At 41.9% G+C, this 62,783-nt stretch overlaps 1 protein-coding gene across 1 annotated transcript; it reads left to right on the top strand.

Moving 5' to 3' along the window:
* Positions 1 to 11,416: 11,416 nt before the first annotated feature.
* LOC120034176 (forkhead box protein K2-like) lies at positions 11,417 to 44,591 on the top strand. Its single transcript, XM_038980640.1, has 9 exons — positions 11,417 to 11,889; positions 19,953 to 20,141; positions 27,955 to 28,105; positions 36,863 to 37,009; positions 38,381 to 38,574; positions 41,290 to 41,486; positions 41,602 to 41,883; positions 42,138 to 42,335; positions 42,905 to 44,591. Exons 1-9 carry the CDS (start codon positions 11,597 to 11,599, stop codon positions 43,120 to 43,122), a joined length of 1,869 nt encoding a protein of 622 aa, XP_038836568.1. The 5' UTR covers positions 11,417 to 11,596; the 3' UTR covers positions 43,123 to 44,591.
* The last annotated feature ends 18,192 nt before the right edge of the window (positions 44,592 to 62,783 follow it).

Genomic DNA, 62,783 nt, shown 5'->3' with positions numbered 1-62,783 from the left:
TGGCTGTTGTTTCAAAAAATATATATACTTTCCTCTGTCCAGGAACCTGTTGGACCCTGGAACAACTCCAGTTGGAAGTGAAGAATGGCATATGCACCTTATTCTACCCCTATGATGTAGAATGACAAGATGTCATGTACAGACAGCCAGGATTTCATCTGTGCTGGGTTGAAGTGGGACATGAACTCTAAAGCACTTGGGTCCATCCTTAAAGACTGCATCAGCACATATATTTAACTCCTTTTATAGAATGTGTAAAATAATAAATATTTGTTAAAATAAATGTTTATTTTTTTATGTTTATCCTCAAAAATAATATCAGAAAGAGAAGCTTCAAAATGTGACAGACTCAACATTTTGAATGACTCATTGACTCATGAAGTGCTTCGAGAGACTAGTCAAGGATCATATCATCTCCACCTTACCGGCCACCCTAGACCCACTTCAGTTTGCATACCGCCCCAACATGTCCACAGACGACGCAATCGTCATCACACTGCACACTGCCCTATACCATCTGGACAAGAGGAATACCTATGTAAGAATGCTGTTCATTGACTACAGCTCAGCATTCAACACCATAGTACCCTCCAAGCTCATCATCAAGCTGGAGGCCCTGGGTCTCAACCCCGCCCTGTGCAATTGGGTCCTGGACTTTCTGACGGCCGCCCCCCAGATGGTGAAGGTAGGAAACAACATCTCCACTTCGCTGACCCTCAACACTGTGGCCCCACAAGGGTGCGTGCTCAGCACCCTCCTGTACTTCCTGTTCACCCACGACTGTGTGGCCATGCACGCCTCCAACTCAATCATCAAGTTTGCAGACGACACAACAGTAGTGGGCTTGATTACCAACAACAACGAGACAGCCTACAGGGAGGAGGTGAGGGCACTTAGAGTGCGGTGTCAGGAAAACAACCTCTCACTCAACGTCAACAAAACAAAGGAGATGATCGTGTACTTCAGGAAACAGCAAAGGGAGCATCCCCCTATCCACATCGAAGGGACAGCAGCGGAGAAGGTGGAAAGTTTTAAGTTCCTTGGCATACACATTACAGACAAACTGAAATGGTCCACTCACACAGACAGTGTGGTGAAGAAGGCGCAACAGTGCTTCTTCAACCTCAGGAGGCTGAAGAAATTTGGCTTGTCACCAAAATCCTGACAAACTTTTACAGATGCACAATCGAGAGCATCTTGTCGGGCTGTATCACAGCCTGGTACGGCAACTGCACCGCCATCAACCACAAGGCTCTCCAGAGGGTGGTGTGGTCTGCACAATGCATCACCGGGGGTAAACTACCTGCCCTCCATGACACCTACAGCACCCAATGTCACAGGAAGGCCAAAAAGATCATCAAGGACAACAACCACCTGAGCCACTTCCTGTTCACACCGCTACCAACTAGAAGGCGAGGTCAGTACAAGTGCATCAAAGCTGGGACCGAGAGACTGAAAAACAGCTTCTATCTCAGGGCCGCCAGACTGCTAAACAGCAATCATTAACTCGGAGAGGCTGCTGCCTACATTGAGACCCAATCACTGGCCACTTTAATAAATGGATCACTAGTCACTTTATACAATGCACTCTAAATAATGCCACTTTAATAATGTTTACATATCTTACATTACTCATATCACATGTATATACTGTATTTTATACCATCTATTGCACCTTGCCTATGTTGCTTGGCCATCGCTCATCCATATACTTACATGTACATATTCTCATTCACCTCTTTAGATTTGTGTGTATTAGGTAGTTGTTGGGGAATTGTTAGATCATTTGTTAGATATTGCTGCACTGTCGGAACTAGAAGCACAAGCATTTCGCTACACTCACATTAACATCTGCTAACCACGTATATGTGACAAATAACATTTGATTTGATTTGGATTTATTTGAAGAAGATGAGTGCTAAATGTACACCGTCCTACAGTTAAAAGTTAAAACTTGTAGTTTGGCTTTATACCACAGCTTTTTGGATCAAATGTTTTATATGAGGCGACAGTATAGAATGTCATCTTTTATTTGAGGATATATCTGTTTGACCATTTAGTAAATGAAAGAACTTTATGTATCTAGTTACCCCATTTGAAGGTTTCATAACTATTTGGACAAATCCACATTAATGTAAAAGTGTTTAAAAAACATATATTCTTATTTACAATAAAAGTGACTCCAAAATGACACAATACAGTACATTACTTACCATTCATTTCTATTGGGCATAACATTATCTGAAACACATCCAAAACAACCTGCCTTTGCATCCAACAAGTTCGCAGAGTCACAAGCTTAATGTAGTCATTGTGTGCTAGGAATATGGAACCAAATACTAAAGTTTTGACTAAATGTAAAACACTATAAGTCAGGGGTAGACAACTAGACTCAGCCGCGGGACAATTTTTGTCGGTCGGGGGGGCTGAAACATAAATATAATAATTTGTCAAATTCAAATTATTTACAAGGAAGCCCAAAAAGAGATTGTATTTTTAAATAAAATAATTTCATACCTTGGTTATATTGAGACACGATCACATATGTCTCTCTTTTTATTTGAGGGAATAATTGGAAACAGATTTCTACTTTAAACACGTTTTTTTTTTACAAAAAACTTGGGGGGGCAAAATAAATCACTTGTGAGACGGTTTTGGCACAAGTACTAATGACAACTCCTAATGGGGGACTAGACACAAAAAGTGTTTTCTTTTTTCTAATCGGTAAAACAGATATGTATGAAGAGACCCTAAAATTAAAGGTGACATTTTCTGTCGCCTCATATAAGACGTTTTATCTCTAATCCAAAGTATTAGAGTATAGAATCAAATTAAAAGTTTTAGCTTCACTGTCTAAATAAATACATACGGGAGTGTATTAGTAGTGAGGCTGCCTGAAACTAGTCTAACTAGCAATGTAGGTTCTGCTTTAGGATGTGACAGTAGATCCACCCAACCAAGAGACAAACAAAAAGAGTAAACATCATTCTCCAGCAATGACTAAGGATTTCTAAAAGGACGGCGACTGAGACAAGTCTAGCTGAATAAAGCAGGGAGACTACAGAATCATTTGACTGACATATCAACCCTAGTGTGCACTGTTTTTAGTGACATAAAATTATATTTGTGTGACATGACAGAGAACACAAAATAGTGTTATAGTCAAACTTATTACCTTAAAATTATACTGAACAAAAATATAAACACAACATGGAACATTTCAATGATTTTACTGAGTCATAGTTCATATAAGGAAATCAGTCAATTGAAATAAATTCATTAGGCCCTAATCTATGAATTTCAATTGACTGGGCAGGGTTGCAGTCATGGGTGGGCCTGGGAGGGCATAGGCCCACCCACTGGGGAGCCAGGTCCACTCACTGGGAAGCCAGGCCAAGCCAATCAGAATGAGTTTTATTACAGACAGAAATACTCCTCAGTTTCATCAACTGTCCGGGTGGCTGGTCTCAGACAATCCCACAGGTGAAGAAGCCAGATATGGAGGTCCTGGGCTGGAGTGGTTACATGTGGTTGTGAGGCCGGTTTGACGTTCTGCCAAATTCTCAAAACGACTTTGTAGGCGGCTTATGGTAGAGAATTTAACATTATATTATCTGGGAATAGCTCTGGTGGACATTCTTGCAGTCAGAATGCCAATTGCACGCTCCCTCAAAACTTGATACATCTTTGGCCTAATGATCCTGCTGTTTAATCAGCTTCACACGTGTCAGGTGGATGGATTATCTTGGCAAAGGAGGAATGCTCACTAATAGGGATATAAACAAATTTGTGCACAAAATTTGAGAGAAATAAGCTTTTTGTGCGTATGGAACATTTCTGGGATATTTTATTTCAGCTCATGAAACATGGAAGGTACATGTTGCGTTTATATTTTTTGTTCAGTATAGTAGCATCTATTGTAAGTACAGAATATTGCGCAATAGACGGTATACAAACATTCAGAATATTGATTCAGTCAAACTCAAACAAGTAACAATTACATGTGTGCTTGTGTTAGTTGTTGTATGTGTGTATACAATGTGTGTTCCCTTTATTCACTCTGAGTTGAAGTTTGACTAAGGAGAGGAAGTTTTCATTATGCCTATCCTCTGCCTCTCGCCCCCTGGGATTCCCCTTGCCCTAATCAGCACTCTGGGCAGCATTAGCTCCCTCTGACGCCCTCACGGAGAGTGTTATTAATGAGTCCATTTGGCTGTGGCCCCGGCCAGAGGTAATGGAGGAGAGGCATTAGAGCAGCTTCTCCTCAGGAGCAGTGGGATGGAAACCACGCTGATCAGAGCCTCGCGGGACCCTGGGTTTCCTGCTAATGCTCCATTTCAGGTTGCCATGGTGGCATGAGTCATAAACATCAGTAGCACATTATCACTTCACACTCCAGTGGCAGAATATTATAAGGCCTTGACATGGAGAGGTGAGGCAAGAGTTATGTTGCCTGTTTTACACATTGTTTACAATTATGGGCTTGTCCATCAACCTACCACAAATATATACTCTAGCATATTCTCACACAGGTGAGGCAGTCTTTTAATACACCTGCGTATCACTCTTTGGTATACAAGCAGTTTGTATACAAATAAGTACAAGCTGTTACATACGAACAATAACAAAACAGAATAATCCTTTCACAAATATTTGCTCTTGTACCATGAAATATCAAATAATTTCGATTGTATGATTGCCAAATCTATTGAAAGGGTTACTGCCTACTGTATGTTGCCAGCATGTAAGAGATCCATATAGGAAAAATAAACATGTGTTGTAATGATCCACATTGTTCATATGGCTTCTGACTCGAACACAAACAGCTAAAATGGAGAGTGCACGTCACATTCTATGGCCTGCTAAAACAAACTGGGTTTAGCAAAACACTAGCTGATGCAATACTGTCGTGTTTTTCATGTTACAAAAACAGTAACATAAGTCTTCAAAGCATTTCATGTTCATAAATAATGTTATGAAATGACTGAACATGATTTATCAAATCAGTTATTATGCCAGGATATGCATTATTCCTGTAAACCTCTGGTACAGTTTACCAGCATTCTGCTGCGGTTCTCCCATCTTGTGAATATTGTTAAGGAAGGTGCATGCCTCCCTCCAGTGGTAGCTGGTTATTCATATAGTTTATTAGTGCATTCATCTCAAAATAATAGTTTCTGTGGTGGTCTGTCCAGAAACAACCACTCACCCCTACCCCTGGCACTTGTGTAGCTCTTAAAGAATTTAGGCATTTGTAAAATAACAGACTTTCTATGCATCTTGGAAAAACAGAATCCATCGGATTTGGTTCCAGAGTAAAGATTTCAAGGTTCCCTGGTTTAAGTGTCAAAGGGGGCTACTCGTGGTCTGCTACCATGGGTGTGAATTGGATAGGTACTTGACTGGTGATACTATGGCACTGAAAGCTTTAACAAAGATAAACCAAAAAAGTACATTCCTAGCTCAGACCTAAAAAGGTCTTTATAGTGACTCTGGCATGTACACTGGTTCAGTGTCACCTTAATTATGCATGCACATAATGGTTCACCAGCATCCATAAACATCTAAAGAATAAGCTACAGACCAGCCAAAACAAGCATGGAAGAATTGTTCTTAACCCAGAGCCTCTGATATTGATTGTTTAAAACGTAAGAGTCCATATGTAAGAATACCTTTCTATATATGGAGCTGTGGAGCGGAACAAACTACCACAACAACTTAAAGCCATACCGACCATAACTTCATTAAAAAGGACCTCAAAAGCTAGCTGATGATTGAACAATAGAACTATCTTCATGTCTGTACCTAGGTAATAATGTATGTATGTCTGTACCTATGTAATAATGTATTTATGTCTGTATCTATTGAATGTAAGAATGTTTCTATGTCTGTATCGACTGTATGTAATGTTTTTGCACCATGCACTTTAGGGACCTCAATGGAAGTAAGTCATTGACTTTTTAAAATTTTATTTAACCTTTATTTAACTAGGCAAGTCAGTTAAGAACAAATTATGTGCCTAAGGTATGGGGTTGTTTTTGCACCAGACCTAAGCCTTATTCCTCACCTTTGGCAGAGAGGAAGAGGCAAATTATCTTTGCCTTTAGAGCATTGATCTTGAAGAACCATAGGGGAAAGCAAATCCCCTGGGTGGGCCACTTATCCTATATTCTGAACCAGTGACAACCCATCACTCAGGGCAGGTCACCTGTTTGAGCCCCACCTGTTTAGCTAAAAAATATATACATTTTTTTTAATGTAGTTAATAAAGCCGCATTCAAACATTGTCTCTTTTTTGCTTTCTTGAGTAAGGCAGCTCCAAAATGCAGGTGTTTCAGCCTAGCTCAGTGCTTCTGTGGTGGTGGAACAGTCAGCGGAAAATACATGGCGTAGGGGTTGGTAATGTTCTCTAGTTGCGCCGTGATTGGCTCAGTCTTCTGTCACTTATGGGGACACTACGTAACTACAAAATCTACGGGGAGAGCTTGACAATTCAAGCCCCTTGTGTGCTGCCGTAAAGTTACATAATAAGTGCCCATCCAAGAAGGCTCAAGGTCATTGGCCACAGATAGAATTACATCAAATCACGTTATATGTACCGTAGCTTTGATTGGACCGATCATGTGTCACGCCCTGATCTGTTTCACCTGTCCTTGTGATTGTCTCCACCCCCCTCCAGGTGTCGCCCGTCTTCTCCATTATCCCCTGCCAGTTTGTCAAGCTTAACAGCGTTTGTCCTGTCAGCTCCTGTCTTTTTCACTGCCTCGCTTTCTCTCGTCCTCCTGGTTTTTGACCCTTGCTTGTCCTGACCTTGTACTCGCCAGCCTGACCACTCTGCCCGTACCTGAGCCTGCCTGCCGTCCTGTACCTTTGTCCCACCTCCGGATTATTGACCTCTGCCTACCCTGAGCCTGCCTGCCTTGACCTGTCATTGCCTGCCCCTGGTGTTACAATAAACATTGTTACTTCACACGGTCTGCACTTGGGTCTTACCTTGATTCCTGATATCAACATCATACTTTCAAAATCTTAGCTAGCAAGCTATACAAGCAGTCATCATCATGAATCACGTTGACAATCTACCAGCAAATCCTTTTCAATCCTTGTTATATGAAGAGAAAGTATATATAAAATGTATTGGTGCTCATCGGCCATTGGACATAAACATTACACAACAAAAATTAGTGGTTTGGAAGGAATCAGTGGCTAACTGCAAGCACTGCAAAGCAATCAATAGCCTGCTATTCAGTTGAGTGAGTGAGTGGTCCAAGTCTGAGATTAAGGGTCTCTTTTCTAAGCTTAAAAGGATAAACATTGAACATAATGGGCCAGATAAGTTTGAATACATTGGCCATGTTGTCACTCCTGTCGTGTTAATCAGTGTCATTAAACTACCTCAACTGGAATCCTACCGGTATGTCATCTGTGCCCTTACAAGCACCTGGCATAGTGCAAGGAAAACACTAAGAATAAACAGTCCAACAGGTCCTCCACTACAATGCCAGACTTTGATGACAAAATTTTCCCACAAGGACCGCAGCGCCACCTTCCTGTTCAAGTGAGCACAGCACAACAAGGTGAGTCCAAAAATGTCTTGTATGCTGCTGCATAAATATGTTGTGTAGTAAGATGTTAGTAGCCCATGTGCCTCACTGTAATAATTTGGTCCCTTTCCCCCTCATAACTTAGCCTACGGTTCTGACTTGGCGTACAGGGAGAATACTGTAAGAACAGCCCATGTTCTGAATTCTGTCGCTGTACATTTCAAAAGTACTGAACAAATAGTTATTTTGACTACGTCCGCACTTGCTCGCTCATTTATGTCTTAATCGAAATTAAGTATTGCCTCTTATCAACTCGTCATCCCTTTATGTTTGTACATCTCAATTGTCAGTAGAAACCACATTTGTTTAAACGTCTTATGGCTGCAGGGGGTGCAGGGGCAGCCATAAGAAGAAGCTTGGATGAAAGGTGCACAGAGGTGCCCATAGTAAACTGCCTGCTCCTCAGTCCCAGTTGCTAATATATGCATATTATTATTCGTATTGGGTAGAAAACACTCTGAAGTTTCTAAAACTGTTTGAATGATGTCTGTGAGTATAACAGAATGTGGCAGGCAAAAACCTGAGAAAAAATCCAAACAAGAAGTGGGAATTCTGAGGCTGGTCGATTTTCAACCAAGATCCTATTGAATTCACAGTGAGAAATGGATGAGTTTGCACTTCCTACGGCTTCCACTAGATGTCAACAGTCTGTAGAACCTTGTCTGATGCCTCTACTGTGAAGGGGGGCCGAATGAGAGGGGAATTAGGCAGGTCTGCCATGACCTGACCATGCTCTGACCATGCGCGTTCACATGAGAGGGAGCTCTGTTCCATCGCTCATCTGAAGTCAATGTAATTCTCCGGTTGGAACGTTATTCAAGATTTATGTTAAAAACATTCTAAAGATTGATTCAATACATCGTTTGACATGTTTCTACTGACTGTTACGGAACTTTTGGACATTTCGTCAGCTTTTAGTGAATGCACTTCCTGACGTTAGATTTGTTTATCAAACACGCTAACAAAAATAGCTATTTGGACATAAATGATGGACATTACCGAACAAAACTAACATTTCTTGTGGAAGTGGGAGTCCTGGGAGTGCATTCCGACGAAGATCAGCAAAGGTAAGTGAAGATTTATAATGCTTTTTATATGAGTTTTGTTGACTGCACAATTTGGCGGGTATCTGTATGGCTTGCTTTTGTGGCTGAACGCTGTTTTCAGATTATTGAATATTGTTTTTTGCCGTAAAGCTTTTTGAAATCTGACACAGCGGTTGCATTAAGAACAAGTGTATCTTTAATTATATATAAAACATGTATCTTTCATCAAAGTTTATGATGAGTATTTATGCTATTTGACGTGACTCTCTGCAATTTCTCAGAATATTTTGGAGGCATTTCTGAACATGGCGCCAATGTAAACTGAGGTTTTTGGATATAAATATTAACTTTATCGAACAAAACATATATGTATTGTGTAACATGAAGTCCTATGAGTGTCATCTGATGAAGATCATCAAAGGTTAGGGATTCATTTTATCTCTATTTCTGCTTTTTGTGACTCCTGTCTTTGGCTGGAAAAATGACTGTGTTTGTCTGTGATTTTGCGGTGACCTAACATAATCGTTTGTGGTGCTTTCGCTGAAAAGCCTATTTGAAATCGGACACTTTGGTGGGATTAACAACAAGATTACCTTTAAAATGGTATAAGATTCATGTATGTTTGAGGAATTTTAATTATGAGATTTCTGTTGTTTGAATTTGGCGCCCTGCACTTTCACTGGCTGTTGTCATATCATCCCATTAACGGGATTGCAGCCATAAGAAGTTTTAAGGAAGTCAGCCATATCAGCTATGTCTTTAAAAAAACGCAGTAAATGAGCCTGAATGAACTGTTTTGCTGCCAGACAAGTCTCTGCTGATAGCCAGGTGTAGCAATGTTAAGGATTCACTCCATGGTGCTGAAAAGAAAACAGTTTGTGGGAACCGTTTGTCACCGTTATAATGCAATTAATGTATTGTTTAGTGTTGTGTTGTGGCTTTGCTGGCCTGTATCTAAAAACAAATTTGGAAGTTTGCCCCACCAAGATTTACATGCTAAAATCGACACTGTTTGAACAACTAAGGAGAGGAGAGATAAGGAAAGCCACTATAGGATACTCCGATAGACCCCAGGTATGGTGTTCCAAGGTGATCGTGTAAAATGCCCTGTAAGAAAGATATATGTTACACAAGGTATAAAACAGTAAAAAGCAGGGGTGGGTAATAATTTTGGCTCCAGGGCTACAATGGGAGTTCAAAATTCAACGGAGGGCCGCACATATTTATTTTTGGCCCAATTTGTTTGTCAAAAGCAATTCGGGGGCCAGAAAAGAAGGCAGTTAGGCCTATTTGAAAATATATAAATCCATTACAATTCCTACATACTTTCTATCTAGTTTTATATGTTCAAGAGTGTGCAGGAGTGTTTAAAAAAATATATATAAACAAATTATTATCCCCCTCCATTAATTTGTACAAAGAGCCAAGAAATTGTGTGTAGGGTTGTCTGACAAATCAAACATTATTTCTGATGTAAGCTGATGCTTCATGAAAAATATATTTGTCTCTCATTTGAAGGACAAGGTAGATATGCAATCCAAAGCCATACTGGCATACCCTGTTCAAATGAATGCCACTATCAGTACTTGTCACTAGAGGTGTGATCATGGTCTTCTTGCAAAGAGGTGTTGATGTTTTCACCCTCCCCTCCACCACCATCCTATGTTTACAAACAACCCTGGACTGGGAGGGGCATTGATTCCAATTGGTGACGTCATCGTGAAACGCACATGTTTCCATGCTGTAAGGCCACAGCGAGTCCCAAAAGACGTTGGTTATTGCAGTAAAATCAACGAGCATTCGGTCCAGTCTCCGTACCTGGTATTTGGGTCGAAATTGTATACTGTATTTTCGTAATGAATGTTTCTAAAATGATGTTAAAGCTCTCAGACTACTATGACCTCTATAATTTACGAGAGGGGTCTCAGGGCATTCTGGGTACCATAACACAAACCGGCAAGCTGCTGCAAACGGTGTCCTATCAAATACCAGGCATGGAATCCGTAGTAGTCCTGGTGGTGGATCATAATGTATAGGCGTTGGATGGTGACTATTGTGGAAATTGTCTCAGTCTTTATTCTCGGCCTATACCAGCCATTCTTCCGATTGGCAATTTGTTCATCCAAAATGTCAAGCTTGTTCATACTTTCGGTTATATGGGACGTTGCTTTGAATATGTAAACATGCAGTGCAAAATCACAACGTCATCATCAACATAAATGTTGTTTTACGAATAATCCAATTCTATGGTAACAAAAAGAACACTCATAAAGCATGAAATCGTTGTCATCTTGGCAATGGCATCGTTTGAAGTTTTTTTTTTTAAACGATAGTGCCGGGACTTACATCTCGCCACGCATAATACGGGTCGTCACTACATACCACAGCCACAAAGTCATAAGCCCCGCCTATTTCTACAATTATCTTTTTAGAATGTGATTTTAAACCTAACCACACTGTTAACCGTATGCCTAACCGTAATCTTAAATTAAGACCAAAAATCACATTTTCGTTTTCATGAATTTTTAAGATATAGCCAATTTTGACTTTCTGTATGTGGTAATTATTGACAACACAATGCGCGTACGCTACAGTTCAACCAACCTTGAGTCAATGATCAGCTGTTTCTTGTGTCTGATTGGTCTTCTCTTTGTAGCGTCAAGTGCCTGTTCATTTTTTATTGGGTTATTGGATTGTCAATCGTGGCATATCCACATGTTGTTTGTTTGGTTGGAGCCTTCTCCTACCCTTTCTCTCTGTGTCGCGGCGCTGGGTTGGAGCCGCTGTCCCTGGTCTGGCACGTTCCCTTAAATTTTTGTGTTAAATTTGATGCCCCTTTTTTTTGATTCGACAATTTGCAACGGCATTTAAAACACCTACACGGGCATCTCCATACCGGTGTTTTTTTAAATAAGAATTTGTCAAATATACCCTTTATCCTGTAAAATGGCGGTGTTAAGCGGGTCGTCTGGGCCGGTTGCCCGGTTTGAGGGCCGTGAATTCGAATACTTGATGAAAAAGCGCTCGGTGACTATCGGGAGGAACTCGTCTCAGGGCTCGGTGGATGTGAGCATGGGTCATTCCAGTTTTATTTCTCGAAGACATCTCGAAATATTCACTGTTAGTGACGATACCACTGGTGGTGGAGATTTCTACTTGCGATGCCTCGGCAAAAATGGGGTGTTCGTGGATGGAGTGTTCCTCAGACGGGGTGCCCCTCCTCTACAACTTCCACGAATGTAAGTTCAACATGTATCTGTATTTAGAATAACTAGCTATCTTATCTTTGTTTTGAATTACCACAAAGCACGTGCTGTTGCAGCAAGACTAAGGGGTGGTGTTTGCCATGTAGGTTCATCTTTGCTAGCTAATTAACGTCAGCTAGACAGTGTTTGTCATATACTAGTAGCTACATGTTATGAACTGCCCTCCCATTGTTATAAAATATCTTCTGAATTAAGACAGCCAAATGTAGCTAGCGGTATTCGAACTTGATTCTACAGCACACTGTCTGTCGGCCAGCTTTCAGTTGATTTGCAATCACATAGTGGGTTATTATTGTAACTAGCTAGCTGTGTACTTGGTCATACAGGTAAACAATGTCATATAGTTCTGTGCAAGTGTTTTGTTAGTCAGGTGGATATGATCGATGTTTTGTTTATATTTAAGTTTGTGGATGGCTACGTTGCTTGTAGGCCTGTATCTTTATAACATGTGTGATGTGCATCACTAGGCCATCACTCAATTGAACATTTCTGATTCGGGTCATTACGGGTCAGCTTTGCACAACTCGGAAGATAGATGTTTTGGTTCAGTTTGCTCCATTCACAAAATTATAATGGCAGGTCACAAAGGCCAACGTTACAATACATAAGAAATAGTCTCCTCAATATTCACTGACCATTATTTTCCTCTTGCCATCACGGTAACATTACTCTATTCTCTTAGACCGATTTGAATTCCATAATACTAAAATGAGATTCTATGCCAAATTCCCGGTATGCATAGTTTGTTTTGTCAGATTTGGCCCATTTTATTCTAAAGAAACTTGCAAAATACACTCCAATCCAACTCAACCATTAAATCTGAAGACAATCCTGTATTTAATTAGGGAAAGTCACTATTGTGCCATAATCCACTTTTGAATGTTGATATTTGATGCATAATTCACAACAAAATGTAGTGGGCTGCTGGGGCTCATTCATTGGTCAGTTGCCTCAGTGACATACAAACACAAAGCTGCATTCTTAAAGCAGCAGTCAGCAGTAGAAACAATAACAAAGTGGCCTCCCCAACCCTGTTTCGGTAAAAAGCTAAGGGATGGGGCTGGAGAAATGTAACCACTCTCAAATTCATATATAGAGCTATATAGAGCTATGGATGCAAGGACTGACCATCCAAAATTATAGTTTCAAACGTGTTTTGAGGCTATGGGTGTGTATATATATATTCACTCTGGAGTGCCAGAGTGCGCACAAATTCAGAGTGTTGTCAGCGCACACTGGACGCTCTGCCCGAGGAGTAGGGTTGATCCAAGTGTTCTGACCTCACATCAATCACCCAAGCTAACTGGCTAAAGTTGGCTAACTTGCTAGCTACTTCCAGACACAAATGAGAGAACACATCACTCTGACCATTTCTATCGCCCTAGCAGAGCTGGTTAGGCTGTTTGTTATCTAGAGCGTTGGTGACTGTAACTGTGCTGCTGGCAACCATTTTAATATTTTTTTTGCCAATGTTTACTGACAGGTCATATTCAACTGGTGTTGCACTATTTGTAAATTCATCAGTTATTCTGCACTCTGGTACACTCAGATGAGAGTGCTCTGAAATCAGCGTGGAAAGCCAGAGTGAATTTACGAATGCACCCTATATAGTGTTTGTTTGCATTTACTTTGACAAACATTGGAGTAAAACATGTTTATTTTGGGTTGTGATGAGGTACGACATGAGACAAGTTATATTATTCAAGAATCAGTGGGGTACATATAATTAATTTATACGTTCAAAAATGGATGTAGCAACTGCTCATTGCCCCTTTAACTAACCACCCAGTCTTCTTACCCATTCATGCACTGTATCACAGCACTTTAGACTGAAGAGATGTTGATTCCTAACTAAGAAGCACAGTGGGCTCAAATTCCCTTATCAATCAGGTTGACGTGACTAAAGAGCTTTAAATCAAGGGTGTGTTTTATACGCTCACATCTACAGCTTCAAGAAAACCTTGTGATATCCTTATTTTGGAATTGGGCTTTATGGGTATAATGACTATAGTAGCCCACCCTACCTAAGGCAAAGAATGATCAGGGAAGTGGACAGACAGTCTTGGCTTGGAGAGCTCTGGACTGGGGTTCTTTATGTCCCCTGGATTCCAACAGAATGACATAAATTGCCAGAATGAAGTAGTCACTGCTGCCCAACCCTCCATGTTGTTGCTCTCACACGCCTACAAAATTACTCCATGGCATAGTCTTGCTATGACTGTTTACATCCTAACTGAATCTGTGTAAAGCAGTTATATTAGTTTGATGCTCATTGTTTGATCTCATTGGGATGTTGTGTTTTTTGGATAATCTTTAGGGATGATGATTATCTTGGGCAAAAAAGTGAAAGAAATAGAGAAGACTTGTTGTCTCTGCTGCCCTGAGCTTGGATACTTTTTGATCTTTTGAGGGTCCATTGTGTTCTACATCCTGGCATAACATAGCAACTGTGCATTTGCTTTTACAAAATGTTTGGTCTCATTGAGCAAGGATGGAAATTGGCAAAGGAGCCTGAATGTTAAAATGCATTGAGACTGTGGGAAAACTCAGCTCTTTGCAAAATGACTTGGGATTTCCATGCAAGCTTATCCTCTTAACCAAGCTTCTTTTGTTGTTGAAAACATTTAAGTATGAATTGATTGAAGCAGATAGTAGACTATATAATAACATTAATTGTCTGGTAGGGGGGTGGGTTTTGTGGTCTAGTGGAATTCTTTACCTCAGCTAGTAGAGATTGGGGGTCTGGTGGCAAAAGGAATTCTGTTTTGTTGTTTGTATGCGTCTGTGCCTGACTGACAGAGGATCAGTGAGCCCACACACACACACACACACACACAACGTTGTAAAAGCAATGTGTGTTGCCTTTGGTCACACACAGCACTCTGCGAGGAATGTGATGTCTCAGAGCTCAGCATTCCTGTATCAAAGACACCCTGATGGGTGCCATGTGAGTGTGCTGCTGAGCACAATGTTGATGGTGCTGTTCTTGCTATTAGGTGATTTTCCCCCTCAATAGCAGGAACAACACCATCAGTGGTCAGAACCAAGTAATATCAGGATGTAAGATGGCACCTAAACCCAACAACTTCAATGACTCATTTCTCTGAACTAGAGGTCGACAGATTATGATTTTTCAACGCCGATACCGATTATTGGGGGGACCAAATAAAGCCGATGCCGATTTTTATGTGTGTGTAATAAATGACAATTACAACAATACTGAACAATGAAGACTTTTATTTTAACTTAATATAATACATAAAATCAATTTAGTCTCAAACAAATAATGAAAAATTGTAAATTTGGTTTAAATAATGCAAAAACAGTGTTGGAGAAGAAAGTAAGTGCAATATGTGCCATGTAAAAAAGCTAACGTTTAAGTTCCAGAACATATGAAAACTGGTGGTTCCTTTTAACATGAGTCTTCAATATTCCCAGTTAAGAAGTTTTCGGTTGGAGTTATTATAGGACTACTTCTCTATACCATTTGTATTTCATATACCTTTGACTATTGGATGTTCTTAAAGATAGTTTAGTATTACCAGCCTAATCTCGGGAGTTGATAGGCTTGAAGTCATAAACAGCGCTGTGCTTCAAGCATTGCTAAGAGCTGCTGTTTGAATGAATGCTTACGAGCCTGCTGCTGCCTACCACCGCTCAGACTGCTATATCAAATCATAGACTTAATATAATAAACACACAGAAATACGAGCCTTTGGTCATTAATGTGGTCAAATCTGGAAACTATCATTTCGAAAACAGAACGTTTATTCTTTCAGTGAGATACGGAACCGTTCTGTATTTTATCGAACGGTTGGCAACCCTAAGTCTAAATATTACTGTTACATTGCACAACCTTCAATGTTATGTCATAATTATGTACAATTCTGGCAAAGTAATTACTGTCTTTGTTAGGAATAAATGGACTTTCAACAGTTCGCAACGAGCCAGCCGGCCCAAACTGCTGCATATACCCTGACTCGCTTGCACTGAACGCAAGAGAAGTAACACACTTTCCCTAGATAATATTGCCTGCTAAACATTAATTTCTTTTAACTATATATGCAGGTTTTAGAAAATATACTTGTGTATTGATTTTAAGAAAGGCATTGATGGTTAGGTACGTTATTATAACGATTGTGCTTCTTTTTTTTCGCGAATGCACTTTTGTTAAATCATCACTTGTTTGGCGAAGTTGAAGTAAGCTGTGATTCGATGATAAATTAACAGGCACCGCATTGATTATATGCAACGCAGAGCAAGCTAGTTAACTACACATGGTTGAGGATATTACTAGTTTAACTAGTGATTATGTGAAGATTGATTGTTTTTTTCTAAGATAAGTTTAAGCTAGCAACTTACCTTGGATCCTTGCAGCCACAAGGTGCTTTTGATGCTGTGCTCGCGTAACAGGTGGTTAGCCTGCCACGCAGCCTCCTTGTGGATTGCAATTTAATCGCCGTCCAAAAAGGCCTATTACCGATTGTTATGAACACTTGAAATTGGCCCTAATTAATCGGCCATGCCTCTACTCTGAACATCACCAAATTCACTGATGATACATTACATAGGATGAAGAAACAATACGCCGATCCTCAGCCCCTTACTACATGGAGAACGAATACTGTATACTCGTTATTGAGTGGGATCTGCATGGGGTGTGTGTGTGTGTGTGTGGGGGGGGGGGGGGGGGGGGTCCTTGGTGGCTTCACACCATTTCTTTGGATACCTCATGGCTAACTCATTGTTAGAAAAAAGTTTGATCCAAATCAAATCTTAGGTGCTATATTTATTGAATATTATATGAATCCTATAAATTAAAATGACCAGTTGGGTTCAATCGATTAGCTCAATGTTGCAGGAATCCTAATCTTATCTGTTTCTAACAGAAATTATTTCAGAACAATCTGAGATGGTGGGTGTCAATCCTCTTTCTTGTGCTTTTTAAGTTTGAGCGATCCAAAGGCATCATTAGGCCTATTGAATATTGCTACCTGCCTCTACCATCAGGGATGCAAACTAGTCACCTTTTGGTGAAATTTGCAGTTTTGAATCTAAATTCGGTGACCTACGTGATCCGTATAGATCTAATGATAAAAGTTTGTGGGGAGGGTGGGGTTGGATCACTACTGGCTGTAAGGGAACGAGTGATACAAGTTTGGAGCAATACTGGCTGTATCTAAGCCTCAGCCAATCGTTTACATAACAGAATGCAGCGCAGCACGCGACTGAAGAAAGAGAACCAACTTACTAGTTACAGCATCAGCGAGCGCTCTGGAAAGGCAGCTTGCCAGTTACAGCAGCGCATCCCCTGAACGATAACGAAGAGGTAACGTTAGATGAGAAGCCTGACCATGGAGATGGGGGTGAGAAGGTGATGAAGTGTACTTCATGAGCTGTAATTGAAAAACTAATGGCATTTGGAAAGTTTGTGGTGAGGGAGAAAGTGTGGTGGAACTGGTATTAGCATTGTTAAGTATCTTGCTAGCTGGATCGAATTCTCAGTTAGCTAGCCAGAGAAATGTTGAGCAACATTAGCCTACTTAACTGATCAAATAATTGAGTTTATGGTGTGAAAACTAGCTTGCTAAAAAAGTAGACAGCTAACATTAGTAACCTAACCAATTCTCTATAGTATTAACTGGTGTACGACTCCTTGCCGTTCCTCAAGTTATAACGCGTTGCTTACTGGACCCTGGCAATCTGTGTGAAATGTTAACTAGCTAAAGAACTAACCACTATCTGTTAACTAATGTTTTCCCTCTACAGTATGTGGTTAATTTTCAGAATGAGAGAATTAGGTGAAAATGAGGCGTTAATTGTTAAACAAGTACATTCAGGGTGTGGAGCTGGGCCTGGCTTAAGCTGGATGCCACGATAGAGGTGAAAGGAACACCACACACTTTCTCACTTTTGCTGGCACATTGTAGAACAGATGTCCACAGGCAGAAGATGTACAATGTAATAATGTGCAGTGCAGCCCAAAGATATTGTTTTTGTTCTGTTGAACTTGACAGTAACACGTGTGGGGGATTATAATTTAATTCGGTGAATGTTATTTTTGCACACATGTAGCCTTGTGCACTTGATCAATGTCTATAGTGACCACAATAATAGAGAAAAAATAGAATGCCTGTTTGTTTCATTCTATTTCTACTTTAAAATGTATTTTTGCAATGTGTGTGTGTGTGTGGTCACAAGCGCTCTATTATAAAGGCTGTCATGGTCACAAGCGTTCTATTATAAAGGCTGTCATGGCTAACTGCAATATTAGTGTATTGTTTTTTCTCAAGACTTGAGTGTCATTTGCAGTAAAGTCTAGGCAACAAATAACATTGGATTGCTTTCTTTACATTTTTTAGCTGTGAGTTAGGTTCACAATTACCACTTTATTTTACACTGAGACTGATCATGTAGATCATATTCTTTGTTTAATTAGTTAAAACCTGCATTTCCCCCTAGCAGGGATGTTTTGCATGTTTCAGTGCAGCAAAAAAAAGTGTCACCTTTTTGGACCCTCACCAGTTTGCATCCCTGTACCATGCTGATAACTAGTTTTGAAAAAACATGTTTTCCCACTAGACACTAGCTACGTGTGGTCTGCATAATGAGGTCATCAACATCCCCCTATTTCATCAAATCATTTAGTTTCCCATGCTCTTTGTTGACAGGGGTATTACATTGGTCCTGAAAGGGTGTTGGGAGTGCATATGCATAATTGAAGTGTCTGGCTTCACCAGGCTGGCTACCAGCAGTTTTTCACCCTCTGAGTAGCAATGCTAATTTGAGACTTGGGTGTCAGGGACACTGTTCTCTCTGAATGTGCTCTATGCCAGCTCTGTTGGGGCTTGGCAACAAGTGCTGCAGCACCTGGCATCCGGACCAAAAGGAAGCAGGGCTGGCATAACAATCTGGCCCTCAATCTCTCTGGGGTGTGGTGATGGAGCCTGATCCTGCACTGATTGAACCTTGGTGTATATGGACATCTCCATTCTAGGCATTCACACTGCTTGTTGTTTACCCCACAATGAGAATGTGTGTTTGATTAGGCTACCACAGCCTATATTTAGCCTGAGCCTCTGGAAGCAACGTCAGCACAAGAACCGTTTGTCAGTAGCTTCATAAAATGTGTTTCCATGACCGAGCAGCCTTACACAAGCCTAAGATCACCATGTGCAATGCCAAGTGTCGGCTGGAGTGGTGTGAAGCTCGCCGCCATTGTACTCTGGAGCAGTGGAAACTCGTTCTCTGGAGTGATGAATCACACTTCACCATCTGGCAGTCCGACGGACAAATCTGGGTTTGGTTGATGCCAGGAGAACACTACCTGCCCCAATGCATAGTGCCAACTTTAAACTTTGGTGGCGGAATAATGGTCTTGAGCTGTTTTTCATGGTTTGGGCTAGGCCCCTTAGTTCCAGTGAAGGGAGATCTTAACGTTACAGCATACAATGACATTCTAGACTTCTGTGCTTCCATCTTTGTGACAACAGTTTGGGGAAGGACCTTTCCTGTTTCAGCATGACAATGCTCCCATGCACAATGTGAGGTCCATATAGAAATTATTTGTTGATCGATGTGGAAGAACTTGGCTGGCCTTTACAGAGCCCTGACCTCAACCCCATCAAACACCTTTGGGATGAATTGGAACGCTGACTGCGAGCCAGGCCCGATCGCCCAACATCAGTGCCCGACCTCAGTAATGCTTTTGTGGCTCAATAGAAGCAAGTCCCCGCAGCAATGTTCTAACATCTGGTGGAAAGCCTTCCCAGAAGAGTGGAGGCTGTTATAGCAGCAAAAGGGGAACCAACTCCATATTAATGTCCATGATTTTGGAATAAGATGTTCGATGAACAGGTGTCCATATAATGTAGTGTATAACGAAAAATACATTACATACAAAATACTTTTTACAGTTTACATACATTTAAAAACATTAACATGTTGTGTGTGGATGCTCAGAGTCCACAGACTGGAAGGTTGCATTACGTTGTGTGGTAGGTGAATTTGAACCTTTTGTCTCTTTTTCTCTACAGGTGCACTTTCAGGTTTCCCAGCACAAACATCAAGATCACATTCACAGCCCTGTCCAGTGGGAAGAGGGAGAAGCGTGAGGCGCCTGAGTCTCCAGTAAAACCAGTCCACATCTCTCCACTCACCATAAACATTCCAGACAACATCGCCCACCTCATGAGCCCTCTGCCCTCGCCCACCGGCACCATCAGGTACAGTAACAGTAGGCCTGGGCCTCAGTTAACCTTGAGATAACTTATCATACTGGCCTGGCGGCTAATGCTTAGTTTATTGAACTCTAGGGGAAGCTGTGAACCAGGCTCAGCTTGCAGGTTAGGTCACCTCCTAACCTACACAATCTATCCAACACCGCTTTATTGCGTGTACTTGTTAAGCCTAGTCTGTGTGTAGCCATTGGCAGTCTTTACTTAGCTGCTGTGTGTGTGTTGACTGAAAATACATGGCTTCTAGCAATGTTAATTTTGACAGCTGTTTTAGTTTTAATACCTTTTAAATACCTTTTTTCAGTCACATTTTAGTCATTTCATCCTTTGTTAGTTATTATTAGTCGACCAAAACTCTGGGCAGTTTGTCTAGTTTAAGTCACAGCCATTTAGGTCACATAGTAAGTGCATTTTTTCCCCCGATTTTAAATTATGAATATTTAGGCTACCTCAAACTTCCATGTGCACATTCCTTGAAAAGGGGGGAAATTGAGCCTTACAAAAATGCAAAGGAGTATTACTGTACTACTAATATTCAACAAATAGCATTTGTTTTTTCCATAGGAAAGGTTAGTTACAAGTCAAGTATCCTGTAGGCTTGGGTGGTATACTGTATAACGGGGTATTTGGAAGAAGCCACGGGAGGATTTTTCAAAACTGTCAACTATTTCTTTGAAGTTTCAGTGAATTTGAATATTTGTAGCAACTTTTTATGTTAATACCTGCAGTCAACTTGTGCAATACATTACGAGATAAAGCATATCGCATTCTTCATTTCACCTGTCACATTATTTTACGTGATGAAGCTTACCGTAGTTCCCCAGAACAGTTGAGCCAGTCACGTGTTTGTTTGTAAGTAGCACAATTGGAGAAAGCCATCTGGTGAGTCCACAGCATTCTATATCGATCGGCGAGTCTCTGTTGTGCAGCGCACATGAGGTGATGAAGCCATCAGATATCTTATAATGGCTTTCTGCCAGAAGTCAGAGCGCTAGATGAGTTCTGTACAGCTGCCATTTTTCCCCCTCTGCTTTCTACTAGTGTTTTTTTTTTCTTTTTTTTTTTCTTCCATCTGCTCCATGTACACATGCTTCTCTTCATTCGGAAAAGCATGCATCACAACTTTGTTCATTTGCACAATTTCTCTCGTTCGCTTTCACTTGTAAATGTCCATACAGATCAAAAATGACATTCGGTAGCTACTTTTGTTTAACTTTATGAGCTGTATTTGCTGGTCTTTGTAATTAGTTTGTTTTGCTCGTTGGCATTTCGCAATTAGTTTGCTAATTTTTATTTTCATTCTGGTAAGAAGCCCAGTTGACTTTTCTTGTTTGTAGCGCCCTCTTGTGTGCTATGCTGGTAATACAGTAAATCCTGGAACGAGAGAAGGGACTGTATGACGACATGAAAATCTGTATACTGCACAAGCCTACTGTCCTGGCTTTGCATCAGTTTAAAAGATTGAACGAGTGACTGAAGTGACCACCTGGGAACTGTGTGGGAGAGCCTGGCAGATCAACTCAATCAGACCGTGCAGCTCAAATATGTAATGAGAGGATTGAATGAAATGCTGGGATGGGACAAAACAGTTGAAAGGAGCTTCATGTCAAATTAAATGTGAGACTAATGGACGTGGAATTCTCTTTTCACATTTTCGTAGACTAAAATGAAAATTAATTTGTAATAGTTATAGTTTATTCCAGTGCATTTCATTATCGTAGTAGTTTTAGACAGGAAAAATAGGTTGTTGATTAGTTATTGTTGACTAAATTAACACTGGCTTCTAGGGGTGTGAATGTTTAAATGTAATTGGGATCCTTAACGTTAGGAAACATTTTTTAAATTCACATTGCCGTTATCACGCAACATATTTTGTGTTATTGCCGAACTAGACGATAGGCTATATAGGCCTGGGGAAAGTTGTGTAACGGTTGACTCAGCGATATGACTTAGCTGCAGAAAGTAAACTGCATAGTGGGTAAATATCCGCAACATCTAAGAGTGTTGAAGTGCTAGGCTCAACTTCTCAGCTGTTTTTGTCCTCTTTCTGCCTGGTGGGCGACCTGCCTATACTGTGCCCCTCCCCTCTCTCTCCGTCCCTCGCTAGCTCGCTATGAAAGATGCAAGTGTTTGTGTTCTCTGAAGTATGGTAACTAATCCAGGCCTCTACAGTGCGACCATTTCCCTCGCACATGCGCCTAAATATTTTTCTGTGTGACCTGGGCATTTTGTTTAGGAGCGCCTGGAACATTTGAAGGATTCTAGCTTTAATATCTCAAATATTGTTAATTGTGCTCAGTTGTAATCAGGCTCCTCCATTCCAAAATTCCTGGCGGAATTGAATCTTAACTCTCCAGAAATGGGGAGTTGACGTGCAAGTCTGAGTAAATTATTTTGGCGTCAACTGTCCACCACTGCGTCATCATTGTTAACAGTTGGAAAAATGGCAGAGAAAGGCAAGCGACAGCACTGCAGCCCTGTATGGCAACACTTTGAGAAGTTAATGACAAGGAAATGCACATTTTGTGAGGTTGAATTGAAGTACAGTAATGGTAGTACAGGTGCAATGCTGAACCATCTGAAAGGGGCCAAACCGTTGTGGGCAGCAGCGCAGCTGAATTGTGAATTCCCTTGGAATGTTTTTTTGCTATCGTTTTAATGGAAAACCCATGATAAAAATTGCAGTTTAAACATTAAGAACTTTTCCCCCCATTTGTCACATCCTTAATAGCTTCTGCTGTGTTCAAATGTAAACTACCCCTATATAGTATGTGAAATGAAAGTTGTAGCAGTGCTAATTAGAGGTCGACCGATTCTGATTTTTCAACGCCGATACCGATTTATATGTATATATCACAAAAGTGAGTACACCCCTCACATTTTTGTAAATTTGAGTATATCTTTTCATGTGACAACACTGAAGAAATTACACTTTGCTACAATGTAAAGTAGTGAGTGTACAGCTTGTATAACAGTGTACATTTGCTGTCCCCTCAATAACTCAACACAGCCATTAATGTCTAAACCGCTGGCAACAAAAGTGAGTACACCCCTGAGTGAAAATGTCCAAATTGGGCCCAAAGTGTCAATATTTTGTGTGGCCACCATCATTTTCCAGCACTGCCTTAACCCTCTTGGGCATGGAGTTCACCAGAGCTTCACAGGTTGCCACTGGAGTCCTCTTCCACTCCTCCATGACGACATCACGGAGCTGGTGGATGTTAGAGACCTTGCACTCCTCCACCTTCCGTTTGAGGATGCCCCACAGATGCTCAATAGGGTTTAGGTCTGGAGACATGCTTGGCCAGTCCATCACCTTTATCCTCAGCTTCTTTAGCAAGGCAGTGGTCGTCTTGGAGGTGTGTTTGGGGTCGTTATCATGTTGGAATACTGCCCTGCGGCCCAGTCTCCGAAGGGAGGGGATCATGCTCTGCTTCAGTATGTCACAGTGCATGTTGGCATTCATGGTTCCCTCAATGAACTGTAGCTCCCAAGTGCCGGCAGCACTCATGCAGCCCCAGACAATGACACTCCCACCACCATGCTTGACTGTAGGCAAGACACACTTGTCTTTGTACTCCTCACCTGGTTGCCGCCACACACGCTTGACACCATCTGAACCAAATAAGTTTATCTTGGTCTCATCAGACCACAGGACATGGTTCCAGTAATCCATGTCCTTATTCTGCTTGTCTTCAGCAGACTGTTTGCGGGCTTTCTTGTGCATCATCTTTAGAAGAGGCTTCCTTCTGGGATGACAGCCATGCAGACCAATTTGATTCAGTGTACGGCGTATGGTCTGAGCACTGACAGGCTGACCCCCCACCCCTTCAACCTCTGCAGCAATGCTGGCAGCACTCATACGTCTATTTCCCAAAGACAACCTCTGGATATGACGCTGAACACGTGCACTCAACTCCTTTGGTCGACCATGGCGAGGCCTGTTCTGAGTGGAACCTGTCCAGTTAAACCGCTGTATGGTCTTGGCCACCGTGCTGCAGCTCAGTTTCAGGGTCTTGGCAATCTTCTTATAGCCCAGGCCATCTTTATGTAGAGCAACAATCCTTTTTTTCAGATCCTCAGAGTTCTTTGCCATGAGGTGCCATGTTGAACTTCCAGTGACCAGTCAGTATGAGGGAGTGTGAGAGCGATGACACCAAATTTAACACACCTGCTCCCCATTCACACCTGAGACCTTGTAACACTAACGAGTCACATGACACCGGGGAGGGAAAATGGCTAATTGGGCCCAATTTGGACATTTTCACTTAGGGGTGTACTCACTTTTGTTGCCAGCGGTTTAGACATTAATGGCTGTGTGTTGAGTTATTTTGAGGGGACAGCAAATTTACACTGTTATACAAGCTGTACACTCACTACTTTACATTGTAGCAAAGTGTCATTTCTTCAGTGTTGTCACATGAAAAGATATACTCAAATATTTACAAAAATGTGAGGGGTGTACTCACTTTTGTGATATACTGTACATACAGTGGGGAGAACAAGTATTTGATACACTGCCGATTTTGCAGGTTTTCCTACTTACAAAGCATGTAGAGGTCTGTAATTTTTATCATAGGTACACTTACTGTGAGAGACGGAATCTAAAACAAAAATCCAGAAATCACATTGTATGATTTTTAAGTAATTAATTTGCATTTTATTGCATGACATAAGTATTTGATCACCTACCAACCAGTAAGAATTCCGGCTCTCACAGACCTGTTAGTTTTTCTTTAAAAAGCCCTCCTGTTCTCCACTCATTAACTGCACCTGTTTGAACTCGTTACCTGTATAAAAGACACCTATCCACACACTCAATCAAACAGACCCCAACTTCTCCACAATGGCCAAGACCAGAGAGCTGTGTAAGGACATCAGGGCTAAATTGTAGACTTGCACAAGGCTGGGATGGGCTACAGGACAATAGGCAAGAAGCCTGGTGAGAAGGCAACAACTGTTGGCGCAATTATTAGAACATGGAAGAAGTTGAAGATGACGGTCAATCACCCTCGGTCTGGGGCTCCATGCAAGATCTCACCTCGTGGGGCATCAATGATCATGAGGAAGGTGAGGGATCAGCCCAGAACTACACGGCAGGACCTAGTCAATGACCTGAAGAGAGCTGGGACCACAGTCTCAAAGAAAACCATTAGTAACACACTACGCCGTCATGGATTAAAATCCTGCAGCGCACGCAAGGTCCCCCTGCTCAAGCCAGCGCATGTCCAGGCCCGTCTGAAGTTTGCCAATGACCATCTGGATGATCCAGAGGAGGAATGGGAGAAGGTCATGGGGTCTGATGAGACAAATTTAGCTTTTTGGTCTAAACTCCACTCGCCGTGTTTGGAGGAAGAAGGATGAGTACAACCCCAAGAACACCATCCCAACCGTGAAGCATGGAGGTGGAAACATCATTCTTTGGGGATGCTTTTCTGCAAAGGGGACAGGACGACTGCACCGTATTGAGGGGAGGATGGATGGGGCCATGTATCACGAGATCTTGGCCAACAACCTCCTTCCCTCAGTAAGAGCATTGAAGATGGGTCGTGGCTGGGTCTTCCAGCATGACAACGACCCAAAACACACAGCCAGGGCAACTAAGGAGTGGCTCCGTAAGAAGCATCTCAAGGTCCTGGAGTGGCCTAGCCAGTCTCCAGACCTGAACCCAATAGAAAATCTTTGGAGGGAGCTGAAAGTCCGTATTGCCCAGCGACAGCCCCGAAACCTGAAGGATCTGGAGAAGGTCTGTATGGAGGAGTAGGCCAAAATACCTGCTGCAGTGTGTGCAAACCTGGTCAAGAACTACAGGAAACGTATGATCTCTGTAATTGCAAACAAAGGTTTCTGTACCAAATATTAAGTTCTGCTTTTCTGATGTATCAAATACTTATGTCATGCAATAAAATGCAAATTAATTACTTAAAAAATCATACAATGTGATTTTCTGGATTTTTGTTTTAGATTCCGTCTCTCAAAGTTGAAGTGTACCTATGATAAAAATTACAGACCTCTACATGCTTTGTAAGTAGGAAAACCTGCAAAATCGGCAGTGTATCAAATACTTGTTCTCCCCGCTGTACGTGTGTAATAATGACAATTACAACAATACTTAATGAACACTTTTTTTATTTTAACTTAATATAATACTTCAATAAAATCAATTTAGCCTAAAATAAATAATGAAACATGTTCAATTTGGGTTAAATAATGCAAAAACAGTGTTGGAGAAGAAAGTAAAAGTGCAATATGTGCCAGAACATATCAAAGCTGGTGGTTCCTTTTAACACGAGTCTTCAATATTCCCAGTTAAGTTTTAGGTTGTAGTTATTATAGGACTATTTCTCTCTCTACCATTTGTATTTCATAGATGTTGACTATTGGATGTTTCTTATAGGCACTTTAGTATTGCCAGCCTAATCTCAGGAGTTGATAGGCTTGAAGTCATAAACAGCGCTGTGCTTCAAGCATTGCGAAAAGCTGCTGGCAAACGGAGAAAAGTGTGGTTTGAATGAATGCTTACGAGCCCGCTGCTGCCTACCACCGCTCAGACTGCTCTATCAAATATCAAATCATAGACTTAATTATAATATAATAAGCACACAGAAATACGAGCCTTAGGTCATTAATATGGTCAAATCTGGAAACAATCATTTCGAAAACAAAACATTTATTCTTTCAGTGAGATACGGAACCGTTCCGTATTTTATCGAACGGGTGGCAACCCTAAGTCTAAATATTACTGTTACATTGCACAACCTTCAATGTTATGTCATAATTATGTACAAATCTGGCAAATTAATTACGGTCTTTGTTAGGAAGAAATGGTCTTCACACAGTTCGCAACGAGCCAGGCGGCGGCCCAAACTGCTGCATATACCCAGGCTCTGCTTACACTGAACGCAAGAGAAGTGACACAATTTCAGGCACCGCATTGATTATATGCAACGCAGGACAAGCTAGTTAAACTAGTAATATCATCAACCATCTGTAGTTAACTAGTGATTATGTTAAGATTGATTGTTTTTTTTATAAGATAAGTTTAATGCTAGCTAGCAACTTAACATGGCTCCTTGCTGCCTGCACTCGCGTAACAGGTGGTCAGCCTGCCATGCAGTCTCCTCGTGGATTGCAATATAATCGGCGTCCAAAAATGCCGATTACCGATTGTTATGAACACTTGAAATCGGCCCTAATTAATTTGCCATTACGATTAATCGGTCGACCTCTAGTGCTAATCCAACCATGAATTCCTACTAGCACATCTGCCAATCAGCTACGGCGCATTGCACCGATGATACTGCTCCAGATACATTGAAGAATGGAAAAAATAATATTGATGTTTTAATTTAATTCTAGCCAATCATCAGTGTTTATCTCCAGATTATTCATGTTTGCTTCAGCTAATGACACATCCTTAAGCTTTTTCTGCTGTTTTAACTCTCAACTTAATGCCTCATGAAACGGTTTTGCTCTCCTTTCAATATGGGTTAGATAATGTGAGGCTATTTGCATAGGTGGTGTGTACCACTCTGACCGCAGGCTACTGCAGGAAAGGGTACAGATAAGCTGAGCCAATATATTTATTTTACTGAGGCCCCCTATTCCTCAGAATAGCTTGGCTAATTGTAAACCATTGCTTGATTTAAAAAAAGAAAAACATCAGTGGATCAATTAGGCAGTTTTGTTTGTAGCCTAAAAGTATTGCATTATTCTTAGCCAGATAATTTGATATGTACTGTTTGCCATCATGCTGACAGAGACTTGGTGACTAATGGTCTGGTCCTCTTCTTCCCCACAGTGCTGCCAACTCGTGCCCCTCCAGTCCCAGGGGAGCGGGCTTGTCCGGCTACAGGATGGGTCGCATGGTCAGCTCTGCAGAGCTACAGCTCATAAACGACAACTCCCAGTCAGAGAACGACAAGGAGGCCTCAGGAGGGGACAGCCCCAAGGTGAGCACCACATACAGAGAATCTCCATTGAACATGCTTTTAGTCTAAGGCTTAAATTCATCTGTGTCTGTGAAACTGGCATTTTTAATTTAGTGGCAATCAGCAGTTGCAACCATAACATGTTATCCCCGCCACTGTTTTGGTAAAAAGCTGAGGGATGGGGCTGGAGAAATGTAACCACTCTCAAATTCATAGATGGAGCTATGGATGCAAGAATTGACCAACCATGATATCAATATAGTTTTAATGTTATGAGGGTGTACAGTGTTTGTTTACATTTACTTTGTTTTAGTGCTGAGTAGGGTTGCACATTTTGGGGAATATTCAGAGGTGGAAACTTTCTGTGTGAATTAACGGGAATATTATGGTAATTAACGGATATCTATGCAAATTAATATTAATACCATTTAAATGTTTTTTTGCTTTGGATATATTTACCATATCATATGGAGACAGAAACATAAACCCTTTACCTCATCATAAGTAGACATAATTGCAAATGGTTAAATCCTTCCAATAGAGAAAAAAAAATACGAATTGAACTTTAATTAAATGAGTTGACTCTTCATGATTTCACTGAACAAAAAAAGAAAGGGAATATTGAATGATCCCCAATGATCTATCGCATTTCCCCAAAAACTTTTTCAACATACATCTGTAAAATTATAGTCTAGAAACTAAAGCCTTGGTTGTCTTCTTCTCAGGCTTCTCTGTCTTCTCCCTGGACCTCCTCAATGTCCACCTCTTGAACATCAGACTGAGGCCTCATCCTCACTGTCACTTTCCAACCTTGTTGAGGATGACTTGTTGTCAGGCTCAAAAAGCCTCAAATTTGCCCGGGTGGTCACCAATTTTTTTCAACTCTTGTATTGGTCAGCCTGTTGCGTGCTTTGGTGTGTGTGTTATGTGTGTTCCCAAACAAGGACCAGTTGCGATCTGAGATGGCTGATGTTGGTGGGATTTGGAGGCAACAGGGGAAAGAGCCTCATATCCACAAAGTCCCTTCCACCAGTTGGCTGATGAGATATGTTGTCATGACTGCCATGTTGCATCTCCATGCCAAAGCCCTTGCTTAGAAGTTTACTTCGCCAGACTGCAAATAACCGTGCCCTTATCAAGGCCAAGGTGGCGAGACACAGTAGTGATGACACCATAGGCCTTGTTGATCTCTGCACCAGACAGGATGCTCTTGCCAGCATACTTGGGGTCCAACATGTACGCTCGGCGTGTATGGGCTTCAGGAAGTAGTCTTCACGCTTTCTGATGTATTTCAGAACTGCAGTTTCCTCTGCTTGGAGCAACAATGAAGTGGACAGGGCAGTACAGATTTCTTCTCTTACATCTGCAAGCAGAGTCTGAACATCAGACAGGATGGCATTGTCTCCCTCAATCTGTGCAATGGCTATTGTTTTAGGTTTCAGGCTGCTTACCACTCTCTCCCAAAATACATTACCCAGGAGGATCTTCTTGAATGGGCTGTCCATATCGGCAGACTGTGATATATTCTTGGAGAGACTCCTTCCCCTCCAGGTTGTCATCAAACATGATGACAACACCACCCCAATGGGTGTTGCTGGGAAGCTTCAATGTGGTGCTCTTATTCTTCTCACTTTGCTTGGTGAGGTAGATTGCTTCTATAACTTGATGACCCTTCACATACCTAACCATTTCCTTGGCTCTCTCCATTGTTTTCAGTGCTATGATGTCCTTGAGGAGCAGATTCAATGCATGAGCAGCACAGCCAATGGGTGTGATGTGAGGGTAGGACTCTCCACTTTAGACCAAGCAGCGTTCATGTTCGCAGCCTTGTCTGTCACCAGTGCAAATACCTTCTGTGGTCCAAGGTCATTGATGACTGCCTTCAGCTCATCTGCAATGTAGAGACCGGTGTGTTTGTTGTCCCTTGTGTCTGTGCTCTTGTTGAATACTGGTTGAGGGGTGGAGATGTAGTTAATTATTCCTTGCCCACGAACATTCGACCACCCATCAGAGATGATTGCAATAGTCTGCTTTCTCTATGATTTGCTTGACCTTCACTTGAACTCTGATCTCTGCATCCAGCAAATGAGTAGATAAAGCATGTCTGGTTGGAGGGGTGTATGCTGGGCGAAAAACATTCAGAAATCTCTTCCAATACACATTGCCCGTGAGCACAAGTTGCATACACATCTTGAGCAAGACATTAACTTCTCTGGAATATGTGGGATGCAAGTGTCCCACATGGCCAACATCCAGTGAAAATTCAGAGCGCCAAATTCAAATAAATTACTATAAAAATTCAACTTTCATGAAATCACACATGCAATACACCAAATTAAAGCTACACTTGTTGTAAATCCAGCCAAAGTGTCAGATTTCAAAAAGGCTTTACGACGAAAGCACACCAAACGATTGTTAGGTCAGTACATAGTCACAGAAAAACACAGCCACTTTTCCAGCCAAAGAGAGGAGTCCCAAAAAGCAGAAATAGAGAAAATTAAATAGAGAAAATCTTCATCAGATGACACTCATAGGACTTCATGTTACACAATACATGTATGTTTTGTTCGATAAAGTTCATATTTATATCCAAAAATCTTATTTTACATTGGCTTGTTAGATTCAGTAGTTCCAAAACATGCAGTGATATTGCAGAGACACATGAATTCACAGAAATACGCATAATGAATGTTGATGAAAATACAGCTATTATACATGAAACTTTAGATACAGCGGTTGCATTAAGGAGAAGTGTCAGATTTCAAAAAAACTTTACAGAAAAAGCATAATCTGAGAACGGAGATCAGAGCCCAAACCAGCCAGAGAAATCTGCCATGTTGGGTAGTCAACATTATTGATAAAGAAAATTATAAAAATTCACTTACCTTTGATGATCTTCAACAGAATGCACTCCCAGGAATCGCAGTTCCACAATAAATGCTTGTTTTGTTCGATAATGTCCATCATTTATGTCCATTTATGTTCAATAGCTTCTTTTGTTAGGGCGTTTGGTAAACAATCCAAAAAAGCGATCTGGTCCATTCGGACAAAACGTTCAAAAGTTATATTACAGGTCGAAGAAACTTGTCAAACTAAGTATAGAATCAATCATTAGGATCATAAATGTTCAATATTGTTCCAACCGGAGAATTCTATTGTCTGTAGAAAAGCACTGGAACGAGAGAAACCTCATGTGAAAGCGCGTGACTGAGAATGAGGCTGTAGGCAGACCCCTTAGTAAAACATCTCTCATCCTTCACATGAGCAGCCTGAAACCACGTTCTAAAAACGGTTGACATCTAGTGGAAGCTTTAGGAAGTGAAAAAATACCCATATCTCATTGTATTTGATAGGGGTGAGTTCAAAAACTACAAACCTCAGATTTTCCACCTCCTGTTTGGATTTTTTCTCAGGTTTTTGCCAGCCACGAGTTATGTTATACTCACAGACTTGATTCAAACAGTTTTAGAAACTTCAGAGTGTTTTCTATCCAATACTAATACTAGTATGCATATATTAGCATCTGGGGCTGAGTAGGAGGCAGTTCACTCTGGGCACGCAATTCATCCAAAAGTGAAAATGCTGCTCCCTATCCGAAACAAGTTAAGCATGGCACTTTAGATAAACTTCTCCTTAATGCAACCGCTGTGTCAGATTTCAAAAAAGCTTTACTGAACAAGCACACCATGCAATAATCTGAGTACAGAGCTCAAACAAGCCATACAGATATCTGCCATGTTATGGAGTCGTCAAAGTCAGAAATAGCATTATATATATTCACTTGCCTTTGATGATCTTCATCAGAATGCACTCCCAGGAATCCCAGTTCCACAATAATTATTCGATAAAGTCCATTTATGTCCAAATACCTCCTTTTTGTTCGCACGTTTAGTACACAATCCAAACTCACGACGCGCGGGCAGGTCCAGGCGAAAGTTCAGACAGTCATATTACAGTTCGTAGAAACATGTCAAACTAAGTATAGAATCAATCTTTAGGATGTTTTTATCATAAATCTTCAATAATGTTCCAACCGGAGGATTCCTTTGTCTGTAGAATTGCAATGGAACGCAAGCTACCTCTCACGTGAACGCGCATGACCAGCTCATGCCACTCTGGCAGACCTCTGACTCATTCAGCTCCCATTCCCCCCTCCTTCACAGTAGAAGTATCAAACAAGGTTCTAAAGACTGTTGACATCTAGTGGAAGCCTTAGGAAGTGCAATATGACCCCATTTCCACTATCTTGGATAGGCAAAGAGTTGAAAAACTACAAACCTCAGATTTCCCACTTCCTGGTTGGATTTTTTCTCAGGTTTTTGCATGCCATATGAGTTCTGTTATACTCACAGACTTCATTCAAACAGTTTTAGAAACTTCAGAGTGCTTTCTATTATATGCATATTCTAGCTTTTAGGACTGAGTAGCAGGCAGTTTACTCTGGGCACTTTTTTATCCAAGCTACTCAATACTGCCCCTCTGTCCCGAAGAAGTTAACAAAAAATCATATGTCATATAACATATATTCACCCCACCCAGTATTGTAATCAAGACTTACCAGAAAGCATGTAGTCCTTGGCTCAGACAGTGTAGTAGTGTGGGCTCAATAGCATCTCATTAGTGTGCAAGATCTTGAGAATCAGCTGTACATGTGATGGAAGAATGCACTGTGCATGCAGAGGGTTGCAACTTGAATTGGGGATAGACCTAAATATGCCACAAGACCTAGAATTGCCTTGTGTATCCCTCAAAAAGGTTCACTGTTATAAGCAAACTTTTTTTTATTTTTTAAAGAAAAATTCCAAATATTCCTGGGCTTAACTTCCCAATTTCTGGAAAGTTTCCGCCACTTTGCAACTCTAGTGCTGAGGGATTAGTGCTTTTTGGGGTCGTTTTGGCTCTATTATAAATAAAACAAATCACGGTTTTGATAATACAATTGTCATTAAATGCACTATGCGTTATGTGGATTGAATGATGTAACAACACAGAATAAAACATTTAACAAAAGTCCCATGATGGTAGTGACTGCACATTACTGTACTTATTAACCATCATTTATTTACATTACTATTTACTTTATAAATATTTAAAATATTTCAGTTGTTGGGTATATTACATTTAGTTTTATTTGATGACTTTTTATTATTTAATTCCAAGTCATCGTCTCATCTCTATAAGAGCTGCTGTCTGACATAATCAGTATTTTAATAGTTCTTGAGTAAATAATGCATACTTTTACAACTGCTGAATATCAACTATCAATCACTTAGATCATGTATTTTCAGGTAGAGATACCTTTCAAAGCAACTGCTCCCTATGCCGCTCGCTCGCGTGTCTTCTGTCTCTTCTCTCCCTCTGTGTGCCCCACACAGACTGGACAAGTAGGCGTGACATTATTTATGGTCATGTTGGTTAATTACTGCGCTAATCTATGTGGAATATTGGCCTGTTGGAAACTACAACTCTACTATATCACACAGTTTGGACTTGATCCGATTTATCTCGATTGTTTTTTTTACATATCTGATCTTTCGGTTAATTGCTCAACACTACTTTGTTTACAAACATTGGAGTAAAACAAGTTTATTTGGAGTTTGGATGGGGTATGACAGTTGAACTAAGCTCGAGGCATTTAAGTTATATTCTTCAAGAATCAATGGGTACTGCAACTGTAGATTGCCCTTTTTAAATAACTGCACACTTGAATTAATTGGAGAGGAAAGGTAGTCATGTGTCTGCCTGTTTTGGCATTTTAACTGATGCATGTGACAAAACAAACCCATGATTTGTTGTCATCAAGTTTAATTTGTTACATGCTTCGTAGACTAACAGTGAAATGCTTACTACGGATTATTTTCCAACAATGCAGAGTTAAAGATGAGATGAAAAATAATATACAAAATTGAGATAGTGACACGAAGAATAAAAACACAGTGAATAACAAATAGAAATAGCATGGCTATACATATAGGGAGTACCTGTACCGAGTCGATGTGCAAGGGTACGAGGTAATTGAGGTAGCTATGTAATGTACATACAGGTAGGGGTAAAGTGACTAGGCAACAGGATAGATAATGGGCAGTAGCAGATGTGCAAAAAAGGGTAAGTCCTGGTAGCCATTTGATTGGCTACCAGGTAGTCCTGGTAGCCATTTGATTAGCTATTTAGCAGTCTTGTTTAGATGTCTTGGGGATAGAAGCTGTTCAGGGTTCTGTTGATTTCAGACTTGGTGCATTGGTACTGCTTGCCGTGCAGTAGCAAAGAGAACACGTCTGTGGCTTGGGTGGGTGGCTGTCTTTGAGAATGTTTTGGGCCTTCCTCTGACACCGTCTGGTATAGAGGCCCCAAGTGAGTCAAGATGCTGTCGATGGTGCCGCTGTAGAACTTTTAGAGGATCTGAGGGCCCATGCCAAATCTTTTCAGCCTCCTGAGGGGGAAGAGGCGTTGTCGTGCCCTCTTCACAACTGTTGGTGTGTTTGGACCATGATAGATCCTTCATGATGTGGACACCGAGGAACTTGAACCTCTCGATCCACTACAGGCCTGTCGATGTGAATGGGGGTGTGCTCACCCCTACGTTTCCTCTAGTCCACGATCAACTCACTTGTCTTAGACGTTGAGGGAAAGGTTGTTGTCCTGTGAATGGGAGTGTGTCCAGGGTTTCTGAGATGATGGTGTTGATGTGAGTCATGACCAGCCTTTCAAAGCATTTGATTGCTACAGATGTGAGTGCTACGGGGTGATCGTCATTTAGACAGGTTACCTTGGCATTCTTGGGCACAGGGACTATGCTGCCCTACCAAGCAAAAAGTCAGTAACTGCTCATAGCGTGGAACTGAGAAATATGTTTTTTTATTTACGTTGGTTTCACAGTAACGTTATGCAGTTACTGCTAACATGACCCGCATTTTCTCCAAAACACAATACAATAGAGGCAGGATACTTGTCCACATGATTAAGCATGTATTTAATGTAGCAAAAAATGACTAACTCATTTTTGACCAAATGAGCAGTTACTGCCTTTGATTGATAGGGCAGAATTGTGGTCTGCTTGAAACATGTATTAGAGGGAGAGGTTGAAAATATCAGTGAAGACCCTTTCCTGCTTGGCAGCTCATGCTCTGAGGATGTGTCCTGGTAATCTGTCTGGCCTTGTGAATGTTTACCTGTTTAAAGGTATTACTCACATTGGCTATGGAGAGTGTGATCACACAGTCATTTGGAACAGCTGGTGCTCTCACGCATGGTTCAGTGTATCTTGCCTCAAAGCGAGCATAGAAGGCATTTAGCTCGTCTGGTAGGCTCGTATCACTGAGCAGCTCATGGCTGGGTTTCCCTTCGTAACCTGTGATAGTTTGTAAGCCCTGCCACATCTGACGTGTGTCAGAGCTGGTGTAGTAGGATTTGATCTTAGTTCTGTATTGACGCTTTGCTTGTTTGATGGTTCGTCGGAGGGTGTAGTGAAATTTCTTACAAGCATTTGGGTTTGTGTCCCGCTCCCTGAAAGAAGCAACTCTAGCCTTTAGCGCAGTGCTGATGTTGCCTGTAATCCATGGCTTCTGGTTGGGATATGTACATATGGTCACTGTGGGCATGTCGTTTGAGTTTGTTTTATTTTTACAGGGACAGTGCACATTAATCAACGCTTCAGTAAAAGTGCCGGTTTTAGCCAGCCGGCAATTTTTTTTAACCGCAGTCCCTGGGCAGGTTTTCGATGCACTTATTAATGAAGCCAGTGACTGATGCCATCGGATGAAGCCCGGTACATATTCCAGTCTGTGCCTTCAAAACAGACCTGTAGCTTAGCATCCGCTTCACCGGACCACTTCCGGTCACTTGAGTGAGTCACTGGTACTTCTTGTTTGAGTTTTTGCTTGTAAGCAGGAATCAAGAGGATAGAGTTATGGTCAGATTTGCTAAATGGAGAGAGAGAGAGATGTGCATTTCTGTGTTTGGAGTAAAGGTGATCTCGAGTTTTTTTCACCTCTAGTTGCACAGGTGACATGCTGGTAGAAATGAGGTAAAACGTATTTCAGTTTCCTGCATTCAAATCACGGCCACTAGGAATGTCACCTCTGGGTGAGCATTTTCTTGTTTGCTTAGGGTCTTATACAGCTCATTGAGTCCAGTCTTATTGCCAGCATCGGTTTATGGTGGTAGAAAAATATAATGATAACTCTCTTGGTAAATAGTATGGTCTACAGCTTATCATAAGGTATTCTAACGTGAGCAGAACCTCGAAGAGACGCACACTCCCTCCCCCTGAGCTTCCCCGATGCTGCCGTTCTGTCATGCCGATGTATAGAAAAACCAGCTAGATTAATATTTTCCTTGTTCCACCACGACTCAGAGAACATAGGATATTACAGTTCTTCAGATCACGTTGATGGGATAGTCTCAAACAGAGCTCGTCCAGTGATTGCACATTAGCCAGTAGCGCCGCCTACTTCTCAGTGTCATGGATTTGGGCCTGGTCTGGGATAATCAATATGTCCTTCGACTCATTGCAGTAAAAGTCCTCATCCAAATCGAGGTTGGTGATGGCTTTTCTGGTTTCCAGAAGCTCTTTTCGGTCATAGGAAACGATGGTGTAAACATTGATGTAAACATTATGTACAAAAAAAGTTACGATCAACGCCCAAAAACACAAAATAGTTCAATTGGCCAGGAGCCCGTGAAACGGCTGCTATTCCCTCCAGTGCCATTGCTCACAATATGTGCTTTGCTACCTAGTAAATGACACCCTTTCTCCCTTCCTCTTCTTTTTCCCTTTAGGATGATTCCAAACCGCCATACTCATATGCACAACTGATAGTCCAAGCCATTACAATGGCACAGGACAAGCAGCTCACACTAAATGGAATATACACTCACATCACCAAAAACTACCCCTACTACAGGACTGCAGACAAAGGCTGGCAGGTGAGAAATGGCGTCTTTCAATACAAATAATTTCAGTGAAAATGGTGTATGTGAGGGAAAAGATCTGAACCTGTTTTGAATAGCATTAGGATACCACCACATGGTTATATTTGAAATATCTCAAAAACCAGAGCATAGCCCCTTGATTTTTTCCCACATTTTCTTGTTTCAACATGGATCAACATTGTAGTTACTCCACAATACTAACTTAATTGACAGAGGGAAAAGAAGTCTGTACAGAATACAAATATACCAAAACATGCATCCTGTTTGCAACTAGGCACTAAAGTAATACTTGGCAAAGCAATTACATTTTTGTCCTGAATACAAAGTGTTTGGGGCAAATCCAATCCAATACAACACATTACTCAGTACCACACTCCATATTTTCAAGCATAGTGGTGGCTGCATCATGTTATGGGTATGCTTGTAATTGTTAAGAACTGGAGAATAAATGGAATGGAGCTAAACACAGGCATAATCCTAGAGCAGGGGTACTCTTCTCTTACCGTATGAGGTCCAGAGGCTGCTGGTTTACAGTTCTACCTGATAATTAATTGCACACACCTGGTGTCCCAGGTCTAAATCAGTCCCTGATTAGAGGGAAATAATGGAAAAAATGCAGTGGAACTGGTTTTGAGGTCGAGAGTCCTAGAGGAAATCCTGTTTCTCTCTGACGCTGGGAGATGAATTCACCTTTCAGCAGGATAGTAATCTAAAACACAAGGCCAAATCTTCACTGGAGTTGCTTACAAAGAAGTCCGTGAATGTGGCGGAGTTAGTTTTGACTTAAATCTGCTTGAAAATTTATGGCAAGACCTGAAAATGGTTGTCTAGCAATGATCAACAACCAATTTTGACAGAGCTTGAAGAATTTTGAAAAGAATAATGGGCAAGTGTTGCACAATCCAGGTGTGGAAAGCTCTTCGATGCGTACCCAGAAAGACTCACAGCCCTAATTGCTGCCAAAGGTGTTTCTACAAAGTATTGACTCACTTAATAATTATGTAAATTAGATTACTATTTAATTTTCAATCGATCAGCAAAGATTTCTAAAAACAGGTTTATTGTGTGTAGATGAGTGAGACTTTTTAAATACATTTTGAATTCAAGCTGTAACACAACAAAATGTGGAATAAGTAAAGGGGTATGAATACTTTCTGAAGGCACTGTATATTAAGATGTGCTTTGACTAATATGCAACCTTGTAAAAGTACACATTCACTTTGGCTTCAAACTGAAGGGCGGTACATGGCTTATCCCATCTGTTTCCATGTTGTTTTTGAGCATGTGCCATTGATGAACTGTGACGTGAATAACAGCCTTGGCTGCAGTGTGTTCGTACTAACACGACGGCGTATTCTGTTGTAGAACTCGATCCGTCACAATCTGTCACTGAACCGCTACTTTATTAAAGTAGCCAGATCGCAGGAGGAACCGGGCAAGGGCTCGTTCTGGAGGATAGACCCGTCCTCAGAGGGCAAGCTCATGGAGCAGGCCTTCAGGAAACGAAGGCCGCGGGGTGTGCCCTGCTTCAGGACCCCCCTCGGACCCCTCTCCTCCAGGTATGGACCTACTCACTCAGGTTTCAGTCACACGATGAGCTTGCTGCATGCTTTACTGCAGGGGTCTCCATCTGGTTGCTCGCAGCCCATCTATCCACAAATCCTCATTTGACATTATCCCATCCCTAGTTAGCTCCAATTGGCCTAAACAAGCCAAATGTAACACTATCTGCCAATTAATTTCCAGCAATAGTTCCCCTGTATGTCTGTAGTGCACACATTTCTCTTCCATTCACTTTGTGTAGCCAGTAAGAGATAATGATAACTGTCTTCTGGGTAGATGGTAGGCTTGGGCGGCATACCGTATACCGGGGTATTTGGAAACAGCCAAGGCATAGTTTTTCAGTACCGTCAATACCATTGAAACTATTTCTTTTAAGTTTTTCAATATTTTGTTACTTTTTAAGTAAATACCTGCAGTCAGCTTGTGTAATATGTTAGGAGATGAAGCATATCGCGTTCTTAATTTCACCTGTCACAATATTTTACATTATGAAGCATAGTTCCCAGAACAGTTGAGCCAGTCATGTGGGGCGGCAGGTAGGTGGTTAGAGTTGGGCCAGTAACCGAAAAGGTTGCTAGATCGAGTCCCTGAGCTGCCACGGTAAAAATCTGTCATTCTGCTCCTGAACTGTTGCTAAGCCATCATTGTAAATAGGAATTTGTTCTTAACTGACTTGCCTAGTTAAATAAAAAAATAAAAAAAATAAAGTGTTTGTAAATAGCACAATGGGAGAAAGCGCGAGCAGTTGGTTCCAGCTGTGTATTGACAGGGGTCGCGTTTTATATTGACAGTCAAGTGTTTTTTTTTTTTTTTCCTTTAATAGAGGGATCAGGGACATGCAACTATAGTTTTCCTTCACAGAAAACACATTCGGCAGAAAATAGCTTCATTTTCATCAGATGACAACAGAAGTGCAACTCTATTTAGCAAGTAAATGGGCTTACAATGAAAAAGCAAGGTCTTTTTTGCAAAAAAAGCTACATTTCCTAATGTTTTGCTTAAAGTTAATCTTGCATTTTACTGGAGAAAAGTAGTCTGGCTACACTGAGTAAAGTACTGGAGAAAAGTAGTCTGGCTACACTGAGTAAAGTACTGGAGAAAAGTAGTCTGGCTACACTGAGTAAAGTACTGGAGAAAAGTAGTCTGGCTACACTGAGTAAAGTACTGGAGAAAAGTAGTCTGGCTACACTGAGTAAAGTACTGGAGAAAAGTAGTCTGGCTACACTGAGTAAAGTACTGGAGAAAAGCAGCTCAACATCAGTCAGTGCTGTCTGCTGATAGAAAGCCTATGAATTCTCATCTGAGTGGAGAAATGCAACTGAAGCACAAAATGTGTCTGATGCCGAGCAGAAATTACAATAAGAAGCATTTTACATCTGCGTTTACAAAACGTAGCAAGATAATCATTTTTTTATTTTTTTCCTGTGAGAAAAAGCAGAATTCTGCGTTAAAGCACAATACTATGTTTAACTTGCTAGTTATCGAAGTATGTGGCTGAATTAATAGGGTGACGGGGCATCATATAGTGTTAGAGAACTCAAAGCCCTTTGGATTAGTTATTTGTACAGCTGCCACTATCTTGATATCCTTGTGCTTTTTCTCCTCTCCGTTCTCGGGCCGTCTTCTCCTCCCCAGGCCCGTTGCCCTAGTGACTCCAGACTCCACATACACAGCATGTACACAGTTCTGTTCTGTTCGTCCTTCAGACAAGCATGTTTCAAAACGTTGTTCATTTGCACAATGTCTCTCATTTACATTTGCTTGTAAATGTCCAAACTCACCAAAAATGACATTCAGTAGCTCCTATCTAGGCAATCCAGCTCATAAAGTTATATGTGTATGTCTTTGCAATTCGTTTGCGCTCTTTAGCGTATTTAGTTGGCATCCTCCATGGAAATGTTCCATTACTTGTGCAAATTTTGTTAAGACGGCCAATTGTTTTTTTTATTTATAAAAAAAATTGGTGCGTCCTTGTGTACTAAGCCGGTAATACCGTATATCCCGGGATGCAAGCAAAACGGTATGACAATATGAAAGTATGGATACTGCCCAACTCTAGGAGACAAAAATACTTTCCCCAAACCCTTCTCAATTAAATGTTAATGGAAAAGCAGGCTTACCTGGTAGAATTCTATCATGATTATTTGATCAATCGGGTGGGCTTTTTTTGTGTGCAAACTCTGTCATGACATGCAGCAGCAAAAACATTGCTAGACCAGCACAGTCCTCTCTCGCAAAATTCTCAATTAAAGTGGTATTGCATGCAAATCAAAATGATTTTTTTTCCAGACCCCAAAAATGATCTTAAATGTGATTTTAAGTATTGGCGTGGACTCAGAACAGCACATTTCATTGTTTCTCTAAGAATAATTGTAATTTTGAGTGAAAAACGGTAAAAAAAAATCCCAAACCGGGAAAAATATAACGGGACTGAATTTGGGAAAATACTGTGTATTTGATGCTAGGAAAAAATGTAGTATTTTGTGATATGTTTCATAATTTAAAGTAGCTCTCATGATATAAAAGGTTGGACACCTCAGCTTTACTGTTAGATTGACATGTTTGTACCATCCCCTTGTGGCCATATGTGGTCACTATAATATTCCCATTGGGAAAGTGTGACTATGGTGGAGTGTGACTAGGGTGGTAAATTTCAATGCATATGTAAATCTAGGGCATTTTTAAAGTCTATCTGCTTTTCCCTTTCACAGGAGTGCCCCAGTCTCCCCTAATCACTCTGGGGTGCTCTCGGCCCACTCGAGTGGGGTACAGACCCCTGACAGCCTATCCCGAGAGGGTTCCCCTGTCCCCATGGAACCAGAGCCCGCTCCGGCCCCGCCCCCTGCCACAGCAGTCCAGCCCAAACTAGCTGTCATCCAGGAGGCCCGCTTTGCACAGAGTACACCAGGTGAGAGACGCCCATTTTTGTCCAATCACATTGTTGGAGTCTTCTCCAATCCTATGTACAAATGTGCAGTCGTCACATGTGGATCCTCCGTTAAAGAAAGCTATTGTTTGTCCAGGCTCCCCTCTCAACAGCCAGCCAGTGCTCATCACGGTTCAGCGTCAATTACCTCAGACCATAAAGCCGGTGACCTATGCCATGGCCACGCCTGTGACTACCAGCACCAACCAGAACCAGCAGCCCGTCATGCAGACGGTGCACGTCGTCCACCAGATCCCTGCTATGTCTGTCACCAGCGTGGCCGGGCTCAGCACCGCCAACACCTACACAGTGGCCACCCCCGCCATGGTCACCCTCCAGACTGAGCCCCTGGAGAACGGAGACTACTCAGAGGCCAAAGGTGAGGGCAGGGAAGGAGTATGGTGTGTGTGTAGATGGACAGATTGTGTTGACTCAAGGTAGTAGTGGTTTCAGCCAGGTTTACGTAGGTCTGTTTTACCCTTGGCTAAGGCACCTGTGTCTGTGTGTGTATATGTGTTGTCTTAGTAAATGTGAAATGTATCTCATGTTGATCAGTTATTGTAGTGCTTGTTTGGTGTTAGTTATGTTATTAGAAGTCATTGACATCTCTTTTTTTTCTATGTTTGTCTCTAGTAAAAGTAGAATCTGTTCCAACCATCTCCCACGCCTCTATAGGCGGTGGCAGTCGCATCATCCAGACAACCCAGTCGACCACGCCCTTACAGACGCTGACCTTAGTGCAGCAGCAGCCGCCCCTGGGCCAGCACCAGCTCCCCATAAAGACCATCACACAGAACGGCACCCACCTGATGCCAATGCAGGCCGCTGCAGGTGAGACACTGACTTAGAATGGATCCTGTCAAAGCGCTTTATCCCCATCTGTAGTCTACCACTGCTCTGACCCCATCTGTAGTCTACCACTGCTCTGACCCCATCTGTAGTCTACCACTGCTCTGACCCCATCTGTAGTCTACCACTGCTCTGACCCCATCTGTAGTCTACCACTGCTCTGACCCCATCTGTAGTCTACCACTGCTCTGACCCCATCTGTAGTCTACCACTGCTCTGACCCCATCTGTAGTCTACCACTGCTCTGACCCCATCTGTAGTCTACCACTGCTCTTGACCCCATCTGTAGTCTACCACTGTTGTGAGTAGTCCCTAGTAGTTTGTTTAATTAACTAGAATTCATGCAGCATACTTGTCAGTGCTGCTCTGCAGTGTGTTTGTATCTCGAAGGGCCATATGAATCCCTGTCTGGCTAGTTTCCTACACTGTTTGGAAAAGTACACTTTTTATTGGCATATGTTCTAAGACGTTAGATTACTTAGCAGAGTATTCCATCAATTCCGCCACTGAAATATTTCTATTTTTTTCCTCATCTTCCTCCCTATGTTCAGCCACAGCTGTTGCGAGTCCTCTCCACTTGCTGGCCACTCACGCCTCCGCTTCAGCCTCCCTCCCGACCAAACGACAGAATGGAGCCCAGGCGGCCAGCGATCAGCCCAGCGCTAAGCGCATCAAAACAGAGGAAGGGGACAGCGCCACCCCCACCGCAACACGCGCAGCAGACACGGACTCGTCGGCAGCCAATGACCAAGCCAGCCACCACAACTAGTCTTCTGCAACTACACCACCATCTTGTTTTTTTTCTCCTTTCCTACCATTTATTCCCCCTTCTTCCATTGACTCCCAAGGTGCCAAAAGGAGAAGATTTTCAGTTGGGTTTAACCATTGTAGAGGATTGGAAAATATGACCACCCCTTTAAAAAAAAAAAAAAAAAGACTGAAGAGAACATTTAGTTGAGATTTGAAAAATGGACAACTAGGACAAAGAAGAACTCTAATTTGAAGGTACCCCTGTGAGACATCGCCACGGAGGAGGATGACGACTACTCCAAGACCACAGGAAGCCTTAACAACAATTAACCTTTAACATGATGAGCTGAACTTTGACCACCTGCAGCGAGCAGTTTGAGGCCCATGTTAGCCCGGCGGTCGCGCGGCACCTCTGTCTCAACTACCTCAGTGCAGATTGGGGCCACGGCCAAGGGCACCACTCAACGGACCCATGGGATGACTGGATGAAGTGACCAACTAGCAGCATGACAAGCATTTGATGCAAACATGACATGTCAATGAGTGCATTCAGAAAAAGGGATCAAAACAGTCGGAGCCAATTCCTGGACCTTTGGCAGCTAGCCTTTCATATACTGACCTAGCCTTATTGCAGCTGCAAGTAGAAATGCAGTATTTTGTTGTTCGTATGTGGACCATAGGATCTGTTTTGGATGTATTTTCATTTATATAGGTAAAAAAAGTAACAATAATTTAAATAAAGCATACAGCAGTGGGGTCAATGACATTTCAATCACTCTACCTGAACTTTAAAATTCTCGCTGTTAGTTTGTATGTGTTTTTTTTCCCTGTTAAGTGTAGTTTCTTTTTACAATTCTATCAATGGAGTGTTTTTTTCCCCCCTGTCAAATCCACGTTCTGTCATATCCAAATCAATTTGCTTTGTTACACTTACATATTTTCATACTTGCACAGATAACCAGTAAGATATAAACATATTAATTCCATGTGTAGTTGATCAGATGCCTCCTCATCGAGCTTTCATGTAACAGACTACAGAAAAGTACCTGAGCCGTTAACACTTGAATCCTTAGTTGAAACAATACCAAGGTGGTCACTCCGCCTCTGTTTTTGGTAAAAAGCTGAGGGATGGGCCTGGAGAAATGTAACCACTCTCAAATTGACAGACGAGCCTATGGATGCAAGGACCGACTATCCATGATATCAAAATTGTGGTTTTAACCATGTTTTGAGACTACCGTGCTTTACATTTACATTGTTTACAAACATTGGCGTAGAACAAGTTTATATTCTGGATTCTGATGGGGTACGAGAGTTGAACTAAGCTCATTAGGCGTTCATAAGTTATTATTCAAGAATCGATCGGTATATATCATTCATTTAAGTCAGAAAATGGATGTAGCAACTAAGGATTCTAGCTTTAACTGTACATTTAACAGAAGAAAAGAGCTGCTTAAAGCCAGACCAGATCTGCACTTGGTAAAATGTTTTTCTCTCGTTATCCTTGGCTGTGGTGACTTCGGTGTGGACAGACCCTTTGCTTGATTATTTTATTCTGTTCCGACAACCTGACGAGTCTGTCTTCAGATTGTATATGTTCCAAACTAAAGAAGATACGAGTGATGGATATTTGTTCCACTTCAGTGGATAAATGCTTTTTTTTATTTTATATAAATTAATTTAAAACCTTTCACACTATTTTACTTGTCCAAAGGTTTCACCACAACAGTGATCAGATCTTCTGCTCTTAGTACGCATTTAATTCACAGATGTTTCAGGGACAACACGCCAGAGCAGCTGATGGCAGACTTTACTTAGAATGGCCACGTGCTGCTTCTATTGCCTCTGACCAGATTATCGTCCTTCAGTTATACATGTTGAATAGCTGCCGTTCAACAACAACCAGCAGGTGATTGCTAACAGCCCACGGCCACCCGTTCCTTTTAGCCGTTCATCTTTCTGGTGTTCCCCCCCTAACAATACAACTAGAGAATGACACACCATAGCCTCTTTTGCTGAGGATTTGCCATTTAGCACACAAGACATTCACTTGTGATTGAAGCGTTGTTTAGTTGCCTTTTGACAGCTTCCGTAGGGAAATTCAAGATCTGCAAAATTAGACATGCTTTCTTTTAAACCCCTTTTATTGTATTGGTCATTGTGTGAATTAGGATTTTGACAGTGCCCCAATTGACCACAGAGGGGCAGTATTGGCATGGTAAGCCAAACCTGCCTTCGCATCACATACACTGCACAAAACATAAGATCACCTTCCTAATACTGAGTTGCAGAACCCTCCCCACCCAGGACTTTGCTCTCAGAACAGACTCAATTCGTCGGGGCATGGACTCTACAAGGTGTCGAAAGCGTTCCACAGGGATTCCACAAGCATTTCGCTACACCCGCAATATCATCTGCAAAATGTGTATGTGACCAATACAATTTGATTTGATTTGGCCCATGTTGACTCCAATACTTCCCACAGTTGTCAAGTTGGCTGGATGTCCTTTTGGTGGTGGACTTCTTGATACACATGGGAAATTGAGCGTGAAAAACCCAGCAGCGTTGCAGTTCTTGACAAACCGGTGCACTTACTACCATAACCTGTTCAAAGGCACTCATTATTTTGTCTTGCCCATTCACCCTCAATGGCACACATACACAATCTGTGTCACAATTGACTCAAGGCTTAAAAAATATTCTTTAACCGGTCACCCCCCTTCATCTACACTGATTTGAAGTAGATGACAAGTGACATCAATTAAGGAATTGTAGCTTTCAGCTGGATTCACCTGGTCAGTCTGTCATGGAAAGAGCAGATGTTCATAATGATATGTACATGATATGTATATCATCACCTGTGACCTGACGACAAACATGTAAAACAAGCAACATTTGCATGCTTGACTAAAATGTTTCACTCATTAGTATGATTCTGTCATACTCTATTTGGCATGACATTGTTGCATTGTCATAGCCGGGGTTTGTTAGAATTCTAGCTTGGTATTAGGTGTGTGTGTGATTCAGTTCAGCCTTTCTTTCTGATTGGGCAAACCCCTAGAATGCTCCTGTCAGATTTGTATGACTTCACAAGCAACGATTAATGCAGTCATGACACGCATGCTAAATGAAACTCAATGCTTGTCTTTCATCCTAATAGCAAAGCCAACTGAAACAGGAGTACAAGTTGGAAATGTAGGTAATCAAGCAGGTTCTAGATACCGTGCCTTCAAAGTATTCATGCCCCTTGACTTATTCCATATTTTGTGAGTCAATTCAAAATTGATTCAAATTGATTTTTTTTCTTCTCGTTTTTAGACATTTTAGTGAATTTTTGAATGTATGTACTTACATACAGTGAGTGCATTCGGGAAAGTATTCAGACCTCTTGACTTTTTTCACATCTGTTACATTACAGCCTTATTCTAAAATTGATTAAATCATCCCCCCCCTCATCAATCTACACACAATACCCCATAATGACAAAGCAAAAACGTTTTTTAGAAATACCTTATTTACATAAGTATTCAGACCCTTTGCTATGACAATCAAATTTGAGCTCAGGTGGATACTGTTTCCTTTGATAGTCCTTGATGTTTCTACAACTTGACTGGAGTCCACCTGCAGTAAATTCAATTGATAGGACATTAATCGGAAAGACACACACCTGTCTATATAAGGTCCCACAGTTGACAGTGCATGTCAGAGCAAAAACCAAGCCAAGAGGTCGAAGGAATTGTCCGTAGAGGTTCGAGACAGGATTGTGTCCAGGTACAGATCTGGGGAAGGGTACCAAAAAAATGACTGCAGCATTGAAGGTGTTCAAGAACACAGTGGCCTCCATCATTCTTAAATGGAAGAAGTTTTGAACCACCAACACTCTTCCTAGAGCCGGCCGCCTGGTTCAACTGAGCAATCGGGAGAAGGGCCTTGGTCACCTGATGATCACTGACAGAGCTCCAGAGTTCCTCTGTGGAGATGGGAGAACCTTCCAGAAGAACAGCCATCTCTGCAGCACTCCACCAATCAGGTCTTTATGGTAGAGTGGCAAGATGGAAGGCACTCCTCAGTAAAAGGCACATGACAGCCCACTTTGAGTTTGCCAAAAGAACCTAAAGGACTCTCAGACAATGAGAAACAAGGTTATCTGGTCTGATGAAACCAAGATTGAGCTCTTTGGACTGAATGCCAAGCTTCACGTCTGGAGGAAACCTGGCACCATCCCTACGGGGAATCATGGTGGCGGCAGCATCATGCTGTGGGGATGTTTTTCAGCGGCAGGGACTGGGAGACTAGTCAGGATCGAGAGAAAGATGAAAAGAGCAAAGTACAAGGAGATTATTGATGAAAACCTGCTCAGGACCTCAGACTGGGGGCGAAGGTTCACCAGGACAACGCAGGAGTGGCTTCGGGACAAGTCTCTGAATATCCTTGAGTGGCCCAGCCACAGTCTGGACTTGAACCCGATCGAACATCTCTGGAGAGATCTGAAAATAGCTGTGCAGCGACACTCCCTATCCAACCTGACAAAGCTTGAGAGGATCTGTAGAGAAGAATTGGAAAAACTCCCCAAATACAGGTGTGCGAAGTTTGTAGGATCATACCCAAGAAGACTCAAGGCTGTAATCGCTGCCAAAGGTGCTTTAACAAAGTACTGAGTAAAGAGTCTGAATACTTATGTAAATGTGATATTTCAGTTTTTTATTGGTAATTGATTTGCAAAAATGTCAAACCTGTTTTTGCTTTATCACTATGGGTATTGTGTGTAGATTGACGAGGGAAAATAACTATTTAATCAATTTTAGAATAAGGATGTAACGTAACAGATGTGAAAAAAGTCAAGAGGTCTGAATACTTTCTGAATGCACTGTAAGTGGCATTCCCACAGATTGGATGTCATGATGTTCCCTGTTTGTGCCTGATTTTGGTCTAGTGCACCCCCTCTGCCTGCAACATCGCAGCACAGGTACTATGTAAAAATGTTACTTATTAGTGACCTCAGAAGACTGATTTGCATGATAAAACGGAGACAAATGGAGAATAATCTATGGATGATTCCACATAGAACACCACTGGGATTCTAGAAGACTGTTACTGTTTATATTACACTACTATAGCCTGAGTGCCAGTCTTTTTGTGCTATCATGCCAACTCGTCAATAATTGTCATGCCAAAATTTGGCTTTACAATGTCAGCAATGTAGTTGGTAAGAGTACAAACCGACTGGCACTCAGGCTAACACTACTGAACTTATTTATGGTGAAACACTAAAAGGAATAGTTGGTTCAACGATATGAGTGAACCTCTATTAGCTACTCACGTTTTCACACAAATAGCACTACTAATCTCAAGTGATTAGCTGTCTCAAAAAAAGTGGTTTGTCTTGAAGATACCATGGTCAAAAACAACATGAAGATATGGGCTTCATGTACATACTACCAACTGGTAAAAGCATTCATTGCTGTAAAAAAACAAGATAATGTGACTGTGATCGTTTAGGCTGCTGGGACCGCAGTGTTTCCTCACCTGTAACGCTTGTCATTTAGTAGGCAGTGTTAACAGATGCTGTTTACAAACTAATGACCTCATGAAATGAAAAGAAAACAACGAGCTTAGATATGTCCTTGTGACGCTAAACTTCACTTTTGTATACATACTCTACTGAGAGCTCAGAGAGAACAAGTCTTTTTGGGACTCATAACCTTAAAGGTCACTGATAATTCAATGAAAAAGAGGACAAACTGCATTTCACTAACCTGGAATGTTGTGTCTTATCAAATGTGACCCAATTATTTTAGGAGGGTAATGGCTGTTGTGTTGGGAGTTGCACTTCTTGATTGTCCAGGTGTACGTCAGTGGTTTCATTTCAGGTAATGCAAACAAGGCCTGCCAGAATAGGCGTGATACCCCACAGCTCTAAGTAGCTAGGTGTGGACCCCAGGAAGAATAGCTGCTGCTTTGGCAAAAGATAATCGGGATCTGAATAAACCAATAAACGAACATTTTGATAACTCCATAAAATATATTTTTTAAGAAGAGTAGTATCTCTATTCAAGAAAGGATTGACACAAAGTTACTTGATCATTTTATGATCTCGGAACAAATGTTATACCAAAGGCCTGTCCTAGTTTTGCTAGGTTGTTTAATGAGCATGAGCACCAGACCAGAGATCACACCCTCTGGTTCTGCCTCCTAAGGAAAGAGAGAATTCACAAATATGCAGACCAAAAGGTGGAGTGCAGTTATGAATGTCTTTGACACAGAGCTGCCCCAGTAATTCAACTGAAATCCAATCAGGTGTAATAGTCTGTATATTATTGCCCATGGTGATAATCATCTACTGTATAGTGCTCCATTTTTAATTAGCACTATAGGTTGGCGGTGTTGGTAAACACAGTTAGTGCAGAGACAGGTGGGCACCAAGGGCATTCAAAGCAACAGAGTTACAGCTTAATGAACACATCTCTGTTGCCTCAGCTGGCTGTGTAGGTGGTGTTTCCATAGAAACCAGGAGCTTGGAGCAACTGCTTTATTGAACATGTGATCCACTGTCATTTTAGTTGGGGGATGGATACGCGATTTGATTGATGGAGGGAAGTCGTCTGAAAAATAGATCCTGGAAGTCAGATTTATTTGTATGGATAATATTAACATATTTTTGTGTGTCTGCCCAAAAAGAGAGCAAACATTTCCTAGAAAAGCCAACATACATATGAGCATTTCTTTCAGAACAAGTTAGCCAGTAAATGGCAAAGATCACTGGGACCAACAACCATTTTAAGCCTGACTGACACATGGCTTTGAACAGGAAAAGAAAGTGTAAATGGTTCTCTTGTGTCTGCCATTTTCTCTAAGAATGTAACTATGTTAAGGTTCCAATCCTCTGATACCTTCTCATCCTGCTCCATAATGAACAGCTCTGTGGATTTCTAGTAAAAACCATGTTATGCACAATGGTTATAAACAAAGTGTGATAGGATTAATTAAACAAATAATCACATCCAGCGTTCAGACTAATGATTTACTGTGAGTGCTTCTACCATTCCAAACACATCTATCAGCTTCATGGAGTTTTCATTGTGATCCTGCTATTTTAAAATACAATCCAATTATTCACTTGTGGTTCTTGTTGTGAAGTAACGAATGCAGAACAATAATCCCTTTTGTGAGCGCCATGTAATTCTCTGGAATTCACAGCTAGAGACAGCATTCAGAGAGCTCCAAGATCAGAGAACCAACTGGTCAAGACTGGTTGGTTGTTCAAATGGATGTTGTTGAGATTACATTACATAACAGATTTAAGCTATTATGAGGATAAGTTCATGCTAACTGGTTTTGGCACCTGGCATTTCAGTTTTTTGTTTGGTCTTGTCATTAGAGAAAGTCAACTTTCTTTGGAACCACTTGTTGGATTTTGATAATTCATTCTCCCTGATTTGAGGGCAACCTCACAGCACAGGGTCTATCGGGTTGCAGTTCCTCCATGTACCACATGGTGGCAGTGCAGAGCAAGGTACACAAACGCCTGTCTGACCTACATCCATGTGCAGAGATTCACAATATCTATTATGCTGTGTGCACTCTCTGTCTTTCTCAAACTCATGCACATACACCCGAATGACAGCATATAGAGTGGTTAGAGATGCAGTGGAGAGATGGGGAGTTTGTGTGGGTGTGCTCGGTCATCAAGAACTCTGAAGAACCCTGCCAGAAACTGGTTTGGAGATTAGAGTAGATGGCTGCCGCTGATCTTGTCTTACGGGCCCTGGGTAAAAAGGCAGCTCTCCAACTGATCTGGACAGAATCCTAAAGCCCTAGATGCAGGATTGCATACATCTCTGAGCTTAAATACGCCCTCACAACACCCAGAGATGGACACTAAGAGAACTCAATGACCATCCCTCAATGAGCCTATGGGCCTTGAGTAATGTATTGAGTGTATACTCTATTAAACCAACCATGTTATAGTGGAGCCGTTTACACTAGAAATGTGAAGTATGAGGAGGTTTGTTACCATGTTTTGACTGACTCCACATTGTAGTGCTTTACTGGCTGAGTCATTCTGGTCCTCTCTCGGTAATGGAGAGCATGGTTGACTGGGTTCTGACATGCGCTCTGCAGCATCCTGCGCTCTACTGGAAGGCTGTTGGTCAAGCAGTGCTTCTGGGTCATCCCGGAGTGGTCTGAAAACATCACATGAGCTCCACATGGGCCTTCATGTTAGACCGCATTAGTCAGGCTCTTATAACGTTTTGATTGTGATGCTTCATAGCTCTTTTGTAATGCTCCAGAATGCATTGGGTCCGTGACTATCAGAGTAACAACAATGAGAAACCGTGAATATTCTGACTGTGAAAATGTAAAGGCACCATTGTGTAAAACACAGAACAACCTCTTACAATCTTTTTGGAATATGCAACAATTTCAAAAATGTCACTGAGTTACAGTTCATATAAGGAAATCAGTCAATTGAAATAAATTCATTAGGCCCTAATCTATAGATTTCACATGACTGGGAATACAGATATGGATATGTATGTCACAGATAGCTTAAAAAAAAGGTAGGGGTGTGGATCAGAAAACCAGTCAGTATCTGGATTTTGGCGGAAACTGGAACACACTGTCATACATGTTGATCTAGAGCATCCCAAACATGCTCAATGGGTGACATGTCTGGTGAGTATTCAGGCCATGGAAGAACTGGGACATTTTCAGCTTCCAGGAATTGTGTACAGATCATTGTGACATGAGGCTGTGCATTTACATGCTGAAACATGAGGTGACATGAGGTGATGCCTTCCAGGAATTGTGCTTTCTAAACAGCTTCTTGAAATCCCACATCTCTCAGGGGGATGGATTATCTTGGCAAAGGAGAAATACTCACTAACAGGGATGTAAACAAATTTGTGCATAACATTTGAGAGAAATAAGCTTTTTATGCATATGGAACATTTCTGGGATCTTTTATTTCAGCTCATGAAACATGGTACCAACACTTTACATGTTGCGTTTATATTTTTGTTTTCATATAATTACCTTGTGGAAGGTTTCCCAGTGTCCCCTAATTTGCTCCAGGGGTGCCGTACTACTATAGCTGACCCTGTAAAACAACATGTGACAATAAAACATCCTGTTTTTATTTACTTTTGTGAACCATAACCATGTCAATTCAAGGTATCACTACTCCGTTTGTTAGGGCAATAATTCAAATAACTCCAATGTCACACAACCCTTGTCAAATATTAGTTATCTAGAGAAAGAAAGAGGACCGTGTCATGGGTGAAGAAGGGGTTTAGAATGCCCAAATCATGGCTATTCGCCACCATTTATTTTCTCACTACTCTCAATCATGTTAGCTCCTTACACATGTTTCACACACACACACACACACACACACACACACACACACACACACACACTACAGGCAACAGCCAGAGAGGAATGTCGGCGGGAGGGGACACATGGTCCCCTACGGCCAGAATCATCCCTTTCATAACATCAAACTGACCACTAACCAGCAGCATCCCATGTCTTGGCCCATTCACAAATACACTGAGTGTACAAAACATGAACACTTTCCTAATATTGAGATGCACCCCCCCCCCCCCCCCCCCCCCTTTGCACTCAGAACAGACTCAATTGATCGGGGCATGGACTCTACAAGGTTTCGAATGCGTTTCACAAAGATGCTGGCTTCCACTGTTGTGTCAAGTTGGCTGGATCTTGTTTGTGTGGTGGACCATTCTTGATACACACAGGAAACTGTTGAGCTTGGAAAAACCCAGCAGAGTTGCAGTTATTGACACAAACCAGTACGCCTGGCACCTACTACCATACCCCATTCAAATGCACTTAAAATGTTTGTCTTGCCCATTCACCCTCTGAATGGCACATATACACAATGCATGTCTCAATTGTCTCAAGGCTTACAAATCCTTCTTTAACCTTCATCTACACTGATTGAAGTAGATTTAACAAGTGACATCAACAAGAGATCATAGCTTTCACCTGGATTCACCTGGTCAGTCTATGTCATGGAAAGAGCAATTGTCCTTCATGTTTTGTACACTCAGTGTATTTGCCCATGCACAATAACAGGCTGGCATCTGTACCATAAGAACAGTACAGTGCATACCAAGGTTAGGAAGTGGTGTTTTGACTGAGTGTAAATGACTCCTGACAGGTGCTGCAGGTGCAAGATGCTGTGGGTGAAAGCTTGTGTTGGTGTACTGAGGACAGCAATGTCTCATCATGCGGGTAGAGACACATTATGAGAAAGTTAACAAGAGGTTCCTACTAGTCATTATTTGGATTGGCAGCAGTGTTGCAGATCTTGCCCCTGCATCCTGATCGATCGAATGCATTTCACTTCAAATCAAGAACCTGACCAAAATACCTGTTTAGTTGGATATTTGTGGATGCTTTTTCTAATGACTCAATGAAAGACTGACATTTTGGTGGTAGGGGATGACAGATCTCATTAGCTGTAATTGCTTCTGGTTAGAATTACATAAAGTCACACAACATAAAAAGAGCAGTGGGAGATATTGCTGATTTTGCCTCCTCTCCTGTTGTGAGAGCTGTTTCCTGCTGGGTTAATTACTGGAGGATGCTTTCAGAACTGTCTTTGTGTTGTTTGTTAGGCTACCTTTCAAGTATAGTAGCTACTCTCATTAGAATATTTTCAAAATATGTCATCGTTGTACTTTTTATTATTGTTTTACCTGGACAAATTGTGTCTCTGTAGACTAGAGACATATTGGTAGCTATTTTATGAGCGACCTGTGTGTGATGTGATTATAAACTGTTACGTACGCTCATAGCGAGTTTTGTAATGTTCAACTCATCCCCTTCATATAGGCTGGTTCAAGGAGCCATAAGTTGCAGTGAATTATTATGGCAAGTATGCATGAGGTGATAGAATAAAATAAAGCATTCGTTATGCACAGGTGGTTCAAAAAAAGTGGTACTGAAATATTTGGATATGCTTGTACATGATAAAAGCCATCAAAAGCTCCAATGGTTAATATTTTGTGTCTAATTCTCTGCATGCGTTTTAATTGCATTCTTCAGTGAAGTGATTGAAAAGGCTATGCTGGGTAATTTGTGCAGGGCGTCAGAGGCACAAAGCGTCCTTCAGTGTTCTAATTGGTCATCAGTTTTATTCCCCCACCACTCTGCTTCTGACAGGCCTTACAGATGGAAAGCCTGTCTACTGTTCCCAAGGAAACAGTAAGACCTATTTTACACTGCAACAGCCTCTTGGAGCTAACACCAAGGTAGCACTCTTAGTCGCCCATGTTTCACGCTGTAGATGAGGTGGAATTGGAAAAACAATTGTTCTACACTCTGGCTGGTTGGTGAATGATCTTGATAACAATCTGCCAGATAGTAAATATACTGAAGAAAAATATAAACGCAACATGTAAAGTGCTGATCTCCTGTTTCATGAGCTGAAATAAAAGATCCCAGAAATGTTCCATGTGCACAAAAAGCTTATTTCTCTCAAATGTTGTGCACAAATTTGTTTACATCCCTGTTAGTGATCATTTCTCCTTTGCCAAGATAATCCATCCACCTGACAGGTGTGGCATATCAAGAAGCTGATTAAACAGCATGCTCATTACACAGGTGCACCTTGTGCTGGGGACAATAAAATGCCACTATAAAATGTGCAGTTTTGTCACACAACACAATGCCACAGATATCTCATGTTTTGAGGGAGCGGGCAATTGGCATGCGGACTGTAGGAATGTCCACCAGACCTGTTGCCAGATAATTTAATGCTAATTTCTCTACCATAAACCGCCTCCAATGTCATTTTAGAGAATTTGGTAGTTTGTCCAATCACAAATGCAGACCACGTGTAACCACGCCAGCCCAGGACCTCCACATCCAACTTCGTCTGAGACCAGCCACCCGGACCGCTGATGTAACTATTGGTTTACACAATGTCTGCACAAACTGTCAGAAACCGTCTCAGGGAGGCCCATCTGCATGCTTGCCGTCTTCAACAGGGTCTTGACCTGACTGCAGTTTGGCGTCGTAACCGACTTCAGTGGGCAAATGCTTACCTTCGATGTCCACTGGCACGCTGGATAAGTGTGCTCTTCATGGATGAATCCCAGTTTCAACTACACCGGGCAGATGGCAGACAGTGTATATGGCGTCGTGTGGGCGAGCGGTTTGCTGATGTCAACGTTGTGAACAGAGTGCCCCATGGTGGCAGTGGGGTTATGGTATGTGCAGGCATAAGCTACGTACAACGAACACAATTGCATTTTATCAATCGCAATTTAAAAGCACAGAGATACCGTGACGAGATCTGAGATACCATGACGAGATCTTGAGGCCCATTGTAGTGCCATTCATCCGCCGCCATCACCTCATGTTTCAGCATGATAATGCATGGCCCCATGTCGCAATGGTCTGTACACAATTCCTGGAAGCTGAAAATGTCCCAGTTCTTCCATAGCCTGCACACTTACCAGACATGTCACCCATTGAGCATGTTTGGGATGCTCTGGATCGACGCGTATGACAGTGTGTTCCAATCCCCCCAGCAACTTCGCACAGCCATTGAAGAGGAGTGGGACAACATTCCACAGGCCACAATCAACAGCCTGATCCACTTAATGTGAAGGAGATGTGTCGCACTGAATAAGGCAAATGGTGGTCACACCAGATACTGACTGGTTTTCTGATTCACACCCCTGCCTTTTTTTTAGAGGAATCTGTGACCAATAGATGCATATCTGTATTCCCAGTCATGTGAAATCCATAGATTAGCGCCTAATGAATTTATTTCAGTTGACTGATTTCCTTATATGAACTGTAACTTGCATGTTGCGTTTATATTTTTCTTCAGTGTAGAATCAATGCCCTCCATGAACTGATTCAGAACACTGCATGGAGAAGGTAGAGGCTTTTCCCACACAGAAAATGTGTGGGAATTTGTGCCGTCATGTCTCCAAGGCTACCCACCCTTATCTCAGTAAAGCCATATAATATCACTGTACCTTTTATAGCAGGAGAGTTTAGACCACACCTGGCTGTGCCTGACTGTAAACAACTAGGTGCCATTCAATAATGTTACCCTCTCAATAGCCTTATCAGAGAACCTTGCAATAGTCACGGTGGGTAGATTATAAAATGTGGCAAAGTATCAGGATCAATGGGTTTGCAACCTGGGACGTGAATGAACAGCACTGAACAGCTGGTGTGAACAGTGTTGAGTGGACTTCTTAGAACCTGTGTTTTGTGCCATGCACTTTGCTTCAATCTTCGCAATTATGTTCATTAACATTACAGTGCATTAGGTCAGTGGTTCCCAAACCTTTTCGCTCATGCCCCCCTTTCATCATTGGGTAGCATTCCACTCTGAGTGTATTTTAATGTTCTGAATCAGTTTTAAAATGGCCACCTGGACTATTTACATTGACCCCCCCCCCCCCCCCCCCCCCCCTTTGTTTTTCCACTGCTTCTACTCGCTGTTTATTTATCTATGCGTAGTCACTTTGACTCGGTACCGGTACCACCCGTATATAGCCTCGTTATTGTTACAGTATGTACGTATGTACGTATGTACAGTATGTACATTTTTTGTGTTACCTTTTGATTGATTGGATTTTTTTTACTTTAGTTTATTTAGTAAATATTTTTTAAACTCTATTTCTTGAACTGCATTGTTGGTTTAGGGTTTGTAAGTAAGCATTTCACGGTAAGGGCTACACCTGTTGTATTCGGTGCGTGTGACTAATGAAATTTGTCCTTGACTTGTATTTCCCTCAGTGACACACTAGGCCCTATTCCTCAATGGTTCAGACCTAGTCTGGTGGTCATCTTATTCAGCAGCTGGTCCCTTGGTTTGTGAGTTCAGACGATCATCTCCAGTCTATAGTCTGAGGTGTCTTACATCTTTGTGAATAGAGAAAAGGATTTGAAGACAAAAAAGCTGGAACACTATAACATTTGTCATACCACCTGGGAAGATGTCTGAGGATTGTTCTTCGTCAGGTCAGAACATACATTTGTACAGGTTGTACTTTTTTGTGATCAAATGATTTTTAGCCTACTTACTCTACCAGCTACAGTATCTCTAGCAGGTATAGTATCTCTCAAATGTGACATGAGTCTTGAACAGGAAGAACTCCTGGCCCTGATATAGTATTACATTTGAGGAGGTTAGGGATAGGCCCGCTAGGGTTTCCCTTTACTATGAGTACAGTAGCAGGGGGCTTTGACAGTGACAGACCGATGACACAGTGGCCTATCACAGTTCACCCACTCCACATCCAGTCTGTACATTCACTCTATTTTTATACAGACTGAGACCTCAGAACAGGGATCACAACAGCAGGGACATGGCCTGCCCTACATTTAGTTCTGCTTACGGATGTGCATTTTTCATTTTCCCTTCTGCTCTGTCTAGTTTCCACAAGCCTCTTAAGTCAAACTGAGTGGGAGAGTGCATAAAACGAAGATAGACTGCGGAAAAATAAATCATGGGCTTTACAGTGATTTATAAGTAAAACTTTGATTCATACCTTACCACTCGGCAATAAATACTAAAGATTTGTAAATAGCTCCAGTCATGAGCTCTTGATTTGCTTGTTATGTCCTTCCTCAAATCTGTTTGTATTTTAACCACAACCATGCCATATCTGGTTTCGAGATGTGTGTGTGTGTGTGTGTGTGTGTGTGTGTGTGTGTGTGTGTGTGTGTGTGTGTGTGTGTGTGTGTGTGTGTGTGTGTGTGTGTGTGTGTGTGTGTGTGTGTGTGTGTGTGTGTGTGTGTGTGTGTGTGGACGTGTTTAACTATTCTTGTGGGGACCAGAAGTCCCTACAAGAATAGTAAACGAACAAAATGTTGACCAGCTGGGGACATTTTGTTAGTCTCCACAAGGTCAAATGCTATTTCTAGGGGGTTTAGGGTTAAGGTTAGAATTAGTGTTAGGGTTAGAATTAAGTTAAATATTAACGTTAGGAGGTAGGGTTAGTTGTAGGGTTAGGGTTAGGAGCTAGGGTTAGGTTTAGGGTTAGGATAAAGTTTAGGTTTTTGGGTTAGGGTTAGGGTTAAGGTTAGGGTTAGGGTTAGGGTAAGAGTACGGGTTAGGATTAGGGTTAGGTTTAGGGTTAGGGTTAGGGGTTAGGGAAAATAGGATTTTGAATGGGACTGAATTGTATGTCCCCACAAGGTTAGCTGTACAAGACTGTGTGTGTGTGTGTGTGTGTGTGTGTGTGTGTGTGTGTGTGTGTGTGTGTGTGTGTGTGTGTGTGTGTGTGTGTGTGTGTGTGTGTGTGTGTGTGTGTGTGTGTGGTTATAGTTACCATACATTTTTGTTGGAACATTTTGACATGCATCTGCTTGTCATTTCACTTCACAGGGTACACCCTGGCAACAAGTAGACAATAGGAGACAACTGGGACCACAAAACAGGGGTCAAATGAAACAAAAACAAAAGAGAAAATGGATAGAACATTCTACGAAAGAGTAGGATCTGAAGGTGTTGGCCTACATTGCCCAGATTGATGATGTGACACATGTGTGAGGCCCTCTTTCTATGAAATGCATTCCTTGTGCCTGGAGGCCTTCAGGATAGGGGCTAGTTGTGGTATTCTTGTGCCTGTGTGTTTAATCACATTACAGAAGCCAACAAGCTGTGGCTGGTACACAGCAGCCTTCTGGACTGGAGTCCCACTTCTCATGGGAGCTCCTGGTGTAGATCCCGCCTGGTGAGCTCCATTTAGACAGAGGGTGTATACTAAGCCTTTCACACCCTCTACTGTACCAGCCTGTCAGCGCCAACACAGCAAACCCGCCCTCTCCCTTGTTAATGCACTCTAGGTCCTCTCTCCACTTCCTCAATCCAGCTCCTTTCCCCAGACTCCACTTCGTGTTTTCTCTCTCTCATGTTCCCTGCTTGAAAAAGTAGGTCACTGTTTGCTTTGTATTATTCAGCAACTGGAATGATTGAGCAGCAAGTGCTCCTTGCTCCTGCCTGTGATCTGGGTGAGGTGCGGTGTGGCCAGGTTGTGGTGTGTGTGCAGGGCTGCGAGAAGGAGACCAGCAATATCGTGGCTCATTAGGGCATCTGACAGCTCATCGGGGAGCTAATATAGTGTTTGACATTTGGTGTTCGAGCGGCCTCACTCTGTGTCCCTGCTACAAACAACTTGGCTGTATCCTGATGTGCCCTCCTGCCCTTCAGCCTGCCAGGCCCTCCCCACTATGTTCTAATGTGTAATTGCCCTATGTTCCTCTCCTCCCATGATGTATAATACAGTCCTCTGTTGATGTGAAGGAAACAGAAAACAGGAAGAGCGGCTGAGGGAGCTCAACAGAGATGTTATTATTGTGGGAATGGCCTATGTACACAGAACAGAAAGAAAGTCACATTCACTTTGGGCTACTGCATTTTTTAAACATGTTTGTGTCAGAAGATCAAAATGAGATACATCCTAAATGAGAAGAAATAAAGATACGGTAGATAATTGGGAACAATGTCCTGTTCTTCGCTGAGGTGGGGAACGGAATGGTCACAGCGGCTTAGCAGGGGTCATGTCATCTTGGTGTGTTCACAGGAAAGGAGGATATGAAAAGGGAACTGTTTCACAGAGTCAACCACACATGTTGTAGTACAAAGAAAAGGTCAGGTGTCACATCAAGTTCATCGCTGCATTGGATGCTGAACATCAATAAAACCATGGGTGTGTACTTTTGGGATATTCAAACAGGAAGATGAACCCCAGGTACAGCTGTGTGTGTGTGTGTGTGCGTGTGTGCGTGTGTGCGTGTGTGCGTGTGTGCGTGTGTGCGTGTGCGCGTGTGCGCGTGTGCATGCGTGCGCGTGCGATTACATTGCAGTGGCAATTGGCCCTGCTGTCATCCTGGATTGGAAAGGTATTATACAACCTTAAGGTCCTGGTAAGCCCTAAACTCTGGTTTAGGGCTTATCGTGACAGGCCCTTTGGCATGGCTCCACCAGAAACAGTTACTGCACTGGCTGCTCCATCAGCATCTGTCTGTGGTCTGGCTGTTTATGGTTGAACATGAGTCATTGTGGGCCTTCGCTTGTGATCAGATCAACTACCATTGTCACGACCAGTGTATTTTTTCCATTTAAACATGATGTCTCCCTAAACTGACCTCAGTAGGTAGCTACTATTGATGTTGACGGTTCACTATTGATTGGAAAACGACACAACAATGTCCCTTTGTAGTTGGTCAGCAAGTGACACAATTGATTTGTTGGCCAGTCTTTGTGCATAATAAAACAGGAAGATATGCAATAACCGGTTACCGATTCAGAGACATCCTTAAGAATCCATTTCCCAGCCATTCAGAGAGAGACCACAGCGTGCTACAAGGTCCCTGTGGTAGCTTTCACACATCTGGATGTCTTTACAACCAGTGTCTTCACCTCTCTGTAACGTTCACACTGTAAAAAAAAACGGCACATAGTCAGTTATGGTATGTCTCTATGCACCCCTAGTTTATCCAATTAGTTAGAATCCCGACAGCTCCTCAGTCAATCACTCTTGTGTTTTTTACAGTCCCGCCTCCAGCCAGTGAGTTGTGTTGAATACAAGTGGACAGACTTTTCTCACCATGCGGTGGTCACGTGTTCTCTCGGGCCACATTATACTTTACAGTCTATGTGAGCATGTTGAATCTGTATTATGTAGCAGTAAATACTGCAGCTTTATCCTGCTATTGTCAATCATATTCTTATATGCTGCATTGTCATTCAGTTAAGACAAGTCAAGGTGTATCTGTGTATAGCCTTACCTCTTTTACATATTATTGTGTACTACTGTATAATATGTCCTTTCTCTTCTACCCTTGTAGAACCACTATCTAAAGTTATTCATTGACGTCAGCCGTGTGTCTGTATGTGTGTCTGTATGTGTGTCTGTGTCTGTGTCTGTATGTGTGTTTGTGTGGATCTTTGCTGTCAATTAACCCCCCTTACTTGGACATTGTGACTCCTCATGGTTGTGGACAGACATTCTGTAGTGGTTACTACCGGCCTGATACCAGCACCTAACTTTTCCTCTATTTTAATGGTCCTTCGACTCTACAACCAAGCAATATTTTTCACACACTCTTCAACATTGTGTTATATCAAATCACATTTTATTTGTCACATGCGCCGATTACAATACCGTGAAATTCTTACTTACAAGCCCTTAACCAACAATGCAGTTTTAAGAAACAGAATAAAAAGTAACACAATAAAATAATAATGACAAGGCTATATACAGGAGGTACCGGTACCAAGTCAATGTGCGGGGGTACAGGTTAGTCGAGATAATTTGTACAGGGGTAAAGTGACTATGCATAGATAATAAACAGCGAGGGTGGGGGTCAATGTAAATAGTATGGGTGGCCATCTGATTAATTGTTCAGCAGTCTTATGGCTTGGGGTAGAAGCTGTTAAGGAGCCTTTTGGACCTAGACTTGGCACTCCGGTACCACTTGCCGTGCGGTAGCAGAGAGAACAGTCTATGACTAGGGTGACTGGAGACTTTGACAATTTTTTAGGGCCTTCCTCTGACACAGCCTAGTATAGAGGTCCTGGATGTCAGGAAGCTTGGCCCCAGTGATGTACTGGGCCGTACGCAGTACCATCTGTAGCGCCTTACGGTCGGATGCCGAGCAGTTGCCATACCAGGCGGTGATGCAACTGGTCAGGATGCTCTCGATGGTGCAGCTGTAGAACTTTTAGAGGATCTGGGGACCCATGCCAAATATTTTCAGTCTCCTGAGGGGGAAAAGGTGTTGTTGTGCCCTCTTCATGACTGTCTTGGTGTGTTTTGACCATGATAGTTTGTTGGGGATAAGGACATCAAGGAACTTAACTCTCAACCCACTCTACTACAGCCCCATCGATGTGAATGGGGGCCTGTTCGGCCCTCCTTTTCCTGTAATCCACGATCAGCTCCTATGTCTTGCTCACGTTGAGGGAGAGGTTGTTGTCCTGAAACCAGACTGCCAGATCTTTGACCTCCTCCCTATAGGCTGTTTCATCGTTGTCGGTGATCAAGCTTATCACTGTTGTGTCGTCAGCAAACTTAATGATGGTGAACAGGGAGTACAGGAGGGGACTAAGCACGCACCCCTGAGGGGCCCCCGTGTTGAGGATCAGCGTGGCAGATGTGTTGTGCCTACCCTTACAACCTGGCGGCAGCCCGTTAGGAAGTCCAGGATCCAGTTGCAGAGGGGGGTGTTCAGTCCCAGGGTCCTTAGCTTAGTGATGAGCTTTGTGGGCACTATGGTGTTGAACGCTGAGCTGTAATCAATGAACAGCATTCTCACATAGGTGTTCCTTTTGTCCAGGTGGGAAAGGGCAGCGTGGAGTGCGATTGTGTCATCTGTGGATTTGTTGGGGTGGTATGCAAAATGGAGTGGGTCTAGGGTTTCCAGGATGATGGTGTTGATGTTGATTTGACCTAGACTTGGCACTCCGGTACCGCTTGCCGTGCGGTACCGTGTTGATGTGAGCCATGACCTAGACCTAGACTCCAACTTAATTGAGGAAAATAAGAACAATCCGAAATTAAACTAAAAAGCAGCATTCCCCAAGTGAGGATGGCTTTCACTTCAGCAGTAATACATTCATGAACTTCTTTGAGGAAAAGATCATGATCATTAGAAAGCAAATTACGGACTCCTCTT

Source organism: Salvelinus namaycush, chromosome 41, assembly GCF_016432855.1.
Source record: "Salvelinus namaycush isolate Seneca chromosome 41, SaNama_1.0, whole genome shotgun sequence".
Classification (NCBI taxonomy): Eukaryota; Metazoa; Chordata; class Actinopteri; order Salmoniformes; family Salmonidae; genus Salvelinus; species Salvelinus namaycush.
The sequence above is the reverse complement of the archived record's forward strand: the minus strand, read 5'-3'. Positions and strand labels throughout refer to the sequence as shown.

Bases quoted from the DNA above. Each gene is read 5' to 3' on its own strand.
- LOC120034176 (XM_038980640.1), top strand. From the start codon at position 11,597: ATGGCGGTGTTAAGCGGGTCGTCTGGGCCGGTTGCCCGGTTTGAGGGC. The intron at 37,010-38,380 runs GTGAGAAATGGC...ATTCTGTTGTAG, and splicing joins CTGCAGACAAAGGCTGGCAG to AACTCGATCCGTCACAATCT. The intron at 42,336-42,904 runs GTGAGACACTGA...CCCTATGTTCAG, and splicing joins GCCAATGCAGGCCGCTGCAG to CCACAGCTGTTGCGAGTCCT.